At 33.3% G+C, this 69,456-nt stretch overlaps 12 protein-coding genes and 1 long non-coding RNA gene across 17 annotated transcripts in view; 3 read left to right on the top strand and 10 right to left on the bottom strand.

Annotated features, from left to right (window-relative positions):
- LOC123913405 (telomere length regulation protein TEL2 homolog) overlaps positions 1–7,775 on the bottom strand; it is an 8,843-nt gene extending 1,068 nt beyond the window's left edge. The window contains exons 1-11 of one of the 4 annotated variants that reach the window (XM_045964133.1): positions 7,567–7,775; positions 7,460–7,491; positions 7,283–7,385; positions 5,853–6,024; positions 5,559–5,744; positions 5,208–5,353; positions 3,904–4,180; positions 3,119–3,348; positions 2,667–2,765; positions 958–1,490; positions 1–680 (exon numbers count right to left, since the gene is read on the bottom strand). The exon at positions 1–680 is cut by the window's left edge and continues 90 nt beyond it. In XM_045964133.1, the coding sequence (XP_045820089.1) occupies positions 1–680; positions 958–1,490; positions 2,667–2,765; positions 3,119–3,348; positions 3,904–4,180; positions 5,208–5,353; positions 5,559–5,744; positions 5,853–6,024; positions 7,283–7,385; positions 7,460–7,491; positions 7,567–7,705 (2,597 nt within the window). In that variant the 5' untranslated portion in view covers positions 7,706–7,775. The remainder of the gene's footprint in view (positions 681–957; positions 1,491–2,666; positions 2,766–3,118; positions 3,349–3,903; positions 4,181–5,207; positions 5,354–5,558; positions 5,745–5,852; positions 6,025–7,282; positions 7,386–7,459; positions 7,492–7,566) is intronic. The other 3 variants (XM_045964134.1, XM_045964135.1, XM_045964136.1) reach the window with 3 other exon arrangements.
- Positions 7,776–9,093: 1,318 nt separating this feature from the next.
- On the top strand, positions 9,094–11,089 carry LOC123913404 (probable RNA-binding protein EIF1AD). Its single transcript, XM_045964132.1, has 5 exons — positions 9,094–9,271; positions 9,493–9,660; positions 9,914–9,989; positions 10,532–10,658; positions 10,775–11,089. Exons 2-5 carry the CDS (start codon positions 9,547–9,549, stop codon positions 10,989–10,991), a joined length of 534 nt encoding a protein of 177 aa, XP_045820088.1. The 5' UTR covers positions 9,094–9,271; positions 9,493–9,546; the 3' UTR covers positions 10,992–11,089.
- A 208-nt stretch (positions 11,090–11,297) lies between these two features.
- Positions 11,298–15,144, bottom strand: LOC123913403. Of its 2 annotated transcripts, none has more exons than XM_045964130.1 (3): positions 14,737–15,144; positions 14,362–14,582; positions 11,298–14,080 (listed from the first exon to the last, which is right to left on the bottom strand). In XM_045964130.1, exons 2-3 carry the CDS (start codon positions 14,480–14,482, stop codon positions 11,532–11,534), a joined length of 2,670 nt encoding a protein of 889 aa, XP_045820086.1. In that variant the 5' UTR covers positions 14,483–14,582; positions 14,737–15,144; the 3' UTR covers positions 11,298–11,531. The 2 variants fall into 2 exon arrangements, with proteins under 2 accessions (XP_045820086.1, XP_045820087.1); XM_045964131.1 differs by having other exon boundaries at positions 14,362–14,578; positions 14,737–15,093.
- A 2,294-nt stretch (positions 15,145–17,438) lies between these two features.
- Positions 17,439–20,126, bottom strand: LOC123913402 (repetitive organellar protein-like). Its single transcript, XM_045964129.1, has one exon. The coding sequence runs from the start codon at positions 20,088–20,090 to the stop codon at positions 17,622–17,624; it is 2,469 nt and encodes an 822-aa protein (XP_045820085.1). The 5' UTR covers positions 20,091–20,126; the 3' UTR covers positions 17,439–17,621.
- Positions 20,127–24,620: 4,494 nt separating this feature from the next.
- On the bottom strand, positions 24,621–26,758 carry LOC123913401 (putative leucine-rich repeat-containing protein DDB_G0290503). The gene is made up of 2 exons (XM_045964128.1): positions 26,586–26,758; positions 24,621–26,159 (listed from the first exon to the last, which is right to left on the bottom strand). Exon 2 carries the CDS (start codon positions 26,105–26,107, stop codon positions 24,818–24,820), a length of 1,290 nt encoding a protein of 429 aa, XP_045820084.1. The 5' UTR covers positions 26,108–26,159; positions 26,586–26,758; the 3' UTR covers positions 24,621–24,817.
- A 2,436-nt stretch (positions 26,759–29,194) lies between these two features.
- LOC123913400 lies at positions 29,195–29,864 on the bottom strand. Its single transcript, XR_006811630.1, has 2 exons — positions 29,775–29,864; positions 29,195–29,629 (listed from the first exon to the last, which is right to left on the bottom strand). It is a non-coding gene; the product is annotated as an uncharacterized LOC123913400 (long non-coding RNA).
- A 712-nt stretch (positions 29,865–30,576) lies between these two features.
- On the bottom strand, positions 30,577–32,661 carry LOC123913399 (CAP-Gly domain-containing linker protein 1-like). Its single transcript, XM_045964126.1, has one exon. The coding sequence runs from the start codon at positions 32,613–32,615 to the stop codon at positions 30,759–30,761; it is 1,857 nt and encodes a 618-aa protein (XP_045820082.1). The 5' UTR covers positions 32,616–32,661; the 3' UTR covers positions 30,577–30,758.
- Positions 32,662–35,501: 2,840 nt separating this feature from the next.
- Positions 35,502–37,969, top strand: LOC123914971 (zinc finger BED domain-containing protein RICESLEEPER 2-like). The gene is made up of 2 exons (XM_045966132.1): positions 35,502–35,862; positions 36,370–37,969. Exon 2 carries the CDS (start codon positions 36,380–36,382, stop codon positions 37,967–37,969), a length of 1,590 nt encoding a protein of 529 aa, XP_045822088.1. The 5' UTR covers positions 35,502–35,862; positions 36,370–36,379.
- Positions 37,970–44,501: 6,532 nt separating this feature from the next.
- LOC123914970 (golgin subfamily A member 6-like protein 22) lies at positions 44,502–46,424 on the bottom strand. Its single transcript, XM_045966131.1, has one exon. It carries the CDS (start codon positions 46,422–46,424, stop codon positions 44,502–44,504), a length of 1,923 nt encoding a protein of 640 aa, XP_045822087.1.
- Positions 46,425–54,057: 7,633 nt separating this feature from the next.
- Positions 54,058–56,805, top strand: LOC123914969 (protein FAR1-RELATED SEQUENCE 6-like). The gene is made up of 4 exons (XM_045966130.1): positions 54,058–56,286; positions 56,369–56,521; positions 56,611–56,667; positions 56,770–56,805. The coding sequence occupies exons 1-4, from the start codon at positions 54,058–54,060 to the stop codon at positions 56,803–56,805; spliced, it is 2,475 nt and encodes an 824-aa protein (XP_045822086.1).
- Positions 56,806–58,907: 2,102 nt separating this feature from the next.
- On the bottom strand, positions 58,908–60,476 carry LOC123914968 (protein NETWORKED 4B-like). The gene has a single exon (XM_045966129.1). It carries the CDS (start codon positions 60,474–60,476, stop codon positions 58,908–58,910), a length of 1,569 nt encoding a protein of 522 aa, XP_045822085.1.
- A 3,178-nt stretch (positions 60,477–63,654) lies between these two features.
- On the bottom strand, positions 63,655–65,804 carry LOC123913398 (synaptonemal complex protein 1-like). Its single transcript, XM_045964125.1, has 2 exons — positions 65,746–65,804; positions 63,655–64,871 (listed from the first exon to the last, which is right to left on the bottom strand). Exon 2 carries the CDS (start codon positions 64,869–64,871, stop codon positions 63,918–63,920), a length of 954 nt encoding a protein of 317 aa, XP_045820081.1. The 5' UTR covers positions 65,746–65,804; the 3' UTR covers positions 63,655–63,917.
- A 2,307-nt stretch (positions 65,805–68,111) lies between these two features.
- LOC123913397 (tropomyosin-like) lies at positions 68,112–69,025 on the bottom strand. The gene has a single exon (XM_045964124.1). It carries the CDS (start codon positions 68,940–68,942, stop codon positions 68,181–68,183), a length of 762 nt encoding a protein of 253 aa, XP_045820080.1. The 5' UTR covers positions 68,943–69,025; the 3' UTR covers positions 68,112–68,180.
- Between the last annotated feature and the right edge of the window lie 431 nt (positions 69,026–69,456).

Here is a 69,456-nt window from a genome sequence, read left to right as displayed (position 1 = left end):
ATGAGTTTCCCCAAGACAATAAAATCCCTGCCAAGCAAGTCAACACCGTGTCTTTTTTTATCATAACCCTCCATAGCAGGAAGCATGAAAGCAGCAGCATACATGGGAAACTTGTTATGAGAACACTCCATCAGGTTTTGTTGGGCAGAAGGTGATCTCAGGCTCCAACGGCGTCTTTTCCCTTTCTTGACCTGATTAGGTTTTGAGGGAAGTTCTCTCTCAAAGCTGTTTGACCAATTCAAAAAAGTGCCAGTACCTGAAATCTCTTTCCAGGAACCAGTTCCAGGAGTCCCTGTACTGCTAGGCAAGAACCAAGGTCGGGTATCTGAAACAACCGATACAAGAGAACTAGTCTCGTGTTTGGGCTTCGTAATTTTTGATTCAGCAAGCTCCTGAGCTGCTTCTGTCATGACATCCAGTATCATTATGCGTTGACTAATATCTACATTAGGTGAATACAAAAGATTGTGCAGTGTGTCAAGTGATTCAATTGGGCACGTGACTGCCAAGGCAATTAATGCTCTTTGCCTTTTGTCTTCTGTTGAATCTTCTTCACCTTCTAAAGCTATATCACAGCAACGAACCTGAACAAGAGTTCTGGTAAGATCCCTTGCAGCGTGTTTTAGTTCATCTGGGGATGCTCTTATGAGCTTTTCCACTACATCAAGAGCTCTTTCCACCTGCAACAAAAGTAAAAAATTTACAAAGCATCAATCTTTTAGCAAAATAGCAGGATATCAAGCAACCTTTGCCAAAGGCAAGAATGCATCAGGTCAGTCGGTACTAAAAATAGAATTTTGAATAGCTCAGTCTAAAGTCTAAACCATAATATATGTACTACTTGATAATGCAACAATTGTCAATTAAAGTTTTACATGGTACAACAAATCACATTTATTGTAGATAGGGAAGATTATCAAGATGCAACTAAAAGGTGCTCTGGGAGGAAAAGACAAACCCATCAGCATCATCGGATTTTCGAAGAGCGGCAACTACATCAGATAACTGTGAAATTTTTCTTTTTAAATCTGAGTCATCGTCTGACAAATCATACGGCTGTAAAGATGAATCACTTGAGGAATATGAGTTCTCACTTGCACTATCATCGTCATCGACCTCACTATTAGTATCTGATTCAAGATTCAGTGATCCTGGATCAACAATCTCATCTGGATCAAGCACATTAAAATCCAATAACTTCTTTTTACCCTTTACACTAATGCCTTTCTCTTTATTGGGAAGGGAACCAGAGTCCCTCTCTGAACCTGAAATTGTAGATATCTGTGTTTCCTCAACACCTATTTTTCTAGAATTTGAAGCAGTCAGTGTCCTTTTCTTGGGGTCAGTGAATCCAAATGCCCAATCTATTGTCTCCCCATCGCAGCTATCATCAAGGTACAGAGGATTTTTTGGATCAATAATTTTAGACAATGCCAAAGCAATATTCCTAGCCATTTTTCGAACTAAATGATTAGGACTCTCCAACCTACCTGAAACAATTACACAAAAAATTAGAAGATCATGAATGCTGACTACTGATCTGTAAGAAGGGATAGCGACCCACTGATAATCAGATTTAAAGACCACTGAGCGGGAGTGAGATGGATAAGAAGTTTTTCCCGCTATGAAAAAGGAAGTCATAAAAGAAGTCACATTCTTAATACAAATTATTCTACATTTCCTACAATGAGATTTGGTTGAATATATAACACTGACAAAAATCCAGTGGTATGACTTGTTAGAAAATATGAAAACTTGAAAGTTATATTTAAGTTATATGTACTGAAAACGAGAAGAGCGGAGTAGGAACATATTCCAGGCAATTTAACAGACTTGTTAGATTCTTATTGGGATTTATTATCGGGGTACTGAAACCCCTAGAAAAACCAAGGGTACTGAGGAAAGGTCCTTAATCAGAAGCATAGAATTCTGTATAATTCAATTTCACTTACACAGCAAAAAATGCTAATTGGGTAGTAAGGAACTGTATGTTAGGGAGAAGCAACCATCATTGGTCATATCCTTTAAACAAGCTAATTTGATGCATTTTACATATTTGAGTCAACTGAAAACAAGACCATAGGAAATAATGCAGCAAGTTCAGGAGGAACCATTTGTCTATCTAGAAGGCATCAATGCATAAATAGTGTTCTAAAACAGGATTAAGAGGGCTCTTAGAAGAGCTTATTTGTGCTTATCTTATGGTATAAGAATCTGTATAAGTTTAATAAAGAAATTATAAAAAAGTTTGTAATATACCCATAAGTTGTTTTCATCTTATTTTTATAACTCCAAGATAGCTTATAGAAAAATCTTATACAAAGCATTTGTGCTTATCTTATGGTATAAGAATCTGTATAAGTTTAATAAAAAAATTATAAAAAAGTTTGTAATATACCCATAAGTTGTTTTCATCTTATTTTTATAACTCCAAGATAGCTTATAGAAAAATCTTACACAAAGCAAAGCCTATGAGAGTTTACTCACTTTATTTTGTCTTTAGAAACAAATTATGCATGCAATAATTCCTTACGGAATGGGAGCTTAATTAAGTTGTTTACTCAAACGCTCCCTAAGAGTGGACAATAATTGATCCTATCGCACACATAATCCTTCTTGTTATTCTTACTATCAAAGACAACCACAAGAAAGTAAGGGATAATTACAGCTAACTCCTTGAAGAATCAAAGGCATGGCATCCTTCATTCCATCCAATTCTTCTTTAGACATTGTCTCTAGGGAAAGGCCAAGACCAGCGGTTATATCTGACATAAATATAGGAAAATAAATATATGCATCACAGTGATAAAGATGGCATCAATCTGGGGAATGCTGAGTGGAGGAAAGCACGTAAGATTGATATAGTCATATTATAGCAATGAACATCAAATAGGAAGAGGGTTACTCGGGTGAGCCACGGCATGACAGTAAGGCAGCCTTTTGACTCGATGATCATGGGCTGTAGATGTAGAAATAGCCTTGCTACTTATACAGGTAAGACTACATATATTTGCCCTACCCTACATTCCATAATGATAATGTCTCATGCACTGGGCTGTCCTTTTAAATTCACTTTCGGAGATTTTGTATCCTTCAATTACCACATGTTTGAGGATACTAAAATGATGAAAAAGGATACAAGCTTGTTGTTCAATAGGTGCTGTTTGCACAAATTCTTTCTTAGACCATTTTGCCAGTAGACGTTGGATTATCTTCAAAAGACCAGGGCGATTATGTCCTGATAAAGAGGTACCAGGCGGGCATTCACAAACAGCAAATTGAAGTATCCATTTTAGGCAACTAAAAGGGAATACCTTCCAGAGTATGAATGTGTCAACAAACATGGACCTGGGAGGGAGAGAAAAAATTACAATAACCAAAATAACTAACAAAAACTGCTCATGATGGTGTTGTCATGCCTATATAATCTAACATGTGTGTATCATAGTGCAACAGTCTAATCTCAACAACAAATTACAATAACCAACAAAATGAGGAGCTATAGAGTACAGGCAACAAAAGTAAAACACAATTAATGGATGAACATAGAACATTGTTGTTACATAAGCACTGCAGTGGGACAGTTTTACTTGCCAAGGACCTAAACAAGAAGCTACATCTTCATCAAGCACCTTTTGAAGGATATGCATGCATCAATTATTTTAATCTAAACCATGATAGCCAGAACCCAACTCCAAACCATTCTTATTATAAAATAATTAATTGCAAGTGAAGGAAAATCTGTAGTGAAAACTTGAAAATTTTAAATTCATGTTTTTCCCATTAATTTTCTTTCCAGGAGGCCATCAAAGTTTTGCCAGTTTTCTTCCCATCAATCCAAATGGAGGATTAATACAAGATGACCTGTGAATAAAGGCAAAACTAACTAATAATTCCACTCACCTGACAGAAGCCCGAAGATTGAAAATTCTATGGAAAAACAGCCACAGAACCCAATATGCTTGAACATCATTTGTGTCTTGCCTGGCTAGTTCATGTAAAATCTGCTCAGAGATTCTTTCTGTTGTATAAGGATCCGTGATTGATTCCATCATTTTCAACCAAAACACCGCTTCTGGCTTTGACTCAAGCACATCCTCATTAATAGAACTGTCATTTGATGATAAGCAGCTGTTGACGAGCCTTAGAACTCGGGGTATTAATTCACTTGCTAGAAGATCTACAAGAAAATAGATTTGATCAGGAAACAACAATGGCATAAGATAATAAGGGTCATCACTGTAGAGTGCAGATCACCAACTTCAGTGACCTAGTCTCTTTCCGCAAATTTTGAGAACTAACTAAATTATATCTTAAATTAAACATAGGATAAGAGTAAAAAGACAACCTAATGCTTCCTGTTTCCCAAACTAGTGTTCTATATATAATAGAGAGATAGTGGATCTCTATTCCAACAGAAAAGTCATAAATCTATTAATCAAGGAGGAGGTGCTTACCTACTGAGACTTGTCTATTTGCAAAACACAATTACCTAGTTGACTTTGTCGTGAGGATTTTAGGGCCTGATTGGTATAAGAAAAACATTATATGTTTTTATTTCCTATTTTCAGTTTTAATTATAAAAATGTCATCTTGGTTGCACTGTTTCTTATTTTTGAAGTTTTATATAGGAAACGGTGAAAACAACAAAAGTTGTTTTCACCTTTTGTTATACAAAATTTTGAATATAGGAAACAAGGTGACATTTTATTTTTAACTAAAAATTGAAAACAGGAAATAGAATATAGAATACAGGAAATGTGATTGAAGTACTATATGATCATTTATCATATTGTTGTTTCTATTTTTTTAAAATATCAAATATATTTCAAAATATAGACTTAGCCCTCCAAAGCTCTCCCCTCCCAAATAGACCCTACGATTCAATTTACTTCAATCATACAGCTCACAGACAAATGTTGCAAATAAGAAACTAAAGCGCCTTGAGCAAAGAATAACATGTGGATATGTGACATTTAATTCTTCCACAAACTATGAACTGTATGACGAGTGACAAAATGCCTCTTTTGTTTTCTTTGCTATGCACAATAATTCCAACATATTGATTGGTGCTCTAGACTTATTATACATGAAGCAAATCCAGTCTATTTCACAAAGCCTGATAGTTAATTCAAAGCAGTTTAATAATACTAGCCAATATATGTGGTTAGAAAACCTGTTTCAAGTGTCCGAAATTTTCTAGTTACCAGCAGAACCACGGCGACAAATGCGAGAAAAAGTTTCCCCTATAAATAACAGTGCACCGTTTTTGTCTATTTCATCTGAGGTGTCTATCACCTCTCTTTCTTCTTCCAGGGAGAGTAATTGGACAATAATCTGCCTGAAGAATACACTGAATATGTTGGTGAAGGAAAAACTTGTAGTTTGTATGGAAGAATTCAGTAACATAATAAACTGAAATAGTCCTCCAAAAATCATATTAAATCCATGAAATTGTTAAGAAATTAGATATCTTATCAAGTAACAAACAAAAATTGCAAAACCATGTCAATATATGGAACCAATAAACTATCAAAACAAAGGGAGTAAAAGGATACTGTGATGACAATGAAGTTGGGGAGTTCATTCTAGCTTTGTCAGGAATAGACGCAACAACCTGTGCAATCCTAGATACATTTGGCTTCATCCATTCATCATTAAAGCCTTTTGATTTAGAAGGAGAACCAAACTCTCTTGCTATCTGGAGCACTCCATTATTTTCAAGCAGACACAGTACAAGCAATCTGTCATAAATATTAAAATCTGATAAAGTTATTCTCAATGTTAAATTAATTTGGACTGTTACGTCGCACTACATTAAGTGCAGTGTTAGGAGGCAAGGCATGCCATACCTTTCAGAATTTGAGATGACAACATTAATATCAATATCATCATTTCCATTGTGTCGGAGAAAAGAAACCAATATCTGCAACACCTCGGTGGCGAATCCGTGAACAAAGAAAACATCGTAAACATATTTCTGTGCTGAAAAGGGGAAACAAGCCAACCAGTTGGAGGCAACATCTGCAGGGAGATTCCAAGTGAGAAAAACAGGGAAAGCAAAATGCAATATTATCTTTTGAGCAAATAATTTGAGAAGAAAAAAGCAATGTAAAGGGCCTAATTTGTTAGGAATTAGGTCAACTTGGAAATTAGACTTAGGGCCCGTTTGGATTAGCTTATTTTTGAGCTTATGCAATTTTTATGTATTATTATAAGTTTGTCAAGGTAGTTTATGATAAAATAGCGGCTTAATTAGTCTATTGGTCCTTTAAAGACATTTTAGGTTTACAATGGTCCCTTAAAGAAAAAAAGGTCCGGATTGGTCCCTTAAAGAAAAAAAGGCCCGGATTGCCCTTAAAGACATATATGTTTGCCATATTGGTCATTTCCGTTAAATTTTAACTCCAAATATAACAAAAAATTCCAATGGTTAAAATTTTAAAAATTAATAAGGTTTTTGGTGGACCACTTACACTTAATAACATCCACAATTCAGTCAACTAAAACTAACGTTTTTTGTAAAAAATTGATGGAAAGGACCAATGTGAAACGGATGTGTCTTTAAGGGACCAATCCAGACCTTTTTTTCTTTAAGGGACCATTGTGAAACCTAAAATGTCTTTAAGGGACCAATAGACTAATTAAGCCTAAAATAACTTATAAAAATACAATTTTCACTAGTGTGAACTTATAAAATAGTATAAAACCTAATTTATATTGCATAAGCTCAAAAATAAGCCAATCCAAACGGGCCCTTAGAGTCTAACTCAACTCCACAAAACTGATTTGTGAGGTGAGGGTTGTCCAATATTATTTACACTTGGAATTAAACTGACCCCCTCAACCCAATCCACCAATGGTGTTGTACCAGCAGAAATGAAGGCACGCAAAGTGACCCAATAACATACCAAGGGTAGCCGAAATGAAAGGGATTTTCCTATAAACACTTAGGACTAAACCCGGCCACGGCCACCCCCTCAACCTGGTACACTAATGGTGCTGTACAGCTGCAACGAAGGCATACAGATTATCCCAATAACAGATCAAGGGTAGCCAAAACTAAGGTGGATTTTCCAACAGATGATATTTTGATATTTTTTAAACGGTTTGGTGTGTTGTACTTTCAACCGATTGTATTAGATTTTTCATCATTAATATCAGTATTCAGAGTTTACAATTTTGTTAAAAATTTAAGAAAAGTATATTCAACAAAACTAAGATTGATGTAATAATCCAAAAAAGATCGAAATTAGTATAAATTGAGAAAACATTACTGTACCAAGTAACAAGAACCTAGCAAGTGTAGAAAAAGCAGGTCCTTGATAAAAGACACGCCACCAATCATCTCGTTCCTTTGAAGAAGGAACCTTCACATTCAAAATCTAAACAAAACACACGTAGAATTATGAAGCTGTAATTAAATTAAAAAGGTTGCAAGACATGAACGAACACAAACCTGTTCTCTGTAACTCTCATCAACGCCGCTACCTGCAAAATTGAATAAAAAATCAAATTGTTATTCAGTCCTAGGGTATAAGAAAACGCAAAGGATTGGGGGCAAACCTTGGAGAAGATTAGGGTGGAGAGGGAAAAGAAGGGTGGCGATGGAGTGAAGTGAAGTAATAACTTGATCAACGTGGTTGGCGTTTTTTATAGCTGATATGACTTTTGCAACTTTCATAAACACTGCATCTTCCTCCATTGTTGTTTCTTCTCCAAATTCACTTCCACTTTTACAGAAAGGCTCTGTGGACTTTGGTCGTCACTAATACAGTATTTCTTTAAAAAATTGTTTTAATTTAATTATTAATTCACCATTTTTTTTACCTTGAATTTCAATTAAGTTATTTTATAACCATTTTATATGTTAAAAAAATAAAAATAAAAAACAGTAGCATTTTCTAGATCAAAATTTGAGATGTTACATAAGCTGTCTACAAAGGTTTAGCGATAGAGTCTTTAAATTATTTAACTCTTCCCAATTAATTCAGTATTTAATCGTTACTTTGTCATAATAGATTCTCTCCGTTGAAAAAAAATAAAATAAATAATGTGTGTATTTAGACTATTGGATTTTTTTTTTTTTTTTTTATGAATTTAGAGTTTAGTCTATTGGATTATAGATATTTAATAATATTTTAATTAGAATAAAAATGAAGAAAAATTTGTTTTTATTCGAAGGACCATGGTGAGTGGCATATCATTATTTAATTGTACAACGACGAAGATTTCTCTTTTCCAAGATTGCTGATGATATCAATCAGGTGAATATTCGGATATTGATTCCCTTAAAACTATACTATAATGTTATATCCTTATGGAGGATAGAGTCGGCACTTGGAATTATGTTAAAAATTGATCGTCTAACTTTCATCCACTCACTCAAGAGGGGAGTTTGCACGTATATGTGTTGAGATAGACCTTAATAAGCTCTAACTCCTCATATTGTTAATTTTTTTTCCTGTCTTCGAATCTTCAAACGTGGCAATCTCCACGATATTATAATTTACATTTCAAATTGACATCCCTAAATGTCGGTGAAGATATGGATATACTTGCATCTAAAAATGTTGTTCATCAACAAGGCTCTTCGGGGTTTGAGGTACCCAAAACAAACAATATTCCTCCATGAATTTTCTAATATGCAATTGTAGAAGGGTCAAATGTCGTAATTTTCTTTCACCTATTTGCGACTGCATGAGAATTTATCATATTGATTTCATAGCAATTCATGAAACTCGTAATACAATTGAGAATGTTATTAAAAAAATAGGTATGAACAATTGTGTCAAAAAATAGGTAATACAACTCGTATTTGTTTTAGATGTTGTGGGTTTTTCATTAGGATTTGGTGTCTTTGGAGATCAAATTGTCCTCCCATCACAAGAATATCTACCATTCGACACTATATCGACCTCAATGTTAGTAATAATTCGCTTTTGACTTAATTAGTCTATACTAGCCCTCGAGTAGGACATAGAAAATACTCTATCGTAAACCTTACAGCGGATAGCTGATGTAACATCCAGATTTTGATCTAGAAAATGTGACTCTTTTTTTTTTTTTTTACATATAAAATGGTTATAAAATAATTATAAAATTAAAATAGTTATAATAATTCTCAATTTGCAAAAACCCTAAAACCCTTTTTTCCTCCCATAAACAAAACAATCATTCTTTCTCCTTCGCATGTATCATTGAGGAAGTCGTCTCCTTGTTCACTACTTAGCCGCATCATACACGGCATCTGCTTCACTGCTTCGTACAGGTTCAATTCTTTTCATCTACATACTTTTGTTTTTGTTTTTGTTTTTGGATGGAGCTTATACTAGGGTTTGGTTTTCTTCACTCTCCTTTTCTTCAAACCCTAACTTTATTAGTTTTTTAATAAATTGAACCGTTCATATCATCCATTTTGTGAACCTGTTATAGAAATTCAGTTAGCAGTATCATTCTGTACATATTGTTGCTGATATTTCTGATATGCAGAGTTTTGTGATTGTGATAAATCTTAGCAACAAGAAATTAAGAATTTGTGTGGCAATGGGAGGAGGAAGGAAGAATTTGAAAAGGGCAACTGAGGAAAAACATGTAACCCTTCAAGATGGGCAATGTATCATGCAGGTTGTGTCTCTTCGCGGCTCCAATCTCATTGAGGTAGTAGTGGTGCTACTTTTACTACTTTATATGTTTTAAATCTTCCATAATTTTCCTTAAAGTTTATGTAATCCGTCAATTTAGTATATGAAAATCTGTCAATTTAGTCTCCAACAGCTTAATAACAGGGATTGAATTGACAGATTTTATACACTTTAAAGCTAAATTGAAGTTTAGGGACTAAATTGATGGTTTATTTTTTACTTGTGTGTATGTAGTTCTTATCTATCCTTCCATTTTGATTTTTTTCAAGGTTATGGATGCAAGTGGCGAGAAATCACTAGCTCTATTTCCTGCTAAATTTCAGAAAAGCATGTGGATAAAACGAGGTTTGTCCTATTTAAGTACAAATTCAACGTCCATTGTCCTAATTCAAAAACCATTCAACAGGGTTATTTACTTACTTTTTAAACAACAAAAAATTGTTTCACTTGTAGCATTATATGTTTGTCTTTGTGAAGTAATGAATTTCTGTTATCATTGATTATTTTGCTTGTAGCATTATATGTTTGTCTTTGTGTCCTAATTGTTGGCCATATATACTCTATCATGGAATGTATAGTGTCTTTGGGAAGAAAACCACCAATTTTTTGGAGCTGATTATGACTTTGTTGTAACGGAATTATTTAAAAGCTGAATGAACTCCACTCCCCGAACCTATTTTGTCAAACAATCCATAGACATTAAACTTGGAATATTGTTTGGGCACTTGGCGAGTTCACTGCAGATCTCTGTTTTGTGTAACTCCAGCTTATCAGCATAAGAATTTGATCGAAATCCTGTGTATTGGTTGGTTTTGAAAACTATTTTTTTTCCTTGGTATGCCTTTACTTCATTGATAAACCAACCCAGGTGTTTTCTCAATCTTCAGGAAACTTTGTTGTAGTTGATGAAAGTGGAAAGAAAGAGGCTCTTGAATCAGGAAGCAAGGTTGGATGTATTGTTGTTCAAGTTCTTGTCTATGCACAAGTCCGAACATTACAGAAATCTGCAGAATGGTAACTCTTGATAATAACATCTTTGTTCATATTCTCTATATCAAACTTGGATGTTATATTGTAGCATATAATGGTATCTACAAAATAACTCATTTTTAATCATGTTTTATGTACAGGCCTGAAATTTTTAAACATGATTTAAATGAGAGAGCCACCGTGCAACAAGAGAATGAGACGGACGCGAGTGATGATGATGATGATGGACTACCTCCATTAGAAGCCAATACAAACAGGATAAGACCTTTTGAGCCGACTGTCGATGAAGATTTAGAATCTGATTCGGACAATGATGATTATTTTGTTGGCTCCAATAGTTCAACGAACACTATATAAAGAATGTTCTTATACTGTATCCATGTGATGATTCTCTTTAGTATTCAAATGTTTAACTCTACATGTCAATTATAGAACACATACAATTGTTTGTCTGATTTATTCCATAAGTCTTTTTTTTTTTTTTGGGTAAATTAATGATGAGGACCACTAACAAATAATTTAATTTAAAGCACAAATTAAAATTGCTAATGGGTATTATAAAAGGATATTTCATTTACCTAAAGGAAAATGAGACTTGCCTAAGCATTAAACAAGGTTTGTTAACACTTGTACTAATATATAAGAAACATAAGGAAGTTGATGTATATAAAAATTCAAATGAAATCATTTATACACCAAAAGAATATCTTTACAACAATAATCTTAATTGACGTGCATTACAAGTGCACAACACCTATTCAAGAACTGGTAATCTGGTATATACATACTAAAATTAAATTAAATAATGTAGCTACTGCGAATAAATACACCTATTGCCAATTTCAAGATGGATAATACTACATGAAAAATTATAACTCCCTCATTCTCTTTCTTTACTCAGATCATTTCCTGAATTGAGTATGAGCTCCTTGAAGATGTCCCTCTTATCAATTTACTTGGTGTAGAATAGCCCATCAGCTTATGAAGAGTATTTTTTAGTGACGACCTTGCCTCCTTTTCTGCAGACAATTTCCTGGTTTCAGACATATTGGAGGAAAATTCAGTCGATTCATCTGTCTCCGTTGGAGCCGCGATTGCACTAAAATATCTTGAAGCAACAATTTTCGCCTTAACTGTTGAGCTAGGAGAAACGTTTGGATTAACATATTCACCACCATTCAAGGAATGAAATTGTTGTGGAAGAAAAACAGGATCTACTTCTGAGGAGAAACTTTGAGATACAGAAAGGCCATGATCATCATAATATGAAATGGGTTTTGCAGGTGAGTAATGGTAATAGTTGACACGGGTTTTTGATGGTAGATTGTTGCTGCTAATCACCTCGCTTTGATGGTGAAGCTCGCGAGATGGAAGACCTATAGTATTTGATGAAAAAGGTACTACATGACTTCCATTCTTGAGTGAAAACTTGAGTACCTCTGAACATTCACCACATTTCAGCTTATGACACACCCTTTTATAAAGGAGAAAATCTGCAGGTAGTTGAAGCAGGTTTGAACATTTATGACAAGTGATGAAAGGAGCTCCACCTGCTATTGGCCTGTGATGTCGCTTAGCCAAGTTCTGTTTCTCCCTTAAATATTTCCTCACCGCAGTAGCCCGATAACTCTGATCATCAGAATTTGTTTCACTGCTATATAATGGGAGTTTAGAGGCTGTGAAGTGCCGTGGACTTGAAGAGCAATGGTCTTGTCCTTGATAGGATCTGTATAAATTGTCGTGTTGGAAATGAACACGTGGAGACAAATCTGCTGAGACATGGGAACAACAATGGTAACAACAATGATCAACACGGTGTGCACAACTTGTTACCTCAGCTGAATAAGGTATCCGTGAGTATTGATGCCTTTGGTGTGATATGATTCCATGATTACATCTACCATTACACCTAGCGTGATCAAGCGCGTGAGAAAACCTTCCCTCATGAAGGTCATGACTATGGTATTGGTATGCATGACCATGGTTTCCCTTGTAAGATACACCTTTGGACAATCTTCTATTTGTTTCCTCACTCACGCGAGACTGGTCAAGTTGGTCCTGCAACTTATGAATCATTCTCAACAGTTTCATCTTCTCTTGGTCAGTGTCCGCACGGGAGTCACGCAAAAGAAAGCTTGAACTCTGATCATGCATTCCATTTCTTGGCCTTCCACTTTCATTGTGTGATTGGTAACCACTTCTTTGGAAAGGAATTCTCGACGGAAACTCATGATCTCTCTTTGTTTTCATCAAACGTGAATTACCATGGGTTGTATTGTCCAACACCTTGATTTGATTCCTTCTGCTCTCTTTCATGTCATGATTCTTATCGTGTGGCATATGTGATTGATGTTGTGTTCCAAGATCACCATACAAGGAGCTATTAGCAAGGCCTTTACCCTTTTTGTTCCTTCCTTCATCAACAGTGTCGGTGGTTTTCAAAGAATCTAAATGTTTGACAGGGTAATGCTCATTCATTCCATCATGTGAAGAAAGGCCGTCATCATAAGCATAAGAGCTTCCGGTTGTTGCAGATTTAGACAGTTTGCCTTTTCCAAGAACAGCACTAAGCTCTGAACTATGATCTCTGGTACCTAATGTATCTACATTCTCAGTGTTTGGATTTTTTGTAGTAGTACCTTCTGTAGTGTCTATTTCGGATTTCGCACCCTCTATAGCTGCTCCCTCTAGTGGCAAATTTTCCCCTACAAGGTTTTCCCCAACTAGAGCTGATTTATCATTATTGACATCTTCTCTATCCATTCCAGAATTAACCTCCTCTAGCGGCAAGTTGCCATTATTCATGTCTTCTGCTCCTTCTAAAGCACTTCCAATAATTTCCACTTCAGGGTTTTCACCTGCTGTAACTGACTTCTCTTTGTTGGCATCTTCTTCATCTGATCCAGAAATTAACTCGTCATTTGCACCCTCTAGCGACAAGTTTCCTTCATTCAACTCTTCTGCTCGTTTTAAATTACTTTCAGCAATTTCCATTTCAGGTCTGTCACCTATCAGAACTGATCTGTCATCATCGCCATCATCATCAGATGAATAAATCGACTCATCTTTTGATCTTTCTAATGAAAAGTCTCCATTACTACTTATATCCTCAATCTCACAGTGAGTGATCTTATTTGAACCACCTTTGTTCGATACTCTACGCCTTCTGAGTGACAATTTAGGGATATCCAACTCACCTTCCAGTTCTTCTTCGTCTGTGAACTTGAAAGGTATTAACTGACCGCCACTGTCCTCACCGTTTCCATCCAAATAACATTCGCTTGAAGCAGTTGCTTTATCCTTCAAAATATCTTTCCGAAGAGGAACTTGATGCTTTCTTCCGCTACGTTGTTTACCTCCAGAAACAAGATCTGATGTGCTTCCAGGAGCTGCATTGATTTCTTGTATACTGGAATCTGAGTTCACAGCCATACTTTGTTTCTTAGCTGTATGAAATGAAAATGATATCAGTGATACAGAATGCAATCAGCATCTTTATTCGAAAACTTGGATTATTCATAGAATTTCACTTAAAGCAGTAGTATTTGGTTTATAGAGTGGACAACAGAAAACATAAAATTGGCATGGAAAATATCACAATTGATTTCCAAGAGTTAAATAAACTTCACATATGGATTTTATTTATTTTTTTTCTGCATAATTTTGCAACAGAGTAAAATTTGGAGAGTACAATAATAGTATACAAAAATTAAAATAGATTTTTCACCTTTAAGGTCAGTGCCACATCCACCACACTTGTACACATCATATCCTTGAGGCTCTGGAAGAAGGTTCCGACATTTCGGACATTTAACTATCCGAATTTTGGTAACTACTTTACCAGACATATTACTTCAAATGTTGAGCTTTGGCCACAAATTTTGCAAGTGTCAAAGGTCAAATTCCAAATATAGAAATCAAATCTCTCCCAATACTCTCAATGTCTGCCTAAAACAAGATAAATAATAATTAGAATAAAACAAAACACCTGCTTAGTTACTTATTAAAGAGGAGAAACATGACAGCATTCAAATTTTAACAACAAACTGCATAAAAATATCATAATAGTAATATTTATATTTATATTCTAAATAGTATATACCTTGGTAAGATCGGATTGGTAGTTGCAGTTGCAGGTGACAAATTAAATCTGAGGAAATAGATGAATTGAATTGAAGATGATGAGAAAGAGAGTCAGAAGTTAGAAGGAAATAATGAAGAGAGGAAGGAACATGTTGAGAAATGAATGAGAAAGAAGGTTCTAGTTTGGAGGAAAGACATAATAAAAGGTCTTGTATGAAATTGTTGTAGTTGGTGCTGCGTGGAAGTGAAACAAAAAGAGTCTTGTTCCATTTGGTGTATGTATACATAGTAACATAGACATAGTCAACTCGTTTGTTTGTGTTGTGTGAGAATTTGTCTCTTGTTTTGTTAAGAACACGCGTGACCATGTTTGTGTGTGTGTGAACTGGTAGAAGAAACAATACTAATAATGAAACAAAGTCAGCGGAAAGAATTTTTGGTCCCCCGTCTTCTTAATCTTACTTACTATTAAAGGCAAGGAATTGGTCCAGGAGGACCTGTTATTTTCTAGATCTTACAAAATATATATAGGAAATTGTCAACCTTATTTTTCTATATTTATTTAAATTTTCAAAATAAATAAATAAGGTGTAGTAGTATTTTTGTTTTTGGCATTTAGTCTAGAAATTTCATTTTAAAGATAAATAAATAGAGTTTTTAGGTTCGAACAGTGACTCCTACATATTTATAATGCGGTGTTCTTAAGTTAAGCTCACGAAAACGGCGTGGTAGTTTATTTTAGTGGTAAAAAGACAATTTTTTGATTTTCAGCTAGTTTAATCTAGTTCGGGATCTAAAATGACAAATTTTGTAGATAAAAAATATAAGACATGTCTTCTCTAAAAATCTCCGGTTTAAGTTCTATTAATTTTCTGATACAAAATTAAATGTAAGTATTTGTTCGGTTGTTCTTTGAATTTTATTATGACTTTCACTATCTTAGACAATAATATCTTTCTCCCTAAATTTATACTTCATCCATACCACAATATATATCATTTTGACATTTTTACGCATTAAGAAATGTAATTAATGTTTATGGAAAAGAGAAATTATGAGTAATTGATTTATAAAATTGTCATTCATTTATGGTATGAAAAAAATAAATTGAAGAATTGAAAGAAAAGAGAGTAATAAATAGTTAAGGGTATAATAGGAAAAATAGTATTAAATGCTTCATTGATAATGTAAAGCGACTTATAATTTAATACAATTTTTTTTCTCAAAACGACATATAATTTGATATACGGAGGGAGTATATTAGCAAAGGTAAAATAGAATTCTTTTTACTAAAAAAATAGAATTATTTTTTTAAAAAAATGATGAATATTACATTATTCAACCCCAAAATCATCGGGTGGCATATACTATAAGGAAAATGCTAAACAGAGACACTAGTTAAACATATAAATACAGAAGTTTTGTCTTGAAATTGGTGCATTCAAAACATTGAAAGTGTAAAATGTTATCTTATCAACATTAGTTTTACTTTTTTATTTCTATTTTTAGTATGCTTAATAAGTATCCGAGACACTGTTTACTATGACAATAATAATCAATACTATAAAGTAAAATGTGATTATGCATTTGAATTGTTCAACTCGAACCATCCACAACGGGAGATTTCTCTAAGTAAAACTACGGCATCGATTGTCCAATAATAATCAAGGTTAATTTTATTTTTATATAGTGTGTGAATCCGAATAAACTGAACCTATTGGAAACGGGTAGAGTATTCCTTAAAAATGATGATGGTAGAGTATTACTACTCAAGAATCTAAGAAACCATTCATAAATATAAATTGGAAGTGGACCTTGACAAAGTCATAATCCTTAGTGATATAGATTGGAGTCTTTATTTCCTTCTATTCAGAGGAAGATGACCACACACTCAAAATATATAATAACTTTCTAAAATTTTAGAATAAAATAAATCACATACACTCTGACATATTCTTAACACATTAGTTAATTTTTTGTTAAAACACATTAGTTGAAATTTAAATGATTGCATTTTTTCATTTTTTAAAAAATGATTACATGTATGATGTATCATTAGTTTAAAATAGATCCTATTAAATCATATATGTTTCGATGCGAGTATAACTCGGTTGGTAAGGAAAATTCGAATTTGGATTCTCCACTTATTCATGAATTTATAGTCATTAAGTTAATTGACCAACTTTTCTCTCTTTTTTTTTTTTTTTTTTGTAAAAGTCATACTTAAGATCTAGTTCACAATGCTGAATTGCTGATATTGTCAGACTGAACACCTTCACCCGAGTTCGATCTCAGGATCTCACAGGGGCCTGAATAAGTAATTAATTTCATTTTCTTTGAAAAAAACAGTAAATGTTGTAAATAATTGAGTAGCACTAGCACACACACAAGCCACCACTAATATCTGCTCCCTCCGGACACAAATATAAGAAAAAATAACTGTTTATGTGGTGTTTAAGAAATTTAGTTAAGTGTAGTTAATTTTCTTTATTATTGCAAAACATGAGTTAAGTTTACTATATTACCCTTTGAAAAATGATTTATGCCTTGGAAATCACATAAACTTTTGAAAAGTGAAATGATTAAATAAGAGTATATTAGGAATAATAGTATTAATTAGTTTAAAAGTAGTTAACTTTTGCTTATATTTGTATCCAAAATTTAAAGTGTTCTTTTTATTATATTTGTGTCCGGAGGAAGTAATCAACCAAATTAATAAATAGTTTTGATTTATAAGAAGAAACACACAAATTCTGCAATGTTTAGGTGCATAGCAGGAACAATTAAGAAACTGATAAAAATCTAATAAGAACCAAAATTAACAAAAACTAAACAAAATGAAACGACGAGACACGACTAAATGTAACCTTAGGAAGCGATAACAGCACGACTGCCACGACACCTTTAACCATATAATGTTTGAAGAAGTTCATTATATCCACTCTTGCAGTGCTCAAGTTTACTCTTATAGTCCTCAAGTGAAAGACATAGTTGTCTAATTGCTTCCTTCTTCTCCTCAGCCATATCCGAGATCACGCCATTCTGTCTAGTCACCTCTTTTTCGAGTTCTCCCAATCTCAGGTTCACGTTATATAGTTCATTCAGTGCAGTGTTATAGTCCATCATCAGCTCCTTCAACGATGTTTTTACATCATCAATATATTTCTGCATATTTGATATTTTATCATCGCGGGAGCATATCTCAGCTTTAAAATTATCAATTATGACATTGGCTTCAACTAGTTCAAGCATTACCATGTCCAATTGCTTATCTGTGGCTTCTGCATCATCCATTCTCTGTTCAAGTTCTTGCCTCAAAGAGATGATTTCATCTTGCAAAACAATTTTTTGAGTACCATGCAGCTCTTCTTGATTCAACTTTTCAGCTTCATATTGCCTTAGTTTGTTTTCTAATTTCTTGTTTCTAGAATTACAATCCTCCAGTTTAGAGGTCAATTCCATATTCATTTTTGACAAACTTGCAATATCAAAAGAGAACTTAGCTTGCCAGTCAAGCAATTCCGACTTCAATTTTCGCACCTCTTGCTCATGGTTAGTTTCATTAGCCTCATACATTTTAACCAAGTCTCCTAGCTTTCGATTTTCTGCAAGTAACTCCAATGCTGATTGGGCTGTCACTTTAAGCTGGCCATGCAATAGATCAGTTTCACATGACTTGCTGTTAAGTTCCATTCTTAAAATTGCAATTTCATCCTTCGATATCTTAACTTGTTTCACCAGATTTTCATGATCTACCTCAAGCCGGTCCACCAAATTTGTAATATCAGCAATTATTTTTAGCGGCTCCTCCCGTTTCAGATTCAATTCTTCCCCACTTTTCTCAATTTGAGTCTTCAACTTGAAAATCTCTTCTTCTGAAAGCTCCTTTTGTTTATTCAGTTCCTCCTCTTTCAGCTTCAATTCTTCATTCACATTATTAAGCTGAATCTCACTTTTCTCAATTTGAGTCTTCAACTTGAAAATCTCTTCTTCTGAAAGCTCCTTTTGTTTATTCAGTTCCTCCTCTTTCAGCTTCAATTCTTCATTCACATTATTAAGCTGAATCTCACTTTTCTCAATTTGAGTCTTCAATTTGAAAATCTCTTCTTCTGAAAGCTCCTTTTGTTTATTCAGTTCCTCCTCTTTCAGCTTCAATTCTTCATTCACATTATTAAGCTGAATCTCACTTTTCTCAATTTGAGTCTTCAATTTGAAAATCTCTTCTTCTGAAAGCTCCTTTTGTTTGTTCAGTTCCTCCTTTTTCAGCTTCAATTCTTCATTCACAGTATTATACCGAATTTCACTTTTCACAAATTGAACCTTGAACTTCACAATCTTTTCTTCCGAAAGCTCTTTTTGTATTTCCAGTTCCTCCTCTTTTAGCTTCAGTTCTTCACTCACGTTATTAAGCTGATTCTCACGTTTCTCAAGTTGAGTCTTCAAATACCAAATGTCTTTATTTGAAAGCTCTTTTTGTATTTTTAGTTCCTCCTCTTTCCGCTTCAATTCTTTATTCACATTATTAAGCCGATTCTCACTTTTCTCAATTTGATTCTTCAACTTGAAAATCTCTTCTTCCGAAAACTCTCTTTGTTTATGCAACTCCTCCTCTTTCAGCTTTAATTCTTTGCTCACATTTTCAAGCCAATTCTCACTTTTCTCAATTTGAAACTCCCAATATGAAATGCCTTTTTCCCAAACCCCTTTTTGTATTTTTAGTTCCTCCTCTTTCCGCTTCAATTCTTTATTCACATTATTAAGCCGATTCTCACTTTTCTCAATTTGAATCTTCAACTTGGAAATCTCTTCTTCCGAAAGCTCTCTTTGTTTATGCAACTCCTCCTCTTTCAGCTTTAATTCTTTACTCACATTTTCAAGCTGACCCTCGCTATTCTCAGCTTGAACCTTCAAATTGATATTCTCTTGTTCCAAAAGCTCAAGTCTAAAATATGACAATCTTAGCTCTTCCTCCTTTTCCAAGAACTTTTTAACCAAGTCATCATAACTTCTATTGTCCATCTCCCACAATAAACCATCATCCGAATTTTCGACCCCAACAAACTGGTTTTGTTCTTCCATACCAAGATAGTTCTCTTCCAGGTTAATACTTTGAAGGGATCCTTGATCAGGCATGCCATCACAATTGATCAAAGATGGGATATCAGTTTCAGGTTCAGAATCCCAGGATGATAAAGGTGATTCACAACCCTCATTCATAGAAGCCACAGAGCTATTATCATCATCATCATCGGTAGGAGGTAAGTCAGTTTTGAGAGATAGAAGCTCAAATTTCAGCAACTCTTGCTTCTGAGATGGAGTAACCGATCCACTTACTTCGTCACACTCAGCGTTAGAATAGCTAGAGCTCTCCATCTGGGCAAACTCAACAATAACAGCTTTGCGAAGATGAGAACTACAAAATAAAATAATGAAAAGTCATGAATAAATAGATAGTTATAATAACATGAACTATAAATCTGGATTGCAATTTGAAAGCCACTTAGCGACCAACAATCGCTTTTTCTCTATGCTGGTTTTTTCATCGCAAATGTACAGATAAATTGCTTGGCTTGTGAGAGTGAATATGATTGAATAAGCAACAGTAACAATAAAAATTGAACACTAGTATACATAGATAACAGATTGTTGTAGTCCTAAACAAAAGAAATAATTATACCTTAAACAAAAGAAATTCACAATTCCCAGATTATCTATAGTACATTGACAAGTGCCCTTTAGGGCGCATGTTAACTTTTTCCTTGAATAATTTAGGACAAGATCTCTTTCGACAAAACTATAGATATCATCATGTAATACACCTATCATATTCCGTGACAATCAAATTACCATTGCATCTGGTCACAAAGCATATGTAATTGGATCTTCTACTTGTTCAATAAAGAGTGCTAAAATTTTCTCACCATCACTTACTTACCAAGTTACCAACCAGTGATCGAATTGCTGATTCCATCACTAGTTTTATAAAGTCAAAACCATTACAAATTTAAAATTCAAATTCAAATCGGTCCTCACAATTTTCTAGTGTTTATTATGAATCTATTCTTTGACCTTTAACATGTAATTACGTGTTGAGTTGAAAATTAACATACTGTGACATGTTATGTTGATGATGAATGAAGTGATATTTTCTTCAAAGCCAAAATCAAGCGATAACACAACACAAGCATGTTTATAAGGACTGAATAATTGCTAACATAGCCAAAAATAAGACTAAAATAAAAAAAAAAGAAGTAGAGGTACCTGAATTGAATGAGAGAAAGAGATGGCGTAGCCAAAAATAAGAGTTTAGGTTTTTATATAAAACAAAATAATAAGGGTTCTGGTAGTTCTAAAATTTAGGTTGAGTTTGTTATATATAGTTTTTTTTATTTGTTTGTTAGTATCCTAGATTGCCTTTGCCCGCGTTTTTTGGGTTGGATCGTATATTTTTTTACTTTTTGTTGATATATAAAGATTATTATATATATATTTTTTATTTTGTTTTATCTTGTCAAAAAAAATATTTTTTTATTTAATTTTTTTGGTTAGGAAGCTAAAAAAAGAAAAAAAAATCACGAAGAAGAAAGAAGTTTTTCATTGCTTCTTTCAAAAAAAGGTTGGAAGTATATTTTAAGTTTGTAATTTGTAACATTTAGGTTCTTCCGGTGATCATCCGTTACTTAAAAAATCGAACGTACATGTTACAAAATTACAAACTTAAAGGATTTGTATGTTACAAACATAAAACTTAAAATATCTAAGTCACTAGGTTTGGTCTACTGGTGAGGTCGTATGCTCTAGGTCCCGGGTTCGATCCCCAGCTCATTGTAAACAAAAAAAGCTTAAAATATCTATTTATTATTTAAAAAACTTAATATATCAATCAATTGATAGTATATACTCCTTCGTTCCTTTTTAAGTGTCTTTTAACTGCGGATTTAACATATCCATTTAACTATTGTTTTGATATTCTAAAGGTACGTTCTCTTCGTCAATTACTGTTATCTTCGTCACCCCTCTTGATTGTTTTTTATTTCTCTTTATTTAAATAAGTGATATCCACATATTTTTTAGGTTTTATTTAAGTTTTCTCTCTTGAGATTGTTTTATCTGGTGTTGCTTTATCCCGTCTTAGACTCTTAGTGCGGAGTATTTGTTTTGTTTATCCCGTCTTAGTACGGTGTTTGTCACGTCTTGGTACGGTGTTTGTTCTTTTGTTCAGATTTGCAGGTTTGTTTCGATCCAATTTCAGTGCAGATTCAATCACTTTAGCATCATCAACGTTGCTGATCCGGATACATGATTATTTAGGACATTTGAAGTTTGTCAAATCAATAGTAGGCTTTGTCATTAGGCCGTTTCATACTATTAACTCGGATGTTGTGAGCTTGTTTGCAGATTCATTCTTATTAGTTTTTAGCGAAATTGAATATGTAATGATTTCGATTGATGTAATCCCTTGAATGAATGAATGAATATTATTGTTGTTGAGTAAAAAAAAAACATATTAAATTAATTTGAAAGCAAAAGTGTATGCAAAAAATAGGAATTTATTGGTGGATTAAAACGAAGGTATAATAGAAAGAAAATATGAAGAAAAAAAGTTTTTATATCACAATTATAAAAAATATAGTAAATAAATAAGGTTTTATGTCACGTGTCGACTCCACGTCTATTCTCAAAAAAAAATTATTACTTTCCTTTTTTTAGTAAAATTTTCTATTTTTTTAATGAAGATTTAATTTTGCATAGATATCTCAACAACTATTTGTTTCTTTTTTATCAAACATCTTATCGGATAAAGTTAATGATTGACATCACTATGTAGTGATTATCTATAACTTAAAGAATCTACCCACCAGACACTTTTTGGTTCATAACCTCTTGTAGCTATTCGTCGGATGAAATTAGTCTTCTCCTACTAGCTGACGCTAATGAGACTCTATTTTCTTGCTCTTTATTTGCTTCATTGTACCAAAAAATACATAGGCTTAAATGCAGTTTTACCCCCTGTTTTGAAAAATACGGAATTTTACCCCTCCTATTTTAAAATGCGGAATTTTACCCCCCTATTTTATAATTTGTTGGATTTTGCCCCACCACCAAAATTCTGCACAAAATCTGCTTCCGAGCCTCAAGTTCAAAGCTTCGCACAGAACTCAATTTGGATCAATAATTCACCAAACTAGTACCGAAACAACCGCAATCGAGTTAGTTTTCCACATAATCAAACTCCACTAAATTTGGAGTTACAAAGAGATATTAATTACCATTTTAGTGAAGGTATGTTCAAATTAATTATCGTATGAAACTACTACTGGTATTTTCGTCATGCCTCTCACCATGTAGCTCATTTTTTAATACTATTTACATGTATGGAAAACTAACGAAATTACCCTTTTTGGCATTTCAATTTCGTCGAATTTGGAGTTACGATGCGTTCGGTAGACGATGTTGAATTTGAAGGTCACAAGTAGATTTCTGCAAAATTAGTAATTAGACAGACCTTCACTAAAACGGTAATTAATCTATCTCTATAACTTCAAATTTAGTGGGGTTTGATTCTGTAGAAAGCTAACTCGATTACGGTCGTTTCGGTATCAATTTTGTGAATTATTGATCCAAATTGAGTTCTGTGCGAAGCTTTGAACTTGAGGCTCAGAAGCAGATTTTGTGCAGAATTTTGGTGGGGGCAAAATCCAACAAATTATGAAATAGGGGGTAAAATTCCTCATTTTAAAATATGAGGGGTAAAATTCCGCATTTTTCAAAACAAAGGGGTAAAACTGCATTTAAGCCAAAAACATATTATCTTCTTCTTTCTGTTTAGCATATATCTCTCTCAACTCAACATAGATATCATAGGCTTAAATGCTAGTATTTTTTATTCCACCACCAGTATCCGGCCCACTTAACCGCCTGATCTGATTTGAGGGTTAGTTCTAGTATCAAGTGGTTCCAACCCCTTCCCGATCGCAGTTTTGGTCACCATATTTTATAAAATGCACAATTTTGCTCCACCTACTTTGAAAATTCAAACATTTGGTCCGTTTTCTTTTAATCTTCAATTTTGATAATATGACACATTCTTTAAATAAAATGTCACATAATACATGCTTATGGGGCTGCCACGTCATATATAATTTTTGTGGGATATGGACAATCGAAGTTATGATGACTTGCTCTAAGTACGTACAGGAGAGCGTTGAGCAGTGGAACTAAAATTCTCCATATAAGCTGTATGTTTAGCTATATGAATAAGCCAATTTTGTTGAAGAATTCTTGTCAATTTTCTATTTCACTTGGCTAGCATGTTTCAAATAACTTTTTTTTTTTATTACATGCCATTATATATTAACATTAGTTTAAAAATTTAACTATTTAATATCAACTTCAACTATATCATTCATATATATTTTTTAAAACAATTTATTAAAATTATCTTTATATATTCTCATATGACCTTGCAGAAAACTTCATTCGCAGAAATAAAAACGGAATTTAGAAAAGTTAAAAGAATGATGGGTGGGGGGAGAAACCTTCGAAGTAAATGGCCCTTTAGTTTTTGACCAAGGCCAAGTTGGCCGTGTTCTATTTGCTCTGTACTTTGCTTTTGATTTTATTTTTTTGCTTATACTTTGCTATTGATTTTCTTTGAACCGTTTCATTGATAAATGGCGTAGCCCTCTAAATGTATTTTTAGGATGTTTTCAATATTTGCTTAGTTACTATTAATTAATTTAGGAGTTTTTTTTTTCACTAAGAGGGAATTCTCTATAAAATTGATATTTAACCATAAGCTGAAGTGAAATTGAACTCAGATTCCTTAAACAAGGTATTCAAGTTCGAACATTGTGGACGAAAAAAAGAAGTGATTTAGAGATGAAATTCCAATAAAGGTGATTAAGAAAGTTTACATCAATAACACATTAAAAAAATAATAGCGAGATTTTATTGATGCTATAATAAAAATGAGTAAACCACTGATTCTGCAATGTTTAGAAAACTAATTAGAACCAAAGAGTTATAAAAAAAAAAACGACGAGACACAACTAAATGTAACCTTGGGAAGCTATAACAGCACGACTGCCACGCCACCTTTACCTATATGATTTTTGAAGAAGTTCATTATATGCAGTCTTGTAGATCTCAAGTTTACCCTCATAGTGCTCATGTACTTGTCTAAGTGCTTCCTTATTCCCCGTGGTCATATCTGAGATCACACCATTCTGTCTAGTCACCTCGTTTTCGAGTTCTCCCACTCGCGGTTTCAAGTTATTTACTTCATTCAGTGCAGTGTTATAGTCATCCATCAGCTCCTTCAATGATGTTTTTACATCATCAGTGTATTTCTTCATTTTTGATATTTTACCATCGCGGGAGCATATCTCTGCTTTAGAATTAGCAATCATGACATTGGCTTCATCTAGTTTAATCATTACCATATCCAATTTCTTATTTGTGGCTTCTGCATCATCCATTCTCTGTTGAAGTTCTTGCCTCAAAGAGATGATTTCATCTTGCAAAACAATTTGAGTAGCATGCAGCTCTAATTGATTCAACTTTTCAGCTTCATATTGCTTTAGTTTGTTTTCTAATTCCTTGTTTCTAGAATCACAATCCTCTAGTTTAAAGGTCAATTCTGTTTTCCTTTTTGACAAAATTGCAATATCAAAATGCAGCTTATCTTTCTCCAAAGAGAACTTAGCCTTCGAGTCAAGCATTTCCGACTTCAATTTCTGCACCTCTTGCTCATTGTTAGTTTCATTAGCCTCCAATTCTGAAACTAACTCGAATTCTAATTTGTCCATACTTTCCTGTGTCACTTTAAGCTGAATCTCACTTTCCTCAATTTGAGTCTTCAATTTGAAAATCTCTTCTTCTGAAAGCTCTTTTTGTTTATTCAGTTCCTCCTCTTTCAGCTTCAATTCTTCACACACATTATCAAGCTGAGCCTCACTATTATGAAGCTTAAAATTGGCAACTCTGAGCTCTTCCTCCTTTTCATTGAACTTTTTGAGCAACTCTTCATAACTTCTGTTGTCCATCTCCCACAATAAACCATCATCCGTGTTTTCGACCCCAACAAACTGATTTTGTTCTTCCATACCAAGATAGTTCTCTTCCAGGTTAATACTTTGAAGGGATCCTTGATCAGGCATGCCATCACAATTGATCAAAGACGGGATATCAGTTTCAGGTTCTGAATCCCAGGATGATAAAGGTGATTCACAACCCTCATTCACAGACCTATTATCACCATCACAGCTAGGAGGAAAGTCAGTATTGAGTGATAGAAGTTCAAATTTCAGCAATTCTTGCTTCCGAGATGGAGTAGCCGATACACTCACTTCGTCACAATCTACGTTAGAATAGCTAGAGCCCCCCATCTGAAATTCTATGGCCAAACTCAAGGATAAGATCACTTTGCGACGATGAGAACTACAAAATAAAAATAATCATAATAACCATAAGATCACTTTGTGAAACAGAATGGATCACACTGCTATTGATTAAGACAAGATCTCTTTCGGCAAAACTATAGATATCATAATGTACCACACCTATCATATTCTGTGACAATCAAATTACCATTGCATCTGGTCACAAACCATATGTAATTGGATCACTCAGCTACTAACCGGTGATCAAATTGCTGATTCGATCACTAGTTTTATAAACTCTAAACCATTACAAATTTAAAATATAAATTCAAATTGGTCCTCAGAATTTTCTTGTGGTTATTATTTATTTTCTACAAAGCCAAAATTAAGCGATAACACAACACAAGCATGTTTTTAAGGACTGAATAATTGTTAACATAACCAAAATAAGACTAAAAACAAAAAAAAAATAGAGTAAAGGTACCTGAATTGAATGAGAGAAAGAGATGGGGTAGTAAAGTTGATTATCGTAGTATACAAAATAAAAAGGGTTTAGTTTTTCTAAAATTTAGATTGAGTTTGTTATAGATTGTTTTATTTTTGGTGAATTCTTTATTTTTTTGTTATTTATCAATCATAGATAGATTGACTTTGCCTGCAATTTTTGGGTTCGACCGTGTATATATATACTGAGTATATTTTTTTTAGGTGCCTATTTATTACGTTAGGTGAGTTTGTTAATAAAATATTTTTGTTTGTTAACAAAAAATAAATAATATATATGTCTTATGTTTTGATGAGTTTGTTAATAAAAGATTTTTGTTGCTACTAAAAAAATTAAGGTTATTGTTGATATTATGAAAAAGTCCACACCAAAAACAATGTATCTCTTTATATTATGTATGTATAGATTATAAGTTTGTCAAGGTAGTGTATAATAAAATAGCTTATAAAAATACAGCTTTTACTAGTGTGAACTTATAAAATAGCATAAAACTTAATTTATATTGCATAAGCTGTTTGCATAAGTTCAAAAATAAACTAATCCAAACGGGGCCATAATATTATTTATGTGTTTATTTTGTTATATTATTTAAGTAATTTGGTTTGAAATTCTACGATAAAATTTAGATAGGTTTTGCATGATATAGATTTACAATGTTACAGGATAAAGCAAAATGAAGAGTATTATTTCGCTTCTCGTTCGACACTATTATGAGATAGATTTTTTTTTATCACATCTTCATATTCAGAACTTTATAAATATAAAATAATTATAAACTTCATTCTCAAATGAAAATATGCTCTGATTTTTCACGGCTTTAAGATTTTTTGGGAGCGTATAAAATTAAAATATAACAATTTTATTTTTTTATTTTTCATCTCCGGCCGACTCTTTATAGAAAATCTACATTAGGTTCATTGTCAAAAACAAATTTTTTTACAATAATATTTATTTTAATATGTTATTTATTTTTTTTGAAGATTGTCTATGTCCTTTTTCATTTTATTTTATTTTGAAGGTTGCCTATTTTTTTTGTTTATATTGTCTATTTTTTTTTCAATTGTCTATGTGATTGATTTCATTTATTTTGTCTATTTTTTTTTGTTTATATTGTCTATGTTTTTTTTCAATTGTCTATGTGATTGATTTCATTTATTTTGTCTATTTATTTGTTATATTTTTTTTTTTGGGTTACAATGATATAAATATGAAGTTTCTACGACCGTTAGTAATGACTAATCTTCATCGGGTAACATATATAATGGGCACACAAGGTGAGTTCTTTCCCTCTCAACCATTTCTTTTTCATATGTAGGAGTCGAACCCATGATCATCTGCTTAAGGGCCAAAGATCCTTACTACTTGGACCAATTCATTCTTAGTTTTGTTACACTTTATATTCTTGCATTGAATATTTATCTCACCTATTATATTTATTTTTAGGCTTAACTACACATTTGTTCTCTTACGTTTATTTTATGTTTTAATTTAGTCCCTTACGATTAAAAAGTATCAATTTTGTCCCTTGCGTTTATTTTAAGTTTCAAGTTAGTCATTTCCGTTAGTATTGTCACTAACACCGTTTGAACAATGTCCAAGTGCCACATGTCTGTCTACATATGCAAATTGGCTGCCATAAGAGACAAAATTGACTAACTTGAAACCTAAAATAAACGTAATGAACCAAATTGATACTTTTTAAACGTAAGAGACCAAATTGAAACCTAAAATAAACTCAAGGGACCAAATGTGTAGTTAAACTTTATTTTTAATAACCAACGATGAATTGATTCAAGTGGTAAGAGTCTTTGGGGGGGGGGGGTGGTGTGGTGAGAACCTACCCTAAAGAAGATTAATCATCGCTAACGGCAGTGGAAAACTTCGTAACAATATCATGGCTAAGACATCAAATGCTTTTTTAGCTAATAAATTTGCATAAGGGTTGGTTTCTCTGAAGCTATATTGTTGAATAGTAGCAAGAAGGTGTAGTAATTTAAGAACCTTCTAAAAAAATGTTTGAGATATATAAGAGATAGTGGTAGATCAATCGAGGGAAACAATTGTAATTATAACAAGAGTAGAAACTGTTTAAAAAATGACACAATCAAGTTGAAGACGGTGAGCGATACACATAGCATGAACTATGCTCCACATCTCAACATTTTGAGAGTTATTGCGGCTACAATTGCAATCACGGATAAGACCGCCCTGAACATTTCTAGGTAATCCGCTGCAAGCTGAGAAATCGTTCCTTTTGCTATGAACTACATCTCTAATTATCTATAGGAGGGGGTTACCATTTGATATGAGTAGAGCTGTCAATTTGTTGGGCTAAGCAAATTTGGGCCCAGCCCCCAACATAAAGGGGGCCTAAATTTGATAATCATAATGAGCCCCAAAAAGACTAAGCCCCAAAAAGACTAAGCCCCAAAGTTAAAACATAGGCCCCAAGGCCCAAAATGGGCCCCAAAGCCCAATTTTATCCAAAAAATCTGAGAATTAATTTTTTTTGGGAATTTCGATAACAATATTGTAATTAAGAATTGAAACCAACAGCTAAAAGTAGTAACAATATTGCCATCTGGGAATTAAGATTTGTGTACCAATATCTGGTGTTATAAACTTTGCTCAATCAAATAATTACATTTTGTTAAAACAAAATGATCACTTTAGTTTCTGCTGGATTACCCCATCAGATGAGTCGAAGCATCGGAAACGAAAATTTTAAGAATTCTCGGAAACGAGAATTTTCGGAAAAAAATTCCTAGAACTCACTTAAGTTTTTTTTCATCTAACACATCAAATTATCAAAATCCTCATACACTCGTCCAAATATAAGCGGGAGATTTACACATAAGAACACAGTCACATAGTAGGAAAAAAGTATACTAGTAGATATAAAATAAAATTCTTTGAGTCATTATCGCCGCAGTGTTGCAGTCGCCCCTAGCGTTGCATTCATCCATGTTGAGTCATTGTCGCCGCAGTGTTGCAGTCGTCCACAATATTACTTTCATCATCATCTTAAAAAATCATCAATATATATAATTAGAATAAGTGTGCAATGAATTGAAACAGAATTGATGCCATAAATGCAGTCAAACTCACACTACTTTGATCTACTACTTATAACAAAAGCAAAAAAATTGTAATACCAAGTATTATTACCATTTATATATTCAGTAAAGCCGTGCAACCAATTTCGAGTGCAAATCAACATTTGGATGTGTTCAGGAAGTGTGGAGCTTCTGTATTTGGTATTCATGAATTTATATATGAATTTGGAGAAATTGTGTTTCTGGGTTATGGAAATATTGATGAGGAAGAAGAGAAATTCGGTTCGGCGGTGCGGCGGAGAAGAAGATGCATCGCGATTTTGCTTTCTGCGTGTTTTTCTTTCTGCGTGTTTTGTTTCTGCGGAGAAGAAGATGCGGTGCGGCGGAGAAGAAGATGCGGTGCGGCGGAGAAGGAGAAAGGGTTATTTTGTTTCTGCGTGTTTTCTTTCTGCTTGTTTCTGCGACGGAGAAGATGCATTATGCGTTTTGGGTTTCTCGTTTTTTTAGCCCAATAGTAAGGCCCCAAGAGGGGGCCAATAATTTAAAAAGATAACACAGGGCTGGACCAAAAATAATTTGTTTAAATTTTTTTAAAAAGGGGCCAGCTATATTGGGGCTTTATAGGGGGTCAAATAAATGGGCCCTTTAAATTAGGGCCCTATTGACAGCTCTAGATATGAATAGTGGAACCAAAATTCTTCATATAAGCTGTATGTCTAAACGACCATTTGCACTCAACTAGCTATATAAATGAGCCAATTTTGCTGGAGAATTCCTGTAATTTTTTTGTTTTCAATTTTGTAGTATGTTTCAAAGTTTCAAATAACTCTTTTGTATGACATGCCATTATTATCATTAGTTTAAAAATTTAACTATTTAATATCAACTTCAACTATATCATCTATATATTTACGAAAACAACGTATTATAAAAAATCAACGAAGTAAATGGCCCTTGTGCATAGTAGGAACGATTATGAAACTGATATAAAAAGCTAATAAGAACCAAAGATCTATAGAACAAAAAAAAAAAAAAAGACCAGAAACAACTAAATGTAACTTTAGGAAGCTATAACAGCACGACCGCCGCGACACCTTTAGCTATATGATTTTTGAAGAAGTTCATTATATGCAGTCTTGTAGATCTCAAGTTTACCCTCATAGTAGTCATGTACTTGTCTAAGTGCTTCCTTATTCTTCCCCTTAGCCATATCTGAGATCACACCATTCTGTCTAGTCACCTCGAATTCGAGTTCTCCCACTTTCAGTTTCAAGTCGTTTACTTCTTTCAGTGCAGTGTCATAGTCAATCATCAGCCCCTTCAATGATGTTTTTACATCATCGGTATGTTTCTTCATATTTGATATTTTATCGTCGCGGGAGCATATCTCAGCTTTCAAATTAGCAATCATTACATTGGCTTCATCTAGTTCAACCATTACCATGTCCATTCTCTGTCCATGTTCTTTTCTCAAAGACATGATTTCATCTTGCAAAAACTTTTGTTGAGTAGCATGCAAATCTGCATGTTTCAACTTTTCAGCTTTGCAGGAAAATATCTCATGCTCAAGCTTTTTAATCTTAGCTTTTGCTTCATTCCTTTCAATCACTACCATCTCCTTTTCCTTATTCGCGGCTTCAACAAGATGCATTTTCTGACCAAGTTCTTCCCTCAGACAATTGATTTCTTCTTCCAAAACCATTTCTTGTGCAACTTTTGCATCTCTGTCTCGGCTTAATTTGTTTTCTAATTCCTTGTTTCTGGACTGACAATCCTTCAGTTTAGAGGTCAATTCCATATTCAGTTTTGAAATATCTGCAATATCAAAAGAGAACTTAGCCTGCGAGTCAAGCAATTCCGACTTCAATTTTCGGACCTCTTGCTCTTGATTAGTTTCATTAGCCTTATACGTTTTAACCAAGTCTCCAAGCATTTGATTTTTTTGTCTCTCTGAAACTAACTCCAATTCTGAGTTGGCCATATTTTCCCGTGTCACTTGAAGCTGAATCTCACTTTTCTCAATTTGAGTCTTCAACTTGAAAATCTCTTCTTCTGAAAGTTCTTTTTGTTTATTCAGTTCCTTCTCTTTCAGCTTCAATTCTTCATTCACATTATTAAACCGATTCACACTTTTCTCAATATAAGACTTCATATGTGAAACCGCTTTTTTCAAAAGCTCTTTTTGATTTTTCAGTTCATCCTCTTTCCGCTTCAATTCTCCATTCACATTAGTAAGCTGATTCTCACTTTTCTCAATTTGAATCTTCGACTTGGAAATCTCTTCTTCCGAAAGCTCTTTTTGTTTATTCAATTCCTCCTCTTTCAGCTGCAATTCTTCATGCACATTATCAAGCCGATTCTCACTTTTCTCAATTTGAATCTTCAACATGACAATCTCTTCTTCAGAAAGCTCTTTTTGTTTATTCAGTTCCTCCTCTTTCAGCTTCAATTCTTCACGCACATTATTAAGTTGAGCCTCGCCATTCTCAACTTGAACATTCAACTTGATAATCTCTTGTTCCGAAAGTGTAAGCTTAAAATTGGAAACTCTGAGCTCTTCCTCCTTTTCATTGAACTTTTTGAGCAACTCTTCATAACTTCTATTGTCCATCTCCCACAATAAACCATCATCCGTGTTTTCGACCCCAACAAACTGGTTTTGTTCCTCCATACCAAGATAGTTCTCTTCCAGGTTAATACTTTGAAGGGATCCTTGATCAGGCATGCCATCACAATTGATCAAAGACGGGATATCAGTTTCAGGTTCAGAATCCCATGATGATAAAGGCGATTCACAACCCTCATTCACAGAACTATTATCACCATCACAACTAGGAGGAAAGTCAGTATTGAGAGATAGAAGTTCAAATTTCATCAATTCTTGCTTCTGAGATGGAGTAACCGATACTCTCACTTCGTCACAATCTACGTTAGAATAGCTCGAGCCCCCCATCTGAGATTCCAGGGGCAAACGCAATGATAAGAACTTTGCTATGATGACAACTACAAAATAATAATAATAATAATAATAATAATAATAATAATAATAATAATAATAATAATAATAATAATAATAATAATAATAATAATAATAATAATAATAATAATAAAATCATGAATAAATAGATAGTTATAATAACATGAACTATAAATCTGGATTCTAATTTGAAAGCTACTTAGTGACCTACAATCACCGTTTCTACTTTTATTTCTACAGTATATTCTTATGTTAAGACTCTGTTCTTTATTTTCTTTATGCAGATTTTTTTATTTTTTCCAACACAAATGTAATATACCTATCAATATCATATAAACAAATTGCCATTGCATTTGGATATCCTACTTTGATCAATTAACAGAGCTAAAAAATTCCTCACTGTCACTCACCTACTAACAAGCGATCGAATTGCTGATTCGATCACTAGTTTTATAAACTCTAAACCATTACAAATTTAAAATTCAAATTCAAATCAGTACTCACAATTTTCTAGTGTTTATTATGAATCTATTCTTTGTCCTTTAACATGTAATTATGTGTAGAGTTCAAAATTAACATACTGTGACAATTTGCTAAGGTGATAACATAACACAAGCATGTTTACAAAGACCGAATAATTGTTAACATAGGCCAAAATAAGACTTAAAAAAAAAGAGTAGAGGTACCTGAATTGAATGAGAGATGGCGTAGTAAACAATTTGGTTGTCGCTTTCTATGAGTCCTATTTCAATTTTGGAATAAGAGTTTAGGTTTAGGTTTATATAAAACAAAATAACAAGAGTTTAGGTTGAGTTTGTTTTTTTTTGTTTTTTGACAGAGAGGTTGAGTTTGTTATTATCATATCATATCAATCCTATACCGGCTTTGCCCGCGTTTTTTGGGCTCGTCTATATGTTTTATTTTTCATTTTTTCTTGATAAAGATTATTATTGTTTTTTTATACAAAGATTTTAATTTTTTCAAAAATTACCATATCGTTAAAATTAGATAACAACATATCTCTTATAAAAAAAATTAGATAAGAACATATCGTTAAAATTAAGAATAAATAAAAGTCACTTTATATTTTTTTTTCATATATTTTTTTATATTTTAAAATCATCTTTGTATTCTTATATGGCCTTGTGTGATCTAATGAACTAAATGGCCCTTGACTTCAATTGACCAAACCCTAAACCTAATTTTCTTCCCTCCATTTTTATATTGCAGATTTTTATTAAAAAAATACACATTTTTCTTGACTAGGATTCAAACTCGCATCCCTTTATTGCAATACAAGATTTCAACCACTATATCATGTAGACCAATTGTGATTAAAATTATGTCCACAAAGTGTTAAATCTGATTCACGTTATGAATCAATTAAGGCTTAACTATACATTTGGTCCCTTACGTTTATTTTAGGTTTCAATTTGGTCCCTTACGTTTAAAAAGTATCAATTTGGTCCCTTACGTTTATTTTAGGTTTCAAGTTAGTCCTTTCCGTCAATTTTGTCACATGTGACAGTCAATTGCATACGTGGACTGACACGTGGCACTTTGACATGCTGACACGTGTACTGTTCAAACGGTGTTAGTGACAAAACTAACGGAAAGGACTAACTTGAAACCTAAAATAAACGTAAGGGACCAAATTGATACTTTTTAAACGTAAGGGACCAAATTGAAACTTAAAATAAACGTAAGGGACCAAATGTGTAGTTAAGCCATCAATTAAATTTTTTGCGGAATTAATTTACATCCATATTGAGGAATCAATGATCATAAACAGGAAATATTTCATAGGACAATTAAGCACCATCAATTTTCATTGTAAAGTTTATACAATTAAAAACCGATAATTAGAAATCCAGCAAATCATCAGATCATACATTTTTTTTGTGTTTTATTTTACGAAAAAAACTTACATTTTCTTATCGTGAATCATTTGGCTACTTAAGATTAAAAAAGTCATAAATAGATTAAAAAAGCATCTGATCGACAAACAAAAGTAAGAGCTTTGTCATTCTAGTAATTCGAACTTGCAAAACAAAAGTTTGTTCATGGGTCAGTACCATAGGGTGTATGGACGATTCAAAAAGTTGGGGGAAGTAAATAAGGAAGTTCATAATTATGATTTTTATTAGGTGATAGAGTGTGAGTTGTACCACATGAATTATTTTAGTGATGACTTTATACCTTTAGAACAAATCTCTTATCTCTTATAATATAAGCTTGTATACACAAGCAATCCCTAAACTTAATTTTTCTTCCTCCATTTTTTTTTTATATTGCAGATTTTTGTTAAAAAAATATAACTTTGTCTGGACTATGATTCAAACTCACATCCTTTTATTGCAATACAAGATTTCAACCACTATGGCATGTAGACCAATTGTGATTAAAATTATATTCACAAAGTGTTAAATCTGATTCACGTTATGAATCAATTAAATTTCTTGCGGAATTAATTTCCATCCATATTGAGGAATCTAGCACCTGTTTTAATTAGCAATAAAGCAATTTGACCTCAATAAATCTAGCACTTGTCTTGATGCTCTGACAGACTCTTACTACAAATTAAGATGCCATAAAAAAATACCAACACAAATTTCCTAAAAAATGGCCTAAATATATTATTCATAGTTGCTTGAAAAGTGGTTGGGGTATTCATTAATCTAAAGGGCATCACAAGGTACTCATAATTACTAGAGCTGTCAATAGGGCCCTAATTTAAAGGGCCCATTTATTTGGCCCCCTATAAAGCCCCAATATAGCTGGCCCCCTTTTAAAAAAATTTAAACAAATTATTTTTGGTCCAGCCCTGTGTTATCTTTTTAAATTATTGGCCCCCTCTTGGGCTAAAAAAACGAGAAACCCAAAACGCATAATGCATCTTCTCCGCCGCAGAAACAAGCAGAAAGAAAACACGCAGAAACAAAATAACCCTTTCTCCTTCTCCGCCGCACCGCATCTTCTTCTCCGCCGCACCGCATCTTCTTCTCCGCAGAAACAAAACACGCAGAAAGAAAAACACGCAGAAAGCAAAATCGCGATGCATCTTCTTCTCCGCCGCACCGCCGAACCGAATTTCTCTTCTTCCTCATCAATATTTCCATAACCCAGAAACACAATTTCTCCAAATTCATATATAAATTCATGTCTTCCCTTCATTCTCTTCCAAACCCAGAACCACAATTTCTCCAATCCAAGTGAAACACAGGTGATTTTTTTTGTTTCAAATTTTCTATCTTTTTGTACTTTTTTTAATTGCTTCTTGTAGTGTATTTAGTGAATTTATTGGAAAAAAAATTAGTTGTTTGTGAATGTAGAAGATACAGTATGCTTATTGTGTTACAAGTTAAAGAGAGAACTGAGAAATTGTAAACTAGCTTATTGTGTCACAGAAAGACAAAGTAAGTGAGAACTGAGAAGTGTGATTATTTAGGTTTGTTTGCTTTATCGATACAAGTTAAAGAGAGTGGCTAGGGATATAATGCTTATTGTTTGTGAATGTAGAAGATAATGTATGCTTATTGAGAATAATCACAATTTGTGTATGCTTATTGTTTTGTTTGTGAATGTAGAAGATACAGTATGGATGCTTATTGTGTATGCTTATTGTGTATGCTTATTGTTTTGTTTGTGAATGTAGAAGATACAATAGTAACAGTAGTAACATCTTTGAAAATGATATTGTGTATGCTTATTGTTTTGTTTGTGAATGTAGAAAATACAGTATGGATGCTATGGATATAAATGCGGATCTTGAAGATTTAGATAATAATCTGTCAACTCTTTGGAATATTTTTGAAAAAATCGGCAAAGATCAAAGTGGCGTCGAAAAGGCGATATGCATTTATTGTTATACTGAATTTTCCATCGGAAAAAATCCTATTTCAGGTCAGAATTATGGAACTTCACATCTAACTCGCCATGTTTTTATTTGTAAAAATTTCAAGTTGAATCTTCTTAGTCTAGAAAAACCCCCACTTCCATTCAACCAAAAAATTCATCGTGATTTGCTTGCGGAAGCCATTATCGCACATGATCTTCCTTTTAGCTTTGTTGAGTATGAAAAAATCCGTGCTTGGGTGGAGTACTTGAATCCTTCTGCTGAAATGGTGTCTAGGAATACTATTGTGTCGGATATTGAAAAAATATACGACAAAGAGAGGATCAAACTTAAGGGAATCATGGATAGGATTCCAAATAGAATTTGTCTAACTTCAGATGTTTGGACAGCTACTACTAGTGAGGGTTATATTTGTTTAACCGCACATTTTGTTGATGATAATTGGAAATTAATCAGTCGTGTTCTTAATTTTTGTCGAATGAAACCCCCCCACACCGGTGTTGCATTGGAAGCCGCGTTGTTTGATTGCTTAAAGCAATGGGGAATAGATAAGAAAATATTTTCTATTACCTTGGATAATGCATCTAGTAATGACAACATGCAAGATCATCTGAAAAAGCATCTCCGCATGCAAGGTAATTTGATGGGTAATGGTGAATTTTTTCATATCAGATGTTCAGCTCACATACTCAATTTAATTGTCCAAGAGGGTTTAAAAGTGGCAAGTGAAGCACTACATAAAATTAGAGAGAGTGTAAAGTATATTAAAGGATCTGATGGAAGGATTGTAAAATTTGAAGATTGTGTCAATGATGCAGGGTTAAACGTTAGTAGTGGTTTAAGATTAGATGTGTCGACACGATGGAATAACACATATTTTATGCTTGAAAGTGCCTTGCAATATAGGAAAGCTTTTCAATATTTTCAATTGGCAGACAGAAATTATAGACATTGTCCATCTGATGAAGAATGTGATAGGGGGGAAAGAATTTGTCAGTTCTTGGAACCGTTTTATGATATCACAAATTTGATTTCGGGTTCATCTTATCCAACTTCAAACTTATATTTCATGCAAGTGTGGAAAGTTCAGTGCATTTTAGAAAAAAATCAAAATAGTGTTGATGGTGTTATAAAGGACATGTCTAAGTTGATGAAAGAAAAATTTGACAAGTACTGGAAAGATTATAGTGAAATACTTGCGTTTGGAGCTATTCTTGACCCACGTTTGAAGGAAAATTTTTTAAGGTTTTGCTACACCAGACTTGATGCTTCAACATCTCAAGCTAAGCTTAAGAAAGTGATGGATAAATTTAAAGTGCTTTATGAAGAATATGTGAGCTATTTTGCTAATGAAAGTGTTTCCCTTTCTCAATCTTCCTATTTTGCAAAGAATTGGAGAGCTTTTCATAAAATTTACTGGAAACCTTTTTTGCCATCCCAAGAAGAACCACTACTTTCTTCAAGTTTCGTATGATAATATAAGGAATCATCTTCCTTTGTTATATTAGCATACCCAGCCAAAAAGTTTATTTCTCAACGATGGCGAAGTTCCTGTTCCACTCTTTGTTTGTTACGTCTTCTAGTGGATATTTTATCATGGCGGGTTCCAATAATTCGTTTTTGCTAATCGATCCATTCACAAGAATAAAGGTAACCAATATTTGTACCTTTGAATATAGTAATACATATGGCTTGAATTATAAGCATGCCTTGCTTGCTTTTGACAAATGCTCCGAGGAATTTGTCTTGGTGGTTTTATGCAAACGCCGTTTGTATGTCTATCATGTTAAGCAATAATCGTGCTTCATTACTAATTCACCACAATACAAGCCCCTTATATAGGCCAACACACAATACAAGTAACTAACTTTACAACAAACTAACTAACTATACAAATTGCAAGCCAAGCCCAAGTCACACGTGCGCGCACGAGCTTGCAGCTCAGTTGCCTTGCAGGCCACGCTAACTGTGACTGCACAATCTAAGCCTGCATACTGAATTGATCCTAACAAACACTCCCCTAAATTGAACTTCATCAAGAACAATTTACAGACTCCAAGCTACACAGACCCAACTTGTCTCTATTCCTGCTAAAACTTTCAAAACTTAAAGCCTTGGTCATGATATCTGCTACTTGCTCAAAGGATGAGCAGTGGATTAACTGAACAGCTCCTTCCTTAGTCAAATCTCTTAAGAAATGGAACCTGACATCAATGTGTTTGCTCCTTCCATGCATCACAGGGTTCTTTGACAGTTTAATTGATGAACTGTTATCACAATAGATGGTAATGCAGCTGTTTTCTCTTGAATCTATTTGAGCCAAAATTCTGGACAACCATATTCCTTGACAAGCACTGCTAGCTGCAGCAATAAACTCAGCCTCAGTGGTGGATAAAGTGACTATTGGTTGCTTCTTTGATGACCATGAAATTGCTTTTGAACCAATCATGAATACATATCCAGATGTGCTCCTTCTATCATCAATATCACCAGCATAGTCATAGTCAGACCATCCAACTAGTTCACTCCCTTTGCCTCTTTCATACCATAATCCACAACTCACTGTGCCTTTTAGATATCTGAGAATTCTCTTCACAGCAGCCACATGAATCTCAGTTGGTCTTTCCATATATCTAGCCACCAAGCACACAGAGAAAGCAAGATCAGGTCTGGTAGCTAGTAAGTACATCAAACAACCAACCATCTGTTTGTACACTGTTGCATTGCTTGCTTGTCCAGCTTCATCTTTCATTAATCTATTTCCAGGCACAATTGGATTTGTCACACTATTGCAATCATACATTCCAAACCTCTTCAGTATTTCAATTGCATACTTTTGCTGATACAAGAAAATACCATTGTTGTCCTGCTTTACTTCCACACCAAGGAAATACCTCATTTTCCCTAAATCTGTCATAGCAAAGTTCTTTTCCATGGACCTTTTGAACTCACTAAACATTTTCTGATCATTACCAGTAAAAATCAAGTCATCAACATACAAACTTACAACTATGATTTTTCCATCTGCATCATGTTTGACAAAAAGAGTATGCTCATGAGGGCACTTTTCAAAACCTTCTTGACAAAAATATGCTTCTATTTTGCTGTACCATGCTCTTGGAGCTTGTCTTAAGCCATACAAGGATTTCTTTAGTTTATACACAAGTTCACTATTTTCTTTCTGATAACCCAATGGTTGATCCACATACACTTCTTCATTGAGTTCTCCATGTAAAAAGGCACTTTTCACATCTAACTGAAACACATACCAGCCTTTGATTGCAGCAACTGCCAATATGGACCTTATTGTGTCCCATCTAGCAACAGGTGCAAATACTTCATTATAATCTATTCCATGTTGCTGAGAGTATCCCTTTGCAACCAGTCTTGCTTTGTATTTCTCAATTTTCCCTTGCTCATTGTATTTGGTTTTGTATATCCATTTTACCCCTATTCTCTTTGCTCCAGAAGGTAAAGTGGTTAACTCCCAGGTATTGTTACTTTCAATAGCTGCAATTTCAGAGTCCATGGCCTCTCTCCATATGTCACTTTTGCAAGCTTCTTCATATGTGGTAGGGTCTGCACTTGGTGTAAATATTGCTAGATTGTGTAGATTATGCAACTCTGCCTCATCTGTCACAAAATCATCTAGATAACCTGGTCTCTTTGATATTCTCTTGTCAGGCTGCACATACTCATTGTGTTCTTCATCACTATCTTCTGAGTCTGGTACTATTTGGCCAATTTCATCATTGCTCAGTGATTCATCACTGTGAGCATCATCATTCTCCTCACCACTGTGTTTGCTTGTTGAACAAGCATCTGAATCAATGATTACTTCATTAATTTTCCCTTTATCAACTTCTTTTGTATCCCAATTCCACTGCTTAGTTTCATCAAACTTCACATCCTTGCTAATAACTATCTTTCTTTTCAAAGGATCATACAATTTATATGCCTTGGACTCTTCACTAATTCCCAAGTAGATACATACTATACTTTTGTCATCTAGCTTCTTTCTCAGATTATCTGGTATATGGACATAAGCAACAGATCCAAAGATTTTGAAGTGACTTACAGATGGCTTTCTTGCACTCCAAGCTTCTTCTGGTGTGATGTCCTTTACTGCAAATGTGGGACATCTATTGAGGATGTGTACTGACCAGTTCATAGCTTCAGGCCAAAAGCTTTTTGGCACATTCTTATCTTTCAACATACATCTCACCATATTCATGATTGTTCTATTTTTTCCTTTCTGAGACACCATTTTGTTGTGGTGTGTATGCAGCTGTCAGTTGTCTTCTTATGCCATGAGAATCACAATATTCATTGAATACTGTTGAGGTGTATTCCCCTCCTCTATCAGTTCTTAGACACTGAATCTTGAGATTTGTTTCATTTTCTACCATTGCTTTAAACTTCTGGAAGGTGGACAATGCTTCAGACTTCTCACTTAAGAAATAGATCCAAGTTTTTCTGCTTAGATCATCAATGAAAGTGATGAAGTATCTCTTTTTACCATTTGACTCAGGACTAATGGGACCACATATATCTGAATGTATCAATTCCAATCTTTCAGATGCTCTCCAAGAGCTCTTCTTAGGCACAAAATATCTTTGTTGTTTACCCTTCATGCAGCTATCACATTTTTGTTCAGGCTCATTCACAGCTGGTAGGCCTTGTACCATTTTCTTTTGTGCCAAAATATTCATTCCCTTGAAACTCAAGTGTCCATATCTCTGATGCCATAGTTGAGCATCATTGGACTGGGATGTATTGAAGCATTTTGGAACTAAAACTGGTGCTTTGATTATATACATTCTGTTCATAGACATGTGAGTAAACATTATCAAACCTTTCTCTTCATGATACACCTTGCAGGTATCATTCTTGAATACAATGGTGAGATTCTTCTGCTGTAACTGTCCTATACTCAACAGATTATTCTTTAATCCAGGGAGGTAATAGACATTAGTAAGAACTTGAACATACCCTTGAATGTATAGTTTCAAATTCCCTTTACCAATGACTGCCATCTTTGAATCATCTCCCAGCTTGACTGAGTCTTTGAAACTGTCATCATAGTCAAAAAGTCATTCCTTGTTGCCTACCATGTGATTGCTGCATCCTGAGTCCAAGAACCAAATCTGATGATTATCATTGAATCTTTCATCAGATCTTTGAATTTCTTTAATTTCTTTACCCTTTTGAGCCATAAGCAGTAATTCTTCTGCTTCATCAAATTCAGCATAGTTCACATTGTCCTCTTCCCAATCTGGACACTCAGATTGAAAGTGACCTAATTTGTGACACTTGTAACATTCAACATTCTCTTTGTTGAATTTACCTCTGCCACCACGTCCTCTTCCTCTACCACCATCTCTTCCATAGGGAGCACCTCTTCCCCTACCTCTGCCACCATTGTTGCTTACTTTCAAGACTTGTTCTTCCTCTTTTTGGCCTTTCATTCTTTGTTCATGAACAATTAAGCTACTTTGCAGTTGGTCCACAGTCCAAGAAGTTACATCATTTGATTCTTCTATAGAACAAGCTACATAATTGAATCTTGAAGTTAAAGAACGCAAGATTTTCTCAACTATGTTACCTTGTGTCATGACTTCACCATGCATCTTCATCTTGTTGGCAATTGTCAATGTTCTGCAGAAATAATCTTCAATTGACTCACCAATCTTCATGTTCAGAGTTTCATATTCTTTCCTCAAGGCCTGCAACTGTGCTCTCTTCACCTTAGATGAGCCTTGATACTTTTGGCGCATAGAATCCCAAATCTCTTTGGCTGTATCTTTAGAAAGAATTGTTTCAAGTATTGTTCTGTCAATTGCTTGAAAAAGATAGTTCTTGGCCTTCAGATCTTTCAATCTGCTATCTTCAGCTGCTTTTAATTGCTCCTGTGTGGCATTAGCAGGTGCAATTGTAACTCCATTCTCAATCAGATCCCAAAACTCCTTGGAACGTAGCAAGTTCTCCATAAGCATGGCCCAATGATCATAAAATCCATCGAATCTTGGGATGGAGGGCTGCATGTAGTTGCTTGATTCAGCCATGGAATCTTGAATCAAAGCTTCTTGTGTAACGAAAACTGGTTCTTTGTGTAACCAACAACAGTTGTTAGACAAAGAAAGGATTTTGGATCGAAACCGGTATACTGATACCAATTGTTAAGCAATAATCGTGCTTCATTACTAATTCACCACAATACAAGCCCCTTATATAGGCCAACACACAATACAAGTAACTAACTTTACAACAAACTAACTAACTATACAAATTGCAAGCCAAGCCCAAGTCACACGCGCGCGCACGAGCTTGCAGCTCAGTTGCCTTGCAGGTCACGCTAACTGTGACTGCACAATCTAAGCCTGCATACTGAATTGATCCTAACATATCAATCTCCAAATTGTGATTGGGTTAGTTATTCAACAATGAAAAATGAAGAGGAAGTTATTGATTTTGTGGTTTTGCATAATATAATATATGTTGTCATAAACAAGGTCAACATAGGGGTTCTTAGTCTGAATTCTGCAAATATTAAATTTATGAAATTGAAGAGTACTCCGACGTTAACATGCCGCGTATATCTTAAGTTGGTCAATTGTGATGAGCAACTATTATTGGTTGAAACATTCGGCGAGTATATACTTAAAGTGTACAAGATAGACTTTTCAACCATGGATTATATATGTTGAACTATAAACTTTGGGCGACATTGCATTGTTTTATACTATGGAAGGACACTGTTAAGCATCGAGAAACCAGAGCAAGTGGGGATTCGAGAGCAACTGTATATATGTCATGACTACTTTCTATCGAGAATGTCCTGTGTAGTTTGTTACTTTTCGGTTTGCGGGGGTTTCAAACCAGACCATCCATTTAACAGATTTTCAGTTTGCGGGGGTTTCAATCAATCCCCGCTTTTTGGACGACTCAGAATTCTCTATTATATATTAAAAATGCAAAAATCCTTCTTAATTTATTTTTTTAAGCATCCCTTCTAATGTTTTATTGTTTAATAATTTAAAGATGTTTTAAAATGTGTAATTAATTTTGTCGAAGTATTCAAGTATATTTTTTTGAGAAAAAAATACTCTAATTTTTATTTTAAATAGTTTGTGTATAAAAATTCATGTTTATCAATCTTATGTTAAAAAAATTTAAATTTTTGTTGGACAGATTCATATAATATTATAAACATAAATACAGAACTAATTAAAAAGTATTAAGTTTACACATTTTTTTTGGTAGATGAAAGAGAAACAAAAAGGAGGAAAAAAAAACAATAGCAGAATACTAGAAAAAATAAAAATATATTTAATAATATATTTTTAAAATTTATTTATTAAAAATGGTAATGGTCCATCTTTTGACTATTTTTGAGATATCCATATTAGACACACCCTCAATATGATGTCTTTTTTTAAGTAATTTTTTTGTATGTTCGTTTTTTTTTTTTACCCGCTTTTTAAAAATTGACATATCAATAAAATTGAGAATAAATAAACTTATGATTGAGTTATAATATATTTGCTAATAGGAAAAAAAAAAACTACTATCTCAGCTGATGAATACACACACACACTGCTGATGCAACCTCTCACTGCTTCATGAATTACAAGCTGAATGTTGCTTAACTAATTAAGCCACCAAAATCTATAGGTGAAACGAATATTGAATTTATACACATTAAAGTAAATGATTTCTCACCAAACCAATATTTTTTTTCACAAAGAATATTCATTTGTTAACTAAACTATAAAAAAAAAATAAACAAAAAATTTAAAAGTTCACTAACTTCAATAAAAATGAACACAAAAATTCATCAACTTCAATTGTTAATGTGATTATTTGACCTGCTAATCAATAAGAAGAAAGACACCATGATGCAATGTTTTGGTGCATAGCAAGAATGAATAAGAAACTGATATTAAAAAACTAATAACAACCAAAGATCTATAAAACAAAACACAATGAAACGACTGAGACACAACTTAATGTAACCTTAGGAAACTATAACAACGTGACCATGGTGACGATGGCGACGCCACCTTATTAATTGCTTGAACAAGTTGACGATATTCGCTCCTGTGGTACTCAACTGAATAGCATAACTGTCTAATTGCCTCCCTCTTCTCCTCATCCTTATCCGATATCACGCCATTCTGTCTGGTCACCTCTTTTTCAAGTTCTTCCACTCTCAGTTTCAACATTTTTCCTTCATTCCGAATAGTTTTATAGATGATCCCTATCTCTGTTAGTGATGCTTCGAGCTCTTTAACATATCCTCTCGTATTTGATAATATATCATTGCAGGATAATATCTCATGCTCAAGCTTTTTAATCTTAGTTTTTGCTTCATTCCTTTCAATCACTACCATCTCCTTTTCCTTATTCGCGGCTTCAACAAGATGCATTTTCTTACCAAGTTCTTCCCTCAAACAATTGATTTCTTCTTCCAAACCCTTTTCTTGTGCAACTTTTGCATCTCTGTCTCGGCTTAATTTGTTTTCTAATTCCTTGTTTCTGGACTGACAATCCTCCAGTTTAGAGGTCAATACTATATTCCTTTTCGTCCAAAAATCCAGCTCTTTTAGTTTATTCAATTCCTCCTCTTTTTGAATCTTCAAATTGAAATTCTCTTTTTCGGAAAGCTCTTTTAGTTTATTCAATTCCTCCTCTTTCAGCTTCAATTCTGTGCGCACATAATGAAGCTGAAACTCACTTTTCTGAATTTGAATCTTCAACTTCAAAATCTCTTCTTCCGAAAGCTCTTTTAGTTTATTCAGTTCCTCCTCTTTCAGCTTCAATTCTTCGCTCACATTATCAAGCCGATCCTCACTTTTCTCAGTTTGAATCTTCAACTTGAAAATCTCTTTTTCTGAAAACTCTTTTAATTTATTCAATTCCTCCCTTTTCAGCTCCAATTCTTCGCGCACACTATCAAGCTGATCCTCACTTTTCTCATTTTGAATCTTCAACTTGAAAATCTCTTTTTCCGAAAGCTCTTTTAGTTTATTCAATTCCTCCTCTTTCAGCTCCAATTCTTCGCACAAACTATCAAGCTGATCCTCACTTTTCTCAGTTTGAATCTTCAACTTGAAAATCTCTTTTTCCGAAAGCTCTTTTAGTTTATTCAATTCCTCCTCTTTCAGCTCCAATTCTTCGCGCACACTATCAAGCTGATCCTCACTTTTCTCAGTTTGAATCTTCAATTTGAAAATCTCTTTTTCCAAAAGCTCTTTTAGTTTACTCAGTTCCTCCTCTTTCAGCTTCAATTCCTCTTCTTTCAGCTTCAATTCTTCGCGCACATTATCAAGCAGATTCTCACTTTCGTCAATTTGAATCTTCAACTTGAAAATCTCTTCTTGCGAAAGCTTCAACTTGAAAATCTCTTCTTTCGAAAGTTCTTTTTGTTTAATAAGTTCCTCCTCTTTCCGCTTCAATTCTTCGCGCACATTATGAAGCTGAGCCTCACTATTCTCAACTTGAACATTGAACTTAATAATCTCTTGTTCCGAAAGCTGAAGTCTAAAATTGGAAAATCTTAGCTCTTCCTCCTTTTCTAAGAACTTTTTGAGCAACTCATCATAACTTCTATTGTCCATCTCCCACAATAAACCATAATCTGTGTTTTCGACCCCAACAAACTGGTTTTGTTCTTCCATATCAAGATAGTTCTCTTCCAGGTTAATGCCTTCATGGCAATTGATTACAGATGGGATATCAATTTCAGGTTTAGAATCCCAAGATGATGATGATGATGATGAAGGTGATTCACAGCCCTCATTTATATAAGCTACAGAGCTATTGTGACCATCAGAACTATAGAAGTTAAGATTGATAGGCTGAATTACAGATTTCACCAATACATTCTCTCTGTCAAAACCTTCACCAGAATTGCTAGAACCCTCCATCTGAAATTGTGAGAGTAAAATCAATTATTAGATATCTGCAATGCTAAGAACTAAATTAGCATCAACAAGCTATCAAACCAGAATTAAAAAAAGTCATGAATAAATGGATAAATATATATAAAGAGTGAAATAAATTTTGTCCCTATAAATATTTTTGAATTTTTTTTTTTAGTCCTATGAAAAATTTCAGCAACTTTTGGCCCCCTAATTATTTTCTGTCACAAATTTTGGTCACTACTTTTGATCATATCTCGGGTACTTTCAAATTTTTGAATGGTTGTTTGTATTCATGGTTATAAAATATTATAAGAATCCCTCCCACAAAATTTTATATTTTTGCAAAAGAAATTCAAGACTTGAATTTTACCAAATATAGTTGCATAAAATATTTGAAGACCAAAACTTGAGATATTATAATATTCATAGAGATAAAAAATATATATTTAACCCTAAATATAATAACATGAAAATCTGGATTGTTATTATATTTAACCCTAAATCATATCATTTCTTTATTGTATTATTTGTAAACTAAAACAATTTGAAAATTGTGCTAACTGTCAAATTTTTCAAGTTCCTAAAGTTACTTACATATAGCATATGGGACTCTTTGGATTTTACTTATTTTTGAGCTTATAACCAATAATTTATACAAAAAAAATAAAGTTTTATGTTAATTCACAAAAATTATATTTTTATAAGTTATTTTCTCATAATCTACTTTGAAAAACTTATAATAATACATAAAAACTTTTTTTTAACTCAATAATACATAAATTGTTTTGCATGAACTCAAAAATAAGGGAATTCTAAGGAACCCTAACAAACCCTATAACGGTTCAAAACAAAAGGATTTAACTATAAAATCACAAAACAAAAACTAAAGTACTCCCCATTCCCAAATAAACGTGGTATATATGTGGGACAAATTGTTAACCAGCTCCACCTAAAAAGAAAATCATATCATTCCGGAGAAATCGAAGTTTTGGATGGAATAATTCTTGACCATGCGTTTTACTTACCTTTCAACCAAACTCCGAATCACATTATGAGAATGAATAAGATGATAATAATTATTATTTGATATATGCACCAAAGTGTTACGTAGTATTAATAGTATCAATGAAAGAAAAGTATTAATGAAAGAAATCGTGTTCACCTTGCTTCTAATGAGTTGAGAAAGAAAGTGAATTGAATAGGAATAGGAATAGGAATAGGAAGTAGGAGAGTGCTGTTATGGAGAAGAGAATAATAAAAAGGAAAAGTAGTTGAATAGCAAGAGAATTTTGTTTAGGGTTCAAATATACCATTCCTTAATTATAGCTCATCATCGAAATCTATTAACAAATTAAAAGAAAAAAATGAATATATAAAAAATTTCATTCAGTTTTATCTAGCTATCTCTATGGATATTCATTCACAAAAAATAAAACAATAAAAACCCTCTTTAGTGTTCCGCAAAAAATTTCTACGGGATGTTTAAATTCAAGCTAATCCAAATTAAAAATACAGGCCGATTTAAAATACCGAAAATTGAAGCCGGTGAAAGATTTGAGTAGTATGCTAAAGGTCTTGGTTCGATCCTCAGCTTAATTCCCAAATTGAATTTTAAAATTTAAATTGATTTTTTTTAAACTTAAGAGCATCTCCAATGATATCGATATTTTAAACAAGGTATCGTATCATCAATTTAATATTATTATTACCTTCCATATATGTCAAAATATTACCGTTGACATTCAATGACCAAGTTTTTTTTTTTTTTTTTTACTATAGAAATGTTTTATTTCTTTGTAGCCTTTCATTTCATAAGTTTTCATTCAATTTCGTTTCTTCAACAACGGTGCAGAAAATATTTTTTTCTTCTTATAGTTGGATGTTAATTTGACGATATTTCATATTATTCTATATATTACACAATTTTTATTTGTTTTCTTCACCATTTTTTATTTAGGGTTAAATATGTTTTTGGTCCCTATAGTTTCACATAATTTTTGTTTTAGTCTCTGAAGTTTGTTTTCACACTTTTTAGTCCCTGAAATTTCATCACTCAATGTTTTTAGTCTCTGACGTCCACATGGGTTAAAGGATGATGATGTGGTAGTGCCACGTCACTGCCACATGTATTTTTTTTGGCTTGCCACATCACCAATCAGTTTTTTTTTTAAATAAAATTAAAAAAAAAATTCCAGATTTTGTTTTGGCAATCTCATTCCCAATTAAAAAAAAAAAAAATTTCTATCTAAAAAAAATTAATAATAATTTGTTAGATTTGTTTTTTTTTTAGTTTGTTAATAATTAACAATACTAAACTTAACAAAACAACCATCCGACACAACACTTTGCCCAGATTTTTTTTTTATGTTTATTTTGTTTTTGTGATTATAATAAAAAGTTTATTTTGTTTTTTTATAGTTAAATTAAATTAAATTTATTTTTTAGTAAAAATAGGTGCCAAGTCTGTAATTTTAACAGTCAGGACTAAAAGTGTTAATGAAAAAAAATGTAGGATATTTTTTCACCGTAAAAAAAAATATAGGGACTAAAAACATATTTAACCCATTTAATTTTTAACATTAACAAACTAAAACAACAAATCTTTAACAAACTAATTTTTCTTTTCTTTTTTTAATTGGGAATGAGGTTGCAAACAAAAATCTGGAAAAAAAACTGATAATTTTTTTTTAAAAAAAAACTGATTGGTGATATGACAAGCCAAAAAAATACATGCGGCAGTGATGTGGCACTATCACGTCATCATCCTTTAACACATGTGGACGGCAGGGACTAAAAACATTGAGTAATGAAACTTTAGGGACTAAAAAACGTGAAGACAAACTTCAGGGACTAAAACGAAAATTCTGTGAAACTATAGGAACCAAAAACATATTTAAACCTTTTATTTATTGTCATGTATTTCTCATTATATTTGATTATTAATTTATTTATCTACGTATTTATTAAATTAAATAATTTTTTTATTTAGACAAAATAAAAAAAATATAGAAGGGATCACTTGTTATTAATGCATGATACTCAAAAAATGTATCACCATTAGAGCAAAATATGTATGAGTTGCATAAATATTCAATGGCATTGTAGAGACCACTTGTTAGTACTTAGTAGTTAGTATTGTATGATGCCCAAAGTGGTATCACCATTAAAGATGTTATAACAAAATCAAACCCATATTTAAATGCGGTAAGTGGTGGAATCACGAATCCATTCGATTGATGATTGCTTCTACAAGATAATGAGTCTGCCCACAAGAATTTTTTGACTTCATATTCATAATATTCCAAGAAGGTTTTGTAGTTCTAAAAAAAAGGTTGACTTAAATATGAAAACGGTCCCTGCAATTACGACTTGTTTTGATTTTAACCCCTGCAACAAAAAAAGTTTAGTCCCTGTAAAATACTTAAACTTTTAAAAACGTCATTGAGGTGAATATTTGGCTGACATGTCAAGTAATTGATCATTTTGCAGATGCTGCCTAGAATTTTTGATGCGTGGAATTAACATGTCATTTTCATTTAAAAATAGAAAAACAGAAAATAACATGTGAGATTTAAAAAATAAACAAAAATAAAAATTGAAAAATAGAAATAAAAACTTATTATACTATACAAAAAAAATTAATATATTAGATTTAAAAAATAAATGAATAAATTATCAAATAGAAGAAATAAATCACGCAAAGAAGAGAAACGCAAAAAAGAAAGGGACAAAAATTAGGGTTCCTGAATCAAAGTTGCGATTGAAGGATAAATCACACAAAAAAGAAATAAGATGTCGAGTAGCCAAAGGTGGTAGCAGAGGTGGTTCATCTTCTTCAGTTTTTGTTGCAGAAAAGCTTCCTGTGTGTGGATGTCAAATACCCATGGTGATGTACAAAGTCAAGATGAATGAGAATCAAACAAGACTATTCCCAAACAAGTGATAACCGTAGAAGAACTCACGAAGAAGAACTCTGTGATTTGAAGATGATTAAAAGAAACCGCGTTTTTCTTCCTTGCGCGTTCTCTTTCTTCTACGGTATTTGATAATTTATTTTGTTTTTTTTAAATCTAATATATTAATTTTTTTTGTAAGTATATCAAGTTTCTATTTTTTTTTTTTAAATCTGATATGTTATTTTCTATTTCTAAATGAAAACAACATGTTAATTGTGAAGTAGCAAAGTTTTTCATAAGAAAGGGTGGATTGAATTGTGAACCTATTAAAATTTACCTTTTTAAAAATATAACTCAACAGAAAGCGTTAGAATGATCTTAGAATGATCTGGTTAGCAGTAAAACAAATTCAAAGTGAAATGTGTGCTTAGTGTTTGCAGAAAGTAAAAGATAAGGGAAGAGAGAATTAACACACAACAATTATACTGGTTCACCCCCTAATAGTATGGGTTACGTCCAGTCCTTCACGCTCCGTGAGTATCCACTATAATCTTGAGATACTAGTAATCTCAAATTACAAACTTCCTTGATCTAAACCAAGATCAATAACCTTAAGCCCTACAAGCTTAATATCTACCTCAGTCCTACAAACTAAAGTGTCACTCAATCAATAGTTACGTATTGACTTGAGCCAATCTTTTACAATGAATTGTTCGGATCACAAACTTTCAAATGAAGAGAAAATCAAGTTGAGAAGCTAATAGAAGAATACACTCAGTTCACTCAATGATATACTGATCCAAGTATGTGATGTTTAGAGAGCTGGAGTGAGAGTGGAAGAGTTTAATGACTTGGTCGAAAAAGACAAGTGTAGATGTTGATATTTGTAGTTGAAACTCTTGAATCTTCAAAGCACCCAAGTGTGCTATTTATAAATGTTGTTTGTCCTTTGTTTCGTGGTCTCCAAGCAGGTTGGAGTGTTGCCAAAGACTAGCCGTTAGTCCTTTAAAAGATCAGATCAAATATTGTTCAAATAATATTTGATGAGAGAGAAGATGCTTCTTGAGAACATTCTTAGAATGATGATGTCATGAGGAGCGTGAGGTTGAGCATCTTTGAGCTGTATGAACTTGTTCTCCAAGAACAAGCACTGTTGAAGCCTTGGAAGATCATTTACAACAGCTGGATACAGCTGGAGAGAATCTTTCGATCAAGAGCATAAAGTCTGCTTGATTCTGGAACGTTCTTAGATCGTTCTCCCAGAGTATTTTCTGATTCTTGGCCTAGATCAAATAGAGAGATGTGCATTGCTTGTTTTGATTTCGTGGGCCTCAAGATATTCATGATGATCATATGATGATAGCTGGTCTTCTTATCCTTTTACTATTCAAGTGTACTTGTAAAAGTACAAGTAGCTTTCTATTGTAGATCAAGATCATAATGAAATATATTTTATGAAGTCCTTTGAGAAGTACCATTTCAAACTTGTTGTCTCCTTTTCATTGGTCCATAAATGTCTTCAAATAATCTCTGAATAGAGCATGCGAGCTTGAGAAATAAATTGTCAAAGACATGTTCATGTTTATTCCTTAAACATGACCAAATAGGAAGCTTTCTTTTGCTATCATTTAATCCTTGCTTTAAATGACTTATATCCTGTAGAGATTTTCTTCAATAAAGTCCTTTGCAAAAGTGCTTATGTGTCTCTTGTTCAGATGATATCAATTAAGTGCTTATTGTTGATGTATAGCTTTGCACGTGAGAAAAAGTGCAGACTGGAGAATGTTCTCTGATCATTCTCATAAACTTGCAGTTTTCAATTAATTTAAGTGTAGTGATATATAATGAATGAGCTTTTGTTCCTGTCGATATTAATCACTCAAGAGCACTTGTTAGATCACAAAAAGATCAGAATTCACTTAAAATATAATTAAGATGTTTGTTATCTTTAAAACATCAAATTAGGATTTTGCCTCAACAAATTGCACGTCATAAAAAATCCTAGTCAGCATCTGTCAAATCATCAATTACTTAACATGTCAGCCAAAAATTCACCTCAAGGACCTTTTTAAAAATTTTGGTATTTTGTAGGAATAAAATCAAACTTTTTTTTTGCAGGGCTAAAATTAAAATAAGTCGTAATTATAGAGATCGTTTTCTTATATAAAGCCAAAAAGTGTTTTAAAATGTTTGTAGTTCTAAAATTTAGCAATTTAGCGTGGTTGTTATAGTTGGTTGAAAATATATTTTTTTAATAAAACAATCACTTTTAAATTTTCATCGTTTGTTATAGACAGATGTATTTTCCTCGCATTTTATTACTTGGTTTTATAATTAATATTTTTTTTATCACTTGAACCCTGAATCTTCAACTTCTTAACCCTTGAGGCAACTAGCTTAATCAGTTGAGCTACTCATCCCACCCCTAATATTTATTAAAAATTTATATAAATATGAAAAATAATAAAGAAAAATATAACTTATATACTAACTCATAATTTATTAAAAAACAATTGGTGGAAGTAAAGGACCAGCCCTAAACAAAAAAACAACCAAAAACCTTTAGAAGAAGCTAAAAATGTAGCATCTGCGGTCAAAACTAAAGAAGCAAATACAAAAATGGAATTGAATATCCTAACACTTGTACTTTGATTAAGGAGAAGCAAGGGTGACGTAAGCCACAACCATTAGAATATCAGGGGCACTGTTGATGAAGAATCTGATTCCATCTCAATGTGCATAAACCCATGAATTGATCCTTTGCAAGTTGCAGAATTTGAAAATAGCTCAAAGTTCATCCAAATGCTCTTGGGTAATACAGTTTTAATTTAAGCAACTTTACAGAGGAAATTCTCTTGAAGAAATTATTCCTATGTGATTGATATTTTACACTGAACTAAGTGGAATTGGACTCGAATTCCTTAAACAAAGTCTCAAGTTCGAACGTTGTTGACGGAAAAAATGTGATTGAGGTGAAATCCCAAAAAAGGTGACCAGATAATCTTATACTTGACTAAAATCACCAATAACGTAACATGATGACTAAAATGAGACCTCCAAGACCAATCCTTGACTTCATCTTATACTGTGTTATACATAGCTATTTGTTTCATGCATTAACTCCAGCAATATCTCAACAACTTAAATAGTCAAACTAAAAGGTACAAAATGCAGTAAAAAAACAGCTGTGCTATATGGTGCGACAGGCACCCCACGAAATTGCACGAACACGTGCGTTACCACTTGCCACCAGTTTCCTTTATTAATAAATTAATATGAAAATAAAATAAATAAAAAATATTGTAGAAAAAAATTTGCACGCGCGTCGGTGTTATTTTGTTCAAGAATGTAAACTACCCACTAATCCTATATCAATCCAAAGCGCGCACTGTTAGGATTTGCCGCCATCAACCATTATTGACAGTTTAATTCACTATCATCGACTCGATATATCTATTGTTGCGGTTGTCGTTTTCGTTGTTTTTATTGCTGTCTATTTTCATTCTGGTTGTCTCCATTGAAGCCTCTGACGCCGTTGTCGTCGTTCTCGTTGTTGTCATCATTGTGGTTCTCGCCGCATAATAACCTCTCCATACCAACACTGCAACTATTCTGCATTTCGTTCAATTCAACAGTGAGTATAATTTATCTTTATTACTTTTCCTTATATTACTAGCTAGAATAATCTTGTTGCCTTCAGTTATAATTAGTTGATTAATTTAAGTTTCTTTCTTTTAAAAATGGTTGCATTATTAGTGGAGAAAAGGATTACATCTTGTGACGAAGAAGAGACTAGTCATATAAATGAAATTTGTGATGATAAATTGGAAGAGAGTGGTCACATAAATGAAACTTGTGATGATAAATTAGAAGAGAGTGGTAACACAAATGAAGATGAAGAGCCTAAGGTTGGAATGATATTTAGTTCTCAAGAAGAAGTTACCAAATATTACAAGAATTATGCTAGGTGTATGGGTTTTGGAGTTAGTAAAATCAGTTCAAAAAATGGAGATGATGGAAAAAGATACTTTACTCTAGGATGTAGTCGTTCAAGAAGCTACGTGAGTAATTCAAAAAACCTTTTAAAGCCAAATCCTATCACAAAATCACAATGTAAGGCTAGAGTAAATGTGTGTGTGTCTTTAGATGGAACAGTTACAATTTCAAGAGTTTCTCTTGAGCATAATCATGAATTAAGCCCAAGCAAATCAAGATATTTTAGATGCAACAAGAATCTAGATCCTCATATAAAAAGAAGGTTGGAGCTTAATGATCGAGCTGGGATAAATGTAAGCAGAAATTTTCGGTCTATGGTTGTTCAAGCGAATGGGTATGATAATCTTACCTTTGGGGAAAAAGATTGTAGAAACTACATAGACAAATTAAGGAGACTTCGACTTGGGATAGGAGATGCTGAAGCTATTCGAAACTATTTTGTTGGAATGCAAAGAAAAAATAGTCATTTTTTTTATGTAATGGATGTTGATGACTCAAGTCATTTAAGAAATGTATTTTGGGCAGATGCCAGATGTAGAGCTGCTTATGAGTATTTTGGTGAAGTAATAACATTTGACACCACTTATTTAACTAATAAATATGACATGCCTTTTGCTCCTTTTGTTGGAGTAAATCATCACGGTCAATCAATTTTGTTAGGTTGTGCCCTATTGTCGAATGAAGATACTGAAACTTTTACTTGGTTGTTCACTACATGGTTAGCATGTATGAATGGGCGTGCACCAAATGCCATAATTACTGATCAGGATAGAGCAATGAAGAATGCAATTGAGGCTGTCTTTCCAAAAGCTCGGCATCGGTGGTGCTTGTGGCATATAATGAAAAAGGTTCCAGAAAAATTGGGTAGACACTCTGATTATGAGTCTATCAAAATACTTTTGCATGATGCTGTATATGATTCATCGAGCATAAGTGATTTCATGGAGAAGTGGGAAAAAATGATTGAAAGTTATGAATTGCATGATAATGATTGGTTGAAAGGGTTGTTTGATGAGCGACATCGTTGGGCTCCCGTGTATGTGAGAGACACATTTTGGGCTGGAATGTCAACTACACAACGAAGTGAAAGTATGAACTCATTTTTTGACGGGTATGTGAACTCAAAGACAACATTGAAGCAATTTGTTGAACAATATGATAATGCATTAAAAGATAAAATTGAAAAGGAAAACTTGGCTGATTTCCATTCGTTCAATAGAATTATTGCTTGTATAAGTTTTTATGGATTTGAGTCACAATTCCAAAAGGCATTTACCAATGCAAAATTCAAAGAGTTTCAAGCAGAAGTTGGTGCTATGATGTACTGTCGTGCTTCCTTTGAAAGAATAGAGGGTTTAAGTTCAACATTTTGTGTTACAGAAAGTAAAAAAGTATTTGATAAAGTTAAAAACATAATGTTCATGGTATCATTCAATGAGAAGGACTTTGAAATACATTGTACATGTTGTTTATTTGAGTTTAAAGGTATTTTATGCAGACATATCATTTGTGTTCTTAATCTCACGGGTAAAACTGAGTCAGTGCCATCTTCTTATATATTGCCAAGGTGGAGGAAGGATATTAAGAGGAGGCATACACTTATAAAATGTAGTTTTGATCAGTTAGCCGGAAATGAAGAGTTGCAGCGTGTTAGTAAAGCTTGTGATGCCTTTTACGAAGTTGCTTCTTTGGGGATACAAACTGAAGATGATCTATTGAAAGTGATGAATTGGATCAAAGACTTGAAAATTGAGTTGACATGTAAACAAAGTCCTCCAGAGGTTATTGAAAGAGATAGTTTGGTTCAAAAGCAGAGGAATAAAATTCTTGACCCTAAAGAGGCTCGAAGTAAAGGGCGTCCTCCTTTCAAAAGGAAGGCTTCTAAGGTTGATCAGGTTGTAAAAAAGAAGCTTGTTGGAAAGAAAACTCAAAAAAGAAACAAAAAAAGCAACAATTATCAAAGTCAAGAAGAGGTAATCTTGAAATTTTCAAGTTTAATTATTTTCTTTACTTACACATAATAAAATGTATGTCTAATTTCATTTTTTATGGCAGGGACCTAGTATATCTAAAGCTCAAGATTATGAAGATTTTTCTACATCTCAGAGCATTGATCTTAATGTGATTGGCACACAAGAGAGCATTCAAGTAAATAAAATTTTAGCTCCTTTCAATCCAAATCAAAAATATATTGATGATGCTAATCAGGTGAAAATAGATATAGAAAACTCCTCAGTTATAATTGTACAAATAAATTTATGTTATGAAAATACTCATTCAAGATATAATTGTTTTAGGCTCCAAACTATTCTCAAAGCATAAACAGTAATATTTCGTATTCAGAACTTTTACAGGTATTGATTTTTTTTTTTGGCAATATCGTCAAGTTTTAATATACTCCTATTTCAATTTTAATACAAGTCACTAATTATTTCATTCATGTGCTCTTTTTGCAGGCACAACATCATATAAATGATCGCCCATTATCATGATGCAGTGGAGATGTGTGAGTTTTATTCATGTTGGGGTGCTCCCAGGCATGTGTGAAGAGGGTAAAAATTGAATTCATAGTGGAGGGGAAGTCCTACTATTTCAACTGTGTAATTTTCCTGCATATTTGCATTTTCTCTATTGTGGGGCAGTATGTAAGTTTCAGGCTGTGGCTGAGTTTGTCGGGATGAACTGCTTGTGTAGCTTTATTATTGAATGGTTTAGTTTTGATTTTGGCATCATTTTGGCTTTAATGTTACTAGACCTCATTTATGTTTTTAAGCATTTTATGGCTTTAATACAATGGATTTTTTAATTTCGATCATTTTTATGTAATTGATTTTGAAACACAGATTACCAATCATATTGAAACTTGATTTCTGAAAGCATCAATCTTCAATATATTCAATCTTCCAATATATTCAATATTCAAATATTACAACAATGTACATACATTAACAATGTAATATAACTTTTTACAATTATGCCTCTATATCACTTGCATCTAAATTGTGATTCACTCCATCTGCCTTCAATGCCAATTCCTTGTTGACGAAGTATTTTAACCGAAATTATTATGCGGTTGACTCTCTAGTCACACATATCAGCATAGCACGCCGTCTTTGTTTAGCAATTGTGCACTATTTTGATCTTGAGTAGTAGTTTATTAATGGTTGCTACCTATTTAACTCCTTCCCTTGCAATTTTAACCTGTTAGAGTGCTAGACTGCTATTCATGGAAAACCTGCAAAACACAACCATACATGCTACAAAACAGCAGCCATTGTCAACAATAAACACTAATTCATCACTGTCATCGATTCTTTATATCTATTGCGGCCGGTTCATCTCTATTGTTGCCTTTATTGTTGTTATTATTGTTCTTTTATCTCTATCTCCATTGTTTCCATTTCACACAATCACCCTACTGCACATTGCAAAACAACCAAGCTTATTATAACTATATTTACTTCTTTTTTTTTATTTGGAAACAACTTTATTAGAATAAAACCTTGAGTATAAAGGCAAGGCAACAAACAGAACCTGCATAATACAGCAGGAGTAACAAAACAAAATCCAAACACACACTTGGAAACAACAACTCTCAATCAACCAACTAAGCTACACAAGCACTTCTAACAAGATCCTAAAAAAACCAGTTTCACATAATCTAATCTAACACTTAATCCAACACACCAAGTTCAATTTAGCTTATAATGCCAAGTGCCAACAATGAGTTTTGCAGCAAGTGACTTGTAGACGAACTCCATCACCTACAAAAATCAGAGAATATCAAAGGCAGACAAAAAGAAGAGAGTAGTATACTGTTACTGAACCGAAGAGAGTTATACGGTTACTGTAACACATGAGAGGGTGGTTGAGTTGAACGGCGGTGGTTAGGTTAGAGAAATCGATTTGATAGAGATCAGAATTGTGACGAAGGATTAAGCTTAAATTGAAATTGAAAGAGTTTTTGAGATGAAGGTTGATGAAGTTGATGCTATCGATTAAGGAACGAATTGATTTTGAAGTCGATCGGACTCGGAGAAGAGATGGAACCGGTAAGAGGGAGAGTATGTCAGTGAATAATTCCGGTGGAATGTTTGTCATCGACGATGAGATTGGGAAGTGATTTTGATTTAAGCGATTTTTTGGTGTTCGTCATCTGCTCTTCTGCAGATATCTTTGGTATGATCCTCAACATCTGTTGGTTTCGATTTCGATTTGATCCTCACGGTTGTGGAACGATGGCGATGGCGTTGTTGATTGTAAGGAAGGAGGGTGAAGGGACGAAGAGGAGTATTTGCGGCGAACAATTTAGGGTTAATTTGGGCATTTTGTCTATAGATGAATTTCAGAGAGTGGCCCCATCAGGATGCCATGTCACTCGCGGGATTTTCACGACAACAACTCTCGTTCCTTTCAGCATTTTCCGTAAAAAAAATATACTACGTACACTTCTCTTTTCCAGGTCTCTCTACGTCTTGTGCAGAGATCTGATCATTATTAATAATTTTTTGCAGCTAAAAAAAAAGTAGAAAAAATGTGCTTTCAAACTCAAAATAGAAAAGAAACAATTTATCGTTTAGATTGCAACTTAAAACTATTCGTCTATCTTTAAGGGTGTGTCAAGCCGTTTCTCACTTTTCTCAATTTGAATCTTCAACTCGAAAATCTCTTCTTCAAAAAGCTCTTTTTGTTTATTCAGTTCCTCCTCTTTCAGCATCAATAATTCATGATATCCACTCCTGCAGTGCTCAAGTGAATAGCATAACTGTCTAATTGCCTCCCTCTTCTCTTCATCTTTATCTGAGATCACACCATTCTGTCTAGACACCTCTTTTTCAAGATCTTCCACTCTCAGTTTCCACATTTTTCTTTCATTCATATTAATTTTTTTGTTGACCATCAGCTCCTTCAGTGTTTCAAAGTTGACCAGATGCCTCTTCAGTGATGCTTGGAGCTTTTCCATACATTTCTTTATATTTGATAATTCATCATCGCGGGAGCATACGTCAGCCTCAAGCTTATCAATCTTAGCATTCGCTTCATCCCTTTCAATCACTACCATCTCTGTTTCCTTATTTGCGGCTTCAACAAGATGCATTTTCTGACCAAGTTCTTCCCTCAAACAATTGATTTCTTCTTCCAAAACCATTTCTAATTCCTTGTTTCTAGACTGACAATCCACCAGTTGAGAGGTCAATTCTATTTTCAATTTTGACAAAAAATCAAGAGAACTTGCGATATCCAAATGCAGCTCATCTTTCTCCAAAGAGAACTTAGCTTGCAAATCAAGTAATTCAGAGTTCAATTTTTGAACCTCTTGCTCATAGTTAGCTGCTTTAGACTCATACATTATAACCGAATCTCCTAGCATTTGAATTTGCTTTCTATTTGAAACTAACTCCAATTCTGATTTAGCCATATTTTCTTGTGCAACTTTAAGTTGACCTTGCAATTCATGAGTCTCAGTTGACTTTTTCTCAAGTTCCTTTTTTAAATTTTCATTTTCAAAGTTTAGTATCTTGAGCTTTTCGTGAGCTACCTCATGCCGTTCCACCAAATTTGTAATCCTGCAGGAAAATTCTGGAATAATATGAGTATCCAATTCAGCAATTTGTTTTTGCAACTTGAAAACCTCTCCTACCAAAAGCTCTTTTTGTATTTTTAGTTCCTCCTCTTTCCGCTTCAATTCTTTATTCACATTATTAAGCCGATTCTCACTTTTCTCAATTTGAATCTTCAACTCGAAAATCTCTTCTTCCGAAAGCTCTTTTTGTTTAAGCAACTCCTCCTCTTTCAGCTTTAATTGTTTGCTCACATTATCAAGCTGAGCGTCACTATTCTCAACTTGAACATTCAACTTGATAATCTCTTGTTCGGAAAGTGTAAGCTTAAAATTGGAAACTCTGAGCTCTTCCTCCTTTTCCAAGAACTTTTTGAGCAACTCTTCATAACTTCTATTGTCCATCTCCCACAATAAACCATCATCCGAATTTTCGACCCCAACAAACTGGTTTTGTTCTTCCATATCAAGATAATTTTCTTCAAGGTTAATACTTTGAAGGGATCCTTGATCAGGCATGCCATCACAATTGATCATAGACGAGATATCAGTTTCAGGTTCTGAATCCCAGGATGATGATAAAGGTGATTCACAACCCTCCATCTGAAATTCTGAGAGTAAACTCAATTATTAGATATTTGAAGTGCTAAGAACTATTATATGAAATATATATAAAACCACAAAAATATAAAAGTCATGAATAAATGTTGTAACATGAAAATATGGGTTGCAATTTGAAAGTCTAAGCAATCATATCACTTTTTATTCTTACACTTGTAAACTAAACAATTTGTTTGAATACTAAGAAGACTCATATCAATTGCGAGATGTGCCGAACATTGTTGGGCTTGGTGCGCGGATACAATGGCCCGATTAGAAACCCCAACAAACTAGGTCGAGTGGATTGTGGAGAAGACTCTGATATATATTATCTTAACTCTTCCCAAAAACCCCAACAAACCAGGCCATTTCACAATCCATGTGATACTTTTTAACATTGTTTAGATCGCAACCGATATGAGACTTTTTAACACTGTGGAGCCAGGAGTGGAGACTATTAAATTATATAAATATGATATGTGAATATTCTTCATTCCCTTGCACTAATTCAACAACTCATTTTAATGTAAGAAATCGTGTTCACCTTGTTGCCTCTAATGAGTTGAGAAAGAAAGTGAATTGAATAGAAGTAGGAGAGTGTTGTTCTGGAGAAGAGAGTAATAAGGAAGTAGTTGAATATATAGCAAGAGAGAAATTTTGTTTAGGGTTGGTATAACTTTTTAATTAATCCTTATCTTATAATTTTTTTTTGTTACAATTAATCCTTATTAATTTTTTTGTTTACAATGATCGAACCCAAGACCTATAACATTTTACCCAAACTCTTCACCACTTGACCAAACTTAGTGGTTTAATTTATAGCTACTAACAATGTATCTCATCTTTTTTTTTTTTTAAGCAAACAATGTATCTCATCTTTGTTTATTTTTTATCTTCGATAAAAGACGATGAAAATAGTCCCGGTGAGCTAGCTCAGTTGGTAGGGACATCACACTATATGTGCAGGAGCTCGGGTTTGAATCCGAGACACTTCATTTTTTCAACTTTAAGGTGGCCCACTAGTTCTACTTAAAAAAAAAAAAGAAAAAAGAAAATATAGAAAAAACTTCATTCAGTTATCTATCTCTATTCTTTGGGTGTTCATTCAACAAATCTCCTCGGGTGTTCGGTAATTTTTTCTTATGGGATATGTTTAAAGTCAAACAAATCCATTTTTTTTTTCAAATAAAAAAAAAATACTAGTTGGTTTGGTTATAAGATTCATGCATTCGCACATGTCATCGACTTTTTATTCGATATAAGTCTAGAGACTCGTGTATCCTATGGATCGTCAAGGAATTCCCTGGGATATGTTGTGATGGCTAGCCAAATAAGTATGTGTTTGGTTCTGCGTCGAAAATAATTGATTTTGACAAAATTTAGTTTGGTAGAATTGATTTTGGTTAAAAATGAGTTGAGCAGAATTGGTTTATTTTTGGATAGATTAACGTAAAAGCGATTCTCAATATTTGATGTTATTTAGATAATTTGAGTTAAAATTGCTTTTAAATGTGTAAATTACCAAAAGGGTCTTTAACATATATAAATGTATAAGTTATAGGTTTTAATTGTATTTAAAAATAATCATCAAAAACAATTATATTTAAAAATTTAATAAATAAATTTGATATATACTTTTTTTAATAAAAATTTAATAAATTTGCATGAAGATAAAAAAAAAAAAAAAACATTTGCGTGAAAAACACATTATAGAGCAACTTGATTGGTTTAAGTATTTAACATCAATATCTTCAAGACCAAAAAAAAAAAAACAATAAATGGGCCATACCAAAGGCAAAGAAGTAGTAAGCCAGCAACAATTATCTTCTTCAACCTGATAGCCACAAACGGAGAACCACCGTCATCATCGCAACAGGGTTGAGGTTAAAAGTGGAAAATTAAAGAAAATCGTACATGCCCCACATCATATAAATTTTAATTAATCGTACATGCTCGGATTTGTAGCTTTGGCCAGAATCAAGTTTGGGAGGCAAAATCAATTTTCATTCATTTTCCCAAACATGTTGCAGAAGATTGAAATCACGTCTGGGAAGGTGAAACGCGCGTTTATGGCTTCCCAACGTCAAGCCAAACACACGCTAACTTATAATTATGTTGGTCAGTTCATATGTTATGTGTGGAAGCTTTGCTCCACTGATGTATTGACTTATTTTTGAGTTTATGCAAAATAACTAGGGTTCGTTTGGATTCGGCTTAATTTTGAGCTTATGGAAATAGCTTATGGAAATAAATAAATTTACGTGTTAATTCATAAATTTTCACCGACAAAAAGTCATTATAAGCTATTTTATCGTAAACTATCTTAAAAATCTTATAATAATACATAAAAGATTATTTATTTTTATAAGTTGTTTCGCATAAGTTCAAAAATAAGTCAGTCTACACGAGCCATTCTGAAAATAAATAAGTGTTTATGTATTATTTATAAGTTTGATAAAAAATTTCATGAAATAATAGGCTTATGAAGATACAATTTTTATTAGCGAGAACTTCTGAATTAACAATCAACATAAAAATTACAAATGCTTGGAGGATAGACTTCTATATAGTTTTGGAAATAGTCTGTAAAATGTAATATCTTTTCTTTTGGTCTCTTAAATTTAAATTATTGTTGCCTTCTTCATTTGTTGCTCTCCACTCCACTCCTTTGACGACTCGGTGGCCTCGCCATCCCTGCGCTTGACACACAGACGCCCTCGCCGTACTAGTTTCTATCATTGCCATTTTAATTTAAGCAACTTTACAGTGCTATGATTTCTGACCTGTAGGTGCATGCAAGCTAACAAATTCATTATTGGTCTTGTGTGTAGAATGATACTTCTTGACCACGGCCAAGTTGACAATGTTCTGTTTGCTCTGTTCTTCATGGAGAATGGCATGACAGCCATTAATAAGAAAAAATTATCGACTATTTCGCAACTTAAAACTATTCGTCTATCGCTAAGGGTGTCTTGCGAAGGATCATACCATGGTTCTCCATAACAACCTCAATGTTGCTTAACTAATAAAGCCGCCAAAACAGATATTAGACAATCTGGTGAAATGATTATTAATTTTTATAGATTAAATTACAATATTTTTTCACCTTAAACCAATATTTTTCACAAAGAATATTCATTTGTCATATATCAAAACTATAAGAAAATGAATATAAAACTTCACCAACTTCAATTGCAAATGTGATTTGTTCAACCTACTATATACAATCAATAACAAGAAAGACATTATTATGTAATGTTCTGGTGCATAGCAAGAATGAATAAGAGATAGATATGAAGAAACCAACATCAACCAAAGATCTATAAAGCAAAACATAAGAAACAACTAGACATAGCAAAATGTAGCCACAGGAAACTATAGCAACGTTACTGTGGCGACGCCTTTTCTCCTCATTCTGATCTGATATCACACCATTCTGTCTATTCACCTCAATTTTGACAAACTTGCACTATCAGAATGCAGCTTATTTCCATTAGCCTTATACATTCTAATCCATTCACTTATCTTTTGAATTTGGTTTCTACTTGAAACTAACTCCAATTCTGATTTAGCCATATTTTTCTGTGCCATTTTAAGTTGACCTTGCAATTGGTGATTTTCAATTGACTTTTTCTCGAGTTCCTTTTTTAAAATTGCATTTTCATATTTTGGTGTGTTGACCGTTACATGAGCTGCCTCATGCAGTTCTACCAAATTTCTCATCCTGTCTGCAAATTCTGGACTATAAATATTCAATTCAGCATATTGTTTTTGCAATTTTTCCACTTTAAGATTCAATTCTTCCTGCACATTATCAAGCCGATTCTCACTTTTCTCAATTTGAATCTTAAGCTTGAAAATCTCCTCCTCTTTCAGCTTCAATTCTTCGCGCACATTATCAAGCTGAACCTCACTATTCTCAACTTGAACATTCAACTTGATAATCTCTTGTTCCGAAAGTTGAAGCTTAAAATTGGAAACTCTGAGCTCTTCCTCCTTTTCCTCGAACTTTTTGAGCAACTCTTCATAACTTCTATTGTCCATCTCCCACAATAAACCATCATCCGAATTTTCGACCCGAACAAACTGGTTTTGTTCTTCCATATCAAGATAATTTTCTTCAAGGTTAATACTTTGAAGGGATCCTTGATCAGGCATTCCATCACAATTGATCATAGACGGGATATCAGTTTCAGGTTCTGAATCCCAGGATGATGATAAAGGTGATTCACAACTCTCATTCACAGAAGCCACAGAGCTATTATCACCATCAGTGCTACGAAGTAAGTCAATATTGAGAGATTGAAGTTCAGATTTCGGCAACTCTTCCTTCTGACATGGAGTCGCCGATACACTCTCCCTGTCACAGTCTACAACAGAAGTGCTAGAACCCTCCATCTGAAATTCTTAGAGTAAACTCACTTATTAGAAATCTACAATACTAAGAATTATGATATGAACTATAGGAAATATAAAAACACAAAAAGAGACAAGTTTTCTATTCCAATTATCAACCAATCAGAAAGAAACAAAAGCTATCAAACCAAAATAAAAAGCTATGAAGCACGGACAATCTTGGAATTAGGCTTGTCCAAGTGTCAGTGTGGGTGTCAGACACCGACACGACACTGACACTTATAATTACATTGAATTGTGTCATTTTTTTAGATTATTATTGGTGTCGACGTGTCAGTGTCATGTCATGAATTCGTGTCTCTGTCCGTTGCTTAATAGAATTAAAAAGTCATGAATAAATGGATAGGTATAATAACATAAAAATCCGGATTGCAATGTAAAAGTCACATAGTGACCAATCATCGTTCTTTTATGAAATTTATTCTTGTTATGTGAAAACTTTTTCACCGCGAGTATCTGGCCCACTGAACCGTCTAATTTGGTTCGGGGGTTTAGTTTTGACATCAAGTGGTTTCGGTCCTCTCCCGAACGGAATTGCGGGTAAAACCATGGTTCACCCTATCAAGTCCGACCACAAAGACCACTAGACCAACTGACCATTGATAAAATAATTTTAAACATACCGCTGAATAAGTATTATTATTAGATAAAATTGACAGCATGATTATCGTATACTATATTTTAACGTTCAAACTGAAGATTTACTATAAACCAGAAAATTATTAAATAGCCCTAAATCACATAGCCTAAAAGGAATAATAGCAACAAAATGAGAAATGAATAATATATGCACCAAGGTGTTACTATGTAGTATTAATAGTACTATCATGAATGAAAGAAAAGAAACCGTGTTCACCTTGCTCGTCGCTCTAATCAAGAGCTTGAGAATACAGAGGATTGAATGAATATAGGAGAGTGTTGTTTGGGAGACGGTTATTAATGAAAAATCTCTTGTATTTAGAGGTGTCAATTTGTTGGGCCAAAAGACATTGGCCCAGACATACCCAAAATATACAGTCTAAATGATATTTTTTTTGAAGCATTGTAATGACTAGAAATTCACATTTTTAAGGTGACTAAGTGGGATATTTAGGATTAGTCGCCGTGAACTTAGCTCAGTAAGGACATCGTATTATATGTGCAAGAGTCCGGGTTCGAATCCAGAACACTCCACTTATTCATATTCAGATTCAAACTCCGACCTTACTTATAAAATACAATATCTCCCAGCATCTACCATTATACCCACAATGATTGAACACACAATTGCTATCGGGCGAACGACGGGAATTGAACCCGGACATCATGTAAGGTAATTGCCAATTACTAATTGGATAATATATATCCTAAAAAATCATTCGGGAATGTGCTAACTAAGAATGCGAACACATTAATTCCTTTTATATAGGCTCTATATGCTTAGTAATACGGAGTATTAATTATTTTTATGAGATTGAGTGGAATTGGACTCGAATTAATTAAGCAAGGTCTAAAGTTTGAACGTTGTGGACAGGAAAAATGTAGTTGAGAGGTGAAATATATACTATATATAAAGAGAATACATGAGTTTTTGTGTAGACTTTTCATAATACCAACAATACCCTTGAATTTTTTAGTAGCATCAAACATCTTTTATTAACAAATTCACCATAACATAAGACACGTTTTTTTTTAGCAGCAAAAATCTTTTATTAACAAATTCACCATAACATAAGACATCTTTTTTTTGGACATAAGTTAGACACACGCTTGCGTGGCCCGCTAGTATCAAATCTCAATAAAGGTGACTAGGTGATTTAGTGTCAGAGCAAGATTGATTGTTATTGTGGTGATGGAGCTTGAGTTGGATGGGTGGGGTTAATGGTTTTTCGTGTGCCCGCTACGAGTGTCAGTGGATTTAGGTGTTGTTTTAGTTTATTTGTCTTGTGATGTAATTGTAGTGTGTTTGCTTTACGCATTGTGCCCGTCTTGCGCTCAGTTACATTATTAATAACAAAACACGACTGAAAAATAATAACTGAATTTTATTGATCCTAAAATGAAATCAAAGACTTGTTGAATAACATTCATGAATATAAACAAGAGGTCAATCTGTTTTCATTTTTGACAAACTTGCAATATCAAAATGCAGCTTATCTTTCTCCAAATAGAACTTAGCCTGCAAATCTTGCATTTTTTACTTCAACTCTTTCACCACTTGCTCATGGTTAGTTTCATTAATTAGCCTCATATATATTGTAACCAAATCCCCTAGCATATGAGTCTGCTTTCTATCTGAAACTAACTCCAATTCTGAATTAGCTATATTTTCCTGTGCCACTTTAAGTATGTGTTTGGTTATACAATTATGGCACTCCTAGACGCGTGTTTTCTCTCGTACTTTGAGTCCCTCCACCGCCACCGGAAGTCACGGCAGAGGAAGTTACCACCGCCGATGATAATATTCATCGTCACTTTGCATTGGACGTTACAATGGAAGTTACAAGCGACGCATTTTAACGATTCTTAACTTCCTTCATTTCCTACCGACATAAACTCACCACAGCCGTCGAGAGTATAACCACCGGTGCATTATTATCCTTTCTTCTAGTCCAAAAAATAATTATTTTGCCTTTTATAATAAAAAAAAAAAACCACCTATATTTACAGGTTAGCTTTCCGTATAGAAAACAAACTAATGACTAAATTTGGTAATAGGAGTAAAATATCGAGTTTTTAAAAATATTTTTGAAATGTAGGGAATTGTTAAAGACGAGCAAAATGAGGACTAAAAACATATTTAATCAGATCCACTTATCCACCACAATAGTTTTGCGTTTAAAAAACAAGCAAAGGAACTAAATTTGGTAATGAGAATAAACTATAGGTTTTTTAGAAACAATTTTTTGAAATGTAAAGACTATTTTTTTAAGCTTAATATAATAATTGTTCAGCTATTGAATTAAAGCTTTTTTTATAAGGATCTTGAATTATGCTGAATATAATTTTTTTTATAAAATAAAGTAAAAACTCATTGATTAATTAATTAAAATAAATTTAAATTGTTTTTTGTAATTACACATTTAAAAATAATTTTAGTTCTAAGTTATTCAAACAATATAACTTGATTCTAATCGATTTTAAACGAAAACATCTAAACAAAAATCAAATTAAGTTCAACTCACTTTTAATTAAAATAAAATAAATTCTATCAAACTTACTTAAAATAAAATAAATTCAACATCTAAATCAAACATACTCCCAAGTTCCCTTCTTAAAATTGCATTTTTATATTTTGGTATCTTGAGCTTTTCATGAGCTACCTGAAGTTGTTTTACCAAATTTGTAATCCTGTCCAATTTTCAGAAATTTGGTTTTCAACTTGTCCACTTTTTGATTCAAATCTTTCTGCACATTATCAATCCGATTCTCAATTTTCAATTTGTTCCACCAATTCTGTAATCCTGACCAATTCTCAGCAATTAGATTTTTCATCTTCTCCATGTTCAGTTTCAATTCTTCCTGCACTTTATCAATTTGTTTTTCCAACTTCTCCACTTTCCGCCTAAATTCTTCCTTCACATTAGCGTGCCAATTCTCGCTTTTCTCAATTTGAATCTTCAACTTGTTAATCTCTTCTTCCAAAAGCTCTTTTTGTTTATTCAGTTCCTCCTCTTTCAGCTTCAATTCTTCACGCACATTATTAAGTTGAGCCTCGCCATTCTCAACTTGAACATTCAACTTGATTATCTCTTGTTCCGAAAGTGTAAGCTTAAAATTGGAAACTCTGAGCTCTTCCTCCTTTTCTAAGTACTTTTTGAGCAACTCTTCATAACTTCTATTGTCCATCTCCCACAATAAACCATCATCAAGATTGTTCTCTTCCAATTTATTGCCTTCGAGGGGTTCCTCAGGCATGTCATCGGAATCGATTACAGATTGGATATCAGCTTCAGGTTCAGAATCCCAGGATGAGAAAGGTGATTCACAACCCTCATTCACAGAACTATTATCACCATCACAGCTAGGAGTCAAAGCATTGAGATGAGGGTTAGAATTGCTAGAGCCTTCCATATGAGATTCTGAGGATAAACTCAATGATTAGAACTCTGCAATGATAAGGACTACAAAAAATAATCTCAATGATCAACAGTTGCCTTTTCTATTATTATTATTTTCCTAGGATATGAAGCAAATCTAAAAGTTTATAGTAACAATAAAACAAGTATATAATAGTAAATTATCATTATAATACAACAACGAACTTGGAATTGGATTGTGTATAGTTACATCGCATGCAGTTAAGACATCTAGGTCCAATCAACATCAGACCGGTCCAAATTTTAAGATAAGATTGTAATTGTTTTTTAATATACAATTCAAACTAAATTTTGGGAGTGTTATTTTAATCAACTAGTCCAAATATGACCGACAGCAGTGCAGTCATATCTTTCCAATTGCACATAACTCGGATCACAACGATTTGAAAACTCAGTTGTTGTACAGCATCCCAAAGTTTCAAATTGTTGTTAAGTTGTTGTGTTGGCTAGTATGGTAAAAGAAGGATTCAAAATATAGACCTAACAAA

Source organism: Trifolium pratense, linkage group LG3 (assembly GCF_020283565.1).
Source record: "Trifolium pratense cultivar HEN17-A07 linkage group LG3, ARS_RC_1.1, whole genome shotgun sequence".
In the NCBI taxonomy this organism is placed as follows: domain Eukaryota; kingdom Viridiplantae; phylum Streptophyta; class Magnoliopsida; order Fabales; family Fabaceae; genus Trifolium; species Trifolium pratense.
This window is presented reverse-complemented; position numbering and strand designations above follow the sequence as displayed.

Bases quoted from the DNA above. Each gene is read 5' to 3' on its own strand.
- LOC123913404 (XM_045964132.1), top strand. From the start codon at position 9,547: ATGGGAGGAGGAAGGAAGAATTTGAAAAGGGCAACTGAGGAAAAACAT. The intron at 9,661-9,913 runs GTAGTAGTGGTG...ATTTTTTTCAAG, and splicing joins GCGGCTCCAATCTCATTGAG to GTTATGGATGCAAGTGGCGA. The intron at 9,990-10,531 runs GTTTGTCCTATT...CTCAATCTTCAG, and splicing joins AAGCATGTGGATAAAACGAG to GAAACTTTGTTGTAGTTGAT.
- LOC123913403 (XM_045964130.1), bottom strand. From the start codon at position 14,482: ATGTCTGGTAAAGTAGTTACCAAAATTCGGATAGTTAAATGTCCGAAA. The intron at 14,081-14,361 runs GTGAAAAATCTA...CATTTCATACAG, and splicing joins ATGTGGCACTGACCTTAAAG to CTAAGAAACAAAGTATGGCT.
- LOC123913402 (XM_045964129.1), bottom strand. From the start codon at position 20,090: ATGGAGAGCTCTAGCTATTCTAACGCTGAGTGTGACGAAGTAAGTGGA.
- LOC123913401 (XM_045964128.1), bottom strand. From the start codon at position 26,107: ATGGGGGGCTCTAGCTATTCTAACGTAGATTGTGACGAAGTGAGTGTA.
- LOC123913399 (XM_045964126.1), bottom strand. From the start codon at position 32,615: ATGGGGGGCTCGAGCTATTCTAACGTAGATTGTGACGAAGTGAGAGTA.
- LOC123914971 (XM_045966132.1), top strand. From the start codon at position 36,380: ATGGATGCTATGGATATAAATGCGGATCTTGAAGATTTAGATAATAAT.
- LOC123914970 (XM_045966131.1), bottom strand. From the start codon at position 46,424: ATGGAGGGTTCTAGCAATTCTGGTGAAGGTTTTGACAGAGAGAATGTA.
- LOC123914969 (XM_045966130.1), top strand. From the start codon at position 54,058: ATGGTTGCATTATTAGTGGAGAAAAGGATTACATCTTGTGACGAAGAA. The intron at 56,287-56,368 runs GTAATCTTGAAA...TTTTTATGGCAG, and splicing joins ATTATCAAAGTCAAGAAGAG to GGACCTAGTATATCTAAAGC. The intron at 56,668-56,769 runs GTATTGATTTTT...CTCTTTTTGCAG, and splicing joins CGTATTCAGAACTTTTACAG to GCACAACATCATATAAATGA.
- LOC123914968 (XM_045966129.1), bottom strand. From the start codon at position 60,476: ATGGAGGGTTGTGAATCACCTTTATCATCATCCTGGGATTCAGAACCT.
- LOC123913398 (XM_045964125.1), bottom strand. From the start codon at position 64,871: ATGGAGGGTTCTAGCACTTCTGTTGTAGACTGTGACAGGGAGAGTGTA.
- LOC123913397 (XM_045964124.1), bottom strand. From the start codon at position 68,942: ATGGAAGGCTCTAGCAATTCTAACCCTCATCTCAATGCTTTGACTCCT.